Raw genomic sequence first — 72089 nt, 5'->3', positions numbered from 1 at the left:
TATTTAGTGAATTGAACTTAACACATGTGAAATGGTACAGAAAGGACTATTTTTTTTTTATTGCATTGTGCCCTACATTTTTAAACATTATTTTTACAAATCTGCTGGTAGCTAAGTGGTGCAGTGGTTAGAGCACGGGACTTGGAGTCAGGAAGACCTGAGTTCAAACTGTGAAAATTAAATATTGATCTTGTATTTTACATTTTTATTTAATTTTGTAATTGATTCTGTTCTATAACCTCATTCTATATTTTATGCATCAACCTAAGTATTTGTCTCTGAGTGAAGATGCTCTTGATTTCAGATGTTCAGTCTCCCTCTCTCAAGATCGATGCAGAAGTTCAGTTTTCCTATCAATTACTTTTAATTAAAGAAAAGCTCTAAGTTAAGCTTAGAGATTCAATACTCTCATCATAAAACACTCTCATTCTAAGGAAATTATTATTTAGGTACCACCTGAAAATCACTTTATCCCAAGGAAACTTTTTGTCCCTCATAATTTCATCTCATGAGGAACTCCAAGATACATGTACATTATCCTTGAGAGCATAAAACCTGACCTGCTCCCCACCCTTTGCTTATCTTTGCCCAATTAACAATACTCTTATCTCATTCCCAGGCACCAGTAAGCCTATTATCCCTAGACCATTATCAATAGCCTCAGTACAAAGTTGGGTCCCATAAATCTACAGAGCAGTCCTTTAGTACAGACAGGGATGGTCTCTGCCCTACGTATATGCAAAACCTTCTTTCCTTAATGTAGCTAATGATGTTATCCTTACCCCCATGGTGCTGCCAACCCTATAACCAACTATATTATTTTCTCACCTATCCTCTTATGTTCTTTTTTCTATGTTTATAAAAAGGAGTTGCATGTCCAATTATTTGACTTTGGCTTTATAATGAAGCAGCCATTGATCTGTTTTATTAACAGGTTCAAGCCCCACTAATAAACTATTAGATTGCTAGGAGAATTGCCTCACTCTACCTTTATTGAATTTCACCCTCTACAGAATACTGCCTCTGACACTTACTAGTATGACCCTGGAGAAGTCACTGGGTTTCTTTATACCTCAGGTTCTTCATTTGTAAAATGAGGATAACAGCATCTATCTTATAGGGTTGTTGTGAGGATCAAATGAGTAAAGTGTTTTGCAAGCCTTAAAGCACTATATAGGAGTGCTAGCAATTACTAATGTTATTATCATGTTATTAAAGGGATGGTTAATAAGCATCTAGAAAAGAAAGCAATGACCACAATCAGAATTGCTTCATTATGTACAAGTTATACATGACTAACCTAGTTACTATTATGATAGATAAGCAGAAAGCTGGGGATAGTTTACCTAGATCTCTAGCAAAGCATCATGGCAAGCTGACATCCTGTGGAAAGGTGAGGAAAGAAGTAAGGGAGCCTGAGAGGAAAAACACTTGAATGCTTTTTCTTCACTGTAAGGGGCTTCATGCCCAAGATGATCAAGGCCACAAACTAGCTAACCACAAGTATTCTGAAAAAAGAACTTAACTCATGGGACGCAACCATTCAAGTTGTAAGAACTGAACTTCAGGAGGAGTTTCATTTAATATCTAACCCTACTTCAGCTCAGATGAATCTGGGAAGACAAATTTGCATTCTGCACACATGGAAACAGAAGCCACCCTACCGTCACCTTCAAAGTGATACAGTTAACTAGATAGTGCCTGTTGAGTTGGTCTTTTCTAAGAGTCCCTGTGGTTTGCTAGCTGATAGCAGTGATCAGCTTGGGCATAATGCCCCTTCAAATGAATAAAGTGTTAGGTGGTTTTCTTCTCAATCCCTTGCCTATGTTCTCACTTTTCTACAGGATGCCAATTTGTTTGGTGAGTGTGATATCACTGTTCTCGCTATTTTTGTCTCTACTGTTCTGGGTTTTTTTCCTAGTTGTATATTAAAGGTTCAATTACAGAAACATTAAGTATCAATGGGTGTTAATTTAGGGGCTTACAAAAACATCTGTCCCATTGAAATTAGTGGTGGTTATCTGGTTCACTTATGAGACTTCATCCTATCAACATTTTTTTTCCTACCAACATTTTTCCAGAAATAAATTACCCTTTTAAGGGTATTCTAAAGCACAAAACAAAATAGACTTATATTCTTAAACACAATTACATTACTTTTTTAAAAAGTACAATTAAAGTTATTTGAGATTCAATTCCAATAAGAAAGATATTCTAGAAAATAACTACATGCAAACCTGACATCTTAACAACATTATTGTCTCTAAATTTTTGGTTCTATATTCAGTGTTGAGGATGAAAACATTAATAACCTTTCAAGCCATGATGTACAACAAATATAAACAAGGAAACATTAATTTAGTAATACCATAAAGCTTGCATCTCTTCAAGGCCTGGAAACTGAGTATTTTTACTTACTATCCATGCAACCTGTCTTGTCAGAAGCGTCATTTGGCCACATTTTTAATGTAATGTGTAAAAAAACACCAGCATCAAATACTAAGTTGACCATGTTTATTTATTCCATTAGAAACCATGCAACTGTAGTAAGAATATATATCCTTGATTTGAATGAAGAGTACACAAGATCCCCCTCCCAAAGGCACTCTTTCATAGGTGGGAAGTCCATAGCTTTACACATTGCACGTTTTCACACTTTTTTTAAGATATGGGATCAGTTGTGTTGACTTTTTTTTTTTGAGCTCTAAAAGATACTAGTTGCTATATGGAATAGCTCTCTAGAAGAGAGAGGGGGAGGGACATGGGATAATTATGATGATATAAGAAACAGAAGACACCAAAAAAAAATTTTTTTAAATGTCCTTACTCAAAGTTTTAGAAATTGTTAAAAATAGTTTTTACATATAACTGGGGAAAAATAAAATACTAAGTAATTTAAAAATAAATAAAAATATACCCTTGAATCTTGAGAGATTCAAATAAAAAAAAACTGAAATAACAATATAAAATGAGAAAATGTTTTAGTATAATTAAAGGTATATAAGACTTTCAATGTCTTAGTTGTTTGTTTTTTTTCAAGGATCTCCCCACAAAGACTGAAACCTGAAACTTTTTGATGGTTATTATCCTGACCCTTGTCCATTTTTGTAGGTAACACTACAGACTATTATAGTTGTAGCTAAAAAGCTGATGGGAAATAATGTTGAAAGTCATTAAATATTTAGAAATACGTGCCCACAGAACTTAACTTGGCTTAATAAACCACAGAAGAATGAATCGCACTTAAAAGAATGAAGCAAACCTTTAGAAATTTCAATAAATGCAATAATTTTGGAGAAATTATTACTTGAATTACTCAGGTAGACATACACTCTTTTTTTTTTTTAACAAGGGAAAAATGGATTTTTAATGAGAGGACTTTTAAACATTTATTTTTTATTTTTTTTATTTTTTAATTAATTTTTTTATTTGACATTCATTTTAACAAAATTTTGGGTTCCAAATTTTCTCCCCTTTTCTCCCCTCCCCCCCCAAACACCAAACATTCTAATTGCCCCTATGACCAATCTGCTCTCTCTTCCATCATCCCTCTCTGCCCTTGTCTCCATCTTCTCTTTTGTCCTGTGGGGCCAGATAACTTTCTATACTCCTTTACCTGTATTTCTTATTTCCTAGTGGCAAGAACATTACTCGACAGTTGGTCCTAAAACTTTGAGTTCCAACTTCTTTACCTCCCTCCCTCCCCACCCCTTCCCTTTGGAAGGCAAGCAATTCAATATAGGCCAAATCTGTGTAGTTTTGCAAATGACTTCCATAATAGTTGTGTTGTATAAGATTAACTATATTTCCCTCCATCCTATCCTGTCCCCCATTACTTCTATTCTCTTTTGATCCTGTCCCTCCCCATGAGTGTCGACCTCAAATTGCTCCCTCCTCCCCATGCCCTCCCTTCCATCCTCCCCTCCACCCTGCTTATCCCCTTATCCCCCACTTTCCTGTATTGTAAGATAGGTTTTCCTACCAAAATGAGTGTGCATTTTATTCTTTCCTTTAGTGGAATGTGATGAGAGTAAACTTCATGTTTTTCTCTCACCTCCCCTCTTTATCCCTCCACTAATAGTCTTTTGCTTGCCTCTTTTATGAGAGATAATTTGCCCCATTCTATTTCTCTCTTTCTCCTCCCAATATATTTCTCTCTCACTGCTTGATTTCATTTTTTTAAGATATGATCCCATACTCTTCAATTCACTCTGTGCACTCTGTCTCTATGTATGTGTGCATGTGTGCATGTGTGTGTGTGTAATCCCACCCAGTACCCAGATACTGAAAAGTTTCAAGAGTTACAAATATTGTCTTTCCATGTAGGAATGTAAACAGTTCAACTTTAGTAAAGTCCCTTATGACTTCTCTTTGCTGTTCACCTTTTCATGCTTCTCTTCATTCTTGTGTTTGAAAGTCAAATTTTCTTTTCAGCTCTGGTCTTTCCATCAAGAATGTTTGAAAGTCCTCTATTTCATTGAAAGACCAATTTTTCCCCTGAAGTATTATACTCAGTTTTGCTGGGTAGGTGATTCTTGGTTTTAGTCCTAGTTCCTTTGACTTCTGGAATATCCTATTCCATGCCCTTCGATCCCTTAATGTGGAAGCTGCTAGATCTTGTGTTATCCTGATTGTATTTCCACAATACTTGAATTGTTTCTTTCTAGCTGCTTGCAATATTTTCTCCTTGACCTGGGAACTCTGGAATTTGGCCACAATGTTCCTAGGAGTTTCTCTTTTTGGATCTCTTTCAGGCGGTGTTCTGTGGATTCCTTGAATATTTATTTTGCCCTCTGGTTCTAGAATCTCAGGGCAGTTTTCCTTGATAATTTCATGAAAGATGATGTCTAGGCTCTTTTTTTGATCATGGCTTTCAGGTAGGCCCATAATTTTTAAATTATCTCTCCTGGATCTATTTTCCAGGTCACTTGTTTTTCCAATGAGATATTTCACATTATCTTCCATTTTTCCATTCTTCTCTCTTTGTTCTGTGATATCATGCTTTCTCATAAAGTCATTAGCCTCCATCTGTTCCATTCTAATTTTGAAAGAACTATTTTCTTCAGTGAGCTTTTGAATCTCCTTTTCCATTTGGCTAATTCTACTTTTGAAAGCATTCTTCTCCTCATTGGCTTTTTGAACCTCTTTTGCCAATTGAGTTAGCCTATTTTTCAAGGTGTTATTTTCTTCAGCATTTTTTTGGGTCTTCTTTAGCAGGGTGTTGACCTGCTGTTCATGCTTTGACTGCATGTCTCTCATTTCTCTTCCCAGCTTTTCCTCCACCTCTCTAACTTGATTTTCAAAATTCTTTTTGAGTTCTTCCATGGCCTGAGCCCATTGAGTGGGCTGGGATACAGAAGCCTTGATTTCTGTGTCTTTGCCTGATGGTAAGCATTGCTCTTCCTCATCAGAAAGGAAGGGAGGAAATGCCTGTTCACCAAGAAAGTAACCTTCTATAGTCATTTCTTTTCCCTTTTCTGGGCATTTTCCCAGCCAGTGACTTGACCTCTGAATATTCTCCTCACACCCACCTCGCCTCCTGATCCTCCCAGCCAGCGCTTGGGGTCTGAGATTCAAATGCTGCTTCCCAGCCTCAGGGCTTTTGGTGGGGGCAGGGCTGCTATTCAGTATGAGATTAAGTTCAGGTGCTCAGGTTGGGGCAGGGCCGCCTCTCAGGCTCAGTTCCCTCAGGGGGTTTATGCAGAGACCTTCAACAATGGATCCAGGCTTCTGCCTGCTTGGGGAGCCCTGGTCTGCCGCTGTCTTAGCTGCTGCCTCCCGAGGGGGCCTGAGTTATGGGGGCACCCTGCCAAAGAGACCCTCTCACCGACCCCCATCACCTGTGGGTGGAGGGACCTGTGCGGCCACTGGAGATCCCATCCCTGAAGCCTGCTCGGATCTGCTCCTCTGGGTGCAGCAGGGCTGTGCTTGGCTCCCAGTCCTGGCGCCCAGTCCGCAGCGCAAAGGACCTTTTGCGAGAAGTTTGCAGGTCCCTCTGGAAGAGAAATCTCCTTTGCTCCACTGTTCTGTGGCCTCTACTGCTCCAGAATTTGCCGTGAGTTCCTTTTTACAGATGTTCTATGGGTTGTGGGTTCGGAGCTATGTGTATGTGCGTCTTTCTACTCTGCCATCTTGGCTCCGCCCCTCTAGACATACATTCTTGAAACTAAGAATATCATATCAGGAATTACATTTCGTTAAGACTACTATATTTGGGCAAAAAAACCACCTTGGTCACTGCCTTCAAATTCATGTTATGATTTTCTTTCTGTCCCAGATGAATATCCTCTTCTGTAACCCTTAGCTTTTATCATTTTTGACATTTTATTAATTCTACTTAATCAATGGTGTTTTGTGGCATCCTTTTAAATTTTTTATTATGAAAACTGACTCATTTTTTCACAAAACTAGAGCATGTGGCACTTCTTTAAAATGTACTTAGATTTCATTAGATCCGTGATCCCCTCTGAGGGGTGCTCTCTCTCCAAAGATAATGATCTTTATTCAGGCACACTGTTTTATCCTGAATGATTCTTGTCTTTACAACCTTGATAACAAGATCTATCCAAAGTGCTGAATATCTTCCTCTAGGAAAACTTTATGGTGTCCATCTATTATTTCTCTCTATCACTACACATAGCCATCTATCTCCATTTCTGACCATTAATTTTCTAAATAATAGTCATATGCCACTTTGAAAAAAGTTTTATTATGTCTTTTGTTTTTTATATCACAATCACTGAACTTGCCCTTTCCTATGAATTCCCTCTTGTAACCATGAAAAACAAAATCTAACTGAAAATTGATTATATTTGAAAGCAACGCAACATTCTGTATATGTTGTTCTCTACCGAGAGCAAGGAATTATGCTTCTTTATCTTTTCTGCAGGATCAAGATTAGTAACTGCAATAATGCTGAGTTTAGCTACATTTTTTAGTTTTTGCTCACATTATTATAGTTGATATCTATGGTCTTTCAGTTCAAATTTTGCACTTGGCATTAGTTCATACAGGTCTTCTCGAGTTTCTCTGAATTCTTCAAATCTGTCATTATTCATAGTGCAACAATAATCCATTACATTCGTGTGCCACAATTTGTTTAGCCCTAATTGGAATTTGCTTCCCCCCCAGTTATTTTGCTCTCTCATAAAGTGAGGAAATTTATATCTTTCTACAAGATGCCTTTCTTTCTGTCATGATCTTCTTGGGGAAAGTATGAACAAGCTAGTGAATTTTCTTGCAAAATTTAAAATTGTTTAATAAAAATGTTGCACCCATCTGTAGACAGGTTCCAACAGTGTATTAGTGTGCCTGTCTTCTCAAATCTCATGTAACATTTTTTCCATCTTTCATCATTTTAGTCAATTTGTTAAGTGGGAGGTGAGACATTAGAGCTGCTTTAATTTGCATTTTTCCTACTAAGTAATTTGGAGCAGTCTTCATATGGATGTTGATAGTTTACAAAACTGGTCACGTTTTGACATGTTATGTACGGAGGAATAGCTTTTCACCTTATATGTTTGTACTAAACCATTATTTTTCTTGGATATAAAATTATTATCAGATTTTTTATGAAAAAAGTTTTCCCAAATTGGTAGTTTACCACTTATCCTTGCTGCATTGATCTTGTAGAGAATAAAAGCTTTAAAACTTTAGTGACTGAAATTATTTATATTTTAATGATCTCTTCTATCCTTTGTTTGATCAGACTTTTTCACCCCAATCATAGTTGTAAAAGTATCACGTTCCGTTCCCTTGAAAAGGTTTCAGTGTTAACCACTTCCAATTTTTCATTTGAGATCCGATAATGCTAAGCTGACCTGTATTCTTGGTGTTTTTTAATTTCTCCTAAGAGTCTTGAACTTTTGTTTCTCCAAATGAATCTTATTATTTATTATTTTGCCTAGTTCTAGAAAGCAACTCCTTTGCATTTTGATTGGTATAGCATTACAAATTAATTTCAGTAAAAAAATCTTTTTTTATTATATTAGTGCAAGTTCAACTATGAGTAATGAATATTTCTACAGTAAATTGCCTTCCTTAATTGCTGTAAAGATAGCATTAGAGTTGTATTTCTGTAGAGTTCTGTGTGTCTTGGTAGGTTAACAATGCCCAGCTGTTTTGTGTTTTTTAGTTATTCTGAATGAATTTCTTATGTGGAAGTCATTCTAAGAAATACACTATGGCTTATTCAAACATATGAAAAAAAATTTTAAATGCATATTTTCTCATTGTAGATTTCTTAATAAGGTACAAATGTATTATAGGCACACACAAAGAAAGCAAAGTTTTAAAAGATAAGAGTAACTTTACATTTTAGAACTTCCTAAAAATGAAGTAAAAGTGGAAAAGGATTCATCAATGGATTTTACAATTCTATTTGTTCCTAGGTTGAACTTGCTTTAAAACACCCTCTTCTCGGAGGCTCTGTCCTCACTGGATTTCTACGTTCTCTGTCCCCCTTCTACTTGACTCACCACTCTCCATTTTTCTGAACTGGATTATCATTCATTTCCTGGCACCTAATTGTGACCTCTTCTGTTCTCCCTATACTTTGTCAGGTGATCTCTTCAGCTCTCACGGCTCCAGTTACCACCTTTATGCAGATGACTCCGAGATCCATAAATCTAGGCTGAGTCTGTCTGCTGAGCTCCAGATCCCCACCAGCAACTGTCGGCCATTTCCAAATGGAGAGACATCTTAAACTCAGTATGTCCAAAACAGAATTCATGATCCTCCTAAACCCATCCCTCTTTCTAACTTCCCTATTTCTACTGAGGACATAGCCATCCTTCAGTCATCAACATTTGCAGCCTTAGAATTAGGACTTCTCATTCTCCCTCATCACCATCCCCTCTTCCCAAATGCAATATTAAGTAGGCAAGTATTACAACCTCCATGACTCTCCTCTTTGTCCCATTCTCTCTATTTCCATGGCTACCATGTTAGCTGAGGCTGTCATGGCCACCCCCACCCTCACCCCACTTGGACTTCTGTAATAGCCTTATCTAGTTGATATCCCTATCCTATTTCTCCTTTTCCCAAATCATCCCCCACAAAACTGTCAAAGCCATACTCTTAATACAGAAGTATGATCATTTGACTCCCCTGCTTGGTAAGTACAGTGGCTCCCTAGTACGTCTAAGATCAAATGCAAATTCCTCTTGGGGCATTTAATGCCCTACAAAATATGGCTCTAGCTTACCTACACAGGCTTATTACATATTATTGCTCTTCATACATCCTAAAGTCCAGTCAAACGGAATTTTCTGTTGTTTCTCACACAGGTTATGCTACTTGCCAAAATCATGCTTTTGTGCAAACTGCCCCCATGTCTGGAATACATTCTATCTTCACCATGACAGATTAGAATCTCTAGTTTCTTTCAAAGCTCAGATCAAATGCTACTTCATGTATACGGCTTTTCCTCCAATATTGTATATTTACTTTGTATACAGGGAAGTTAGGTGGCCCAGTAGACAGGGCAACAGGCCTGGAATCAGGAAGATTCCTCTTCCTTAGTTCAAATCTGGTCTCACACACTTACTAGCTGTGTGACCCTGGGTAAGTCACTTAACCTTGTTTGCCTCAGTTTCTTCATCTGTAAAATGAACTGGAGAAGGAAATATATCCAGTATCTTTGCCAAGAAAACCCCAAACAGGGTCACAAAGAGTTAGACAGAACTGAAAAACCACTAAACAACAACAAAAAAGCTTTATGTAAGATGTTCTTTTCTCTTCTTTTTCCCTCCTTGAGAACAGGGACTGTTTCATTTTTATCTTTGTACTCCCAGTGTCTGGCACATATTACATACTTAATAAATACTATCTGACTAACTGACCAAATCAGAAAGAACTAATCAACTTTTCCTTACAAAAGTTCCTTCTTGTTTGATATTACCTTAGTACAACTTCACAACTCACAATTACATATTGCTTTAATTTTTAGAAGGTAAACAACTGACATTTTAAAGCAGTGATTTGTTTCAGAATTGTTTTGCAACTCTATGAGAAATTAAATAATGATATGATTGTTTCAGTTAACAAAACGAGCTCTAATAGACACTTGCAAAATAAGTGAGAGGTAAACTATCAGTAGCTTAGAAGATTAATCATTAATCACTAATGTTCAGCAGTTAAAAAGATTAATCATTACCATCTTCATGGATCACAAAAACATCATATAAACAGCTTTCATTTTGTTATCATAAAAAACAGGTTTCAGATATCTACCAGACTAAAGGCAAAAGAGTTCCATTTTATTTGATGAAATGTCTGAAAACGGTGTTCATACTTCTGCTAATGTTAATGCAGACACATTATGCCATGTTCTAAGTTTAATTGAAACATGTTTAAGTTTAGATAAATTTTGTTGTACTATTTTTATTTTTTTATTTTAACTATAACTATCCACAACTACAAATTATCAAATAAAGATGTGAAATAAAAAATAAAATAAAAGCTTTCAAAAAATCTTAATCTATTACAATATACATTTAACAAAATAGAACTAGAGTAACAAATGAAATCAGCAAAAGAATGTATTTGCTCCAGGTGTCCTTCTGAATCTGTCTCTATTTCCACTACTTTTGGCTTTGTTTCTTAAATTCACAAGCACACACATGTGTAGTATGCATATGTACAGTGTGTATACATATTTTCATTTACATATATATACATATATACATAAGAGTAAGCATATATAAAATCATGTTTGATGTGTATTTTGATTCTGCTAGTTGCATTTTCCATAATTTCCTAAATCTTTCCTTATTTCCTTGTATTTCTATTTATTCATTTTTATTTTTTATAGCTTCATTGTACTATGCTAGCTAGATTAATATGCTGTAAATTATTCAATCAATCTCTGTCGATGAATATATAGGTTTTTAGTATTCTGCTATTACAAATAAAACAAATATTACTATTGTAGTACAGATAGGTCCTTAAAGTGCTAGCCAAAGAAGTACTAGTTCAAAAAACAAGATCATTTACATGACTCACTTGCTGCATAGTGCCATGTTGCTCCCCAGAATGTTTGTATAACATCTATGTTCCAAATAACAATGTAATGGAGTTCCTGTCTTCCTGTTGTCCAACCCACATTGAATTTTATAATTTTTCACCATAATATGAAATCTGTACTGGGTACAAAATTATATTTCAAAGTGGGATCAAAATGGATTTGCATTTCTGATTATAAGAGAAATCGAGGGATTTTTTGCATCTGTTGTTCAGTCATTTTTTACTGGTATCCAACTCGTCCTAACCCCATTTGGTTCTTTTTTGTTAGAGATACTGGAGAGGTTTGCTATTTCCTCCCCAGCTCATTTTACAAATGAGGAACTGAAGTAAACAGGGTTAAGTGACTTGACCATGATCACACATCTATGAAGTGTCTGAGGACAGATTTGAACTCATGAAGATGAATTTTCCTGACTTCAGACCTGGTACTCTATCCATTTCGCTACCTAGCTCCTCTTTTTCACGTAGTTAACATATTTTACTTATACCTTGGAGAGCTATCCATTCTCATCCTCCACCTGGAGCTGCTGGGTCAATCTGTATTCTTCGTGCCAGGCACTTCCCTAGAAACCAGGGACACAACCAAAAATGAATCTGCCTCTGCCCTTAAGGAATAGTGTGGGACACATGTATGTACATCCATAACATGTAGAAAAAAGTAACTTAGGTGGGGAGGCATTGGAAGCTGGAGGTAGGAGAGAATTGGGAATGACTTCATGTAGGAAATGGTGCTTGAACTGAGCAGAAGGAAGCTAGGAATTTTTTTTTGGTATATGATAATTTCTTATTTAGTATTTTATTTTTCTCCAGTTATATGTAAAAACAATTTTTAATGAAGCTAGAAATCTTAAAAGGCAAATATAAAGGAAGAGTGAATTCCAGACACAGGGACAAGCTGTGCAAAGGCATGGAGACAGGACACATCATGTTGTTTGTTTCATGTGAGAAAAAACAAGTAAGGCCAGGCTGGCTGGATTGTAGAATATATGAAAGGGAATACTATGAAATAATCCTGAAAAAGAAGGCTTGAGCTAGATTGTTAAGAACTTTAAATTCTTTATAAAAAAGAATTTGTGTTTGATCCTAGGAGCAAAAAAAGAAGTACAAGTACTTATTAAGCAGGGAAGTATAATTTTTTAGACCTGCAACATAGGAATATCCCCTTGACAGCTGTGTGGAGAATGGAGGAGATTGGGAAGGAGGAATGGGGGTGGGGGTGAGGGGTTTGGAGGAGACTTAATTAAGAGAACAAGTAAAGAATGTTAGTGCAATAGTCCAGGCAAAAGAGGATGAGGGCTGGAAATAGAGTGGTAGGTTATGAATGGAGAGAAAGGGATAGACAACTGAGATATTGTAGAAATAGAATAAACTTACCCAACTCATTGGTTTTTGGATGTCAGGTCTTTGCCTGCTTTACTTTATGTTTCCCCTTAATTCTTTTCTTTTCTCAGTTTTAGAGATAATAGTTTGTTATGCAGAACACATTCACCTGCATAATTAAATCCATTAATCATCTCCACTAAATTCTTTCATTTATTTGACAAAAAACATCTTTCTCCAAAGTTAAGAAAAATATTATTCCTTTTTTAGTTTTCAGATCACTAATCTAGTTAGTTTATTTTAGTATATGGTCTATGGGAAAGATTCAAATTTATTTTTTTACTATATGGCAATGTGATTTTCTTCCCAGTTTTTACTGAGTACTGATTCCATTTGCCAGAGTATTTTAGATATAACTTTGTCAAATACTAATGCTTTATATACACGAGGTTCTATCTGAGTTCTCTATTCTGTTCCATTGATCAACTGATGGATTTATTTACTGAGTGTCTGTTATGTGCCAGGTGCTATGCTAAGGCATTTAGGATTCAAAAAGAGGCAAAAGACAGTCTTTCTCCCTCAAGGAGCTTACAGTCTAACAAATAAATACAAAGCAAGGTACATACAGGAAAAATAGGAAATAATTAACTAAGGGAAGGCACTGGAATTAAGAGGAGCTGGGGAAGGCCTTCTGTAAAAGATGGGCTATTCTGTTCAGTTGTTTCAGTCATGTCTGCCTTTCCCTGACACCATTTGGGATTTTCTTGGCAAAGATACTAGAATAGTTTGCCATTTCCTTCTCCAGCGCACTTTATAAATGAGGAAACTGAGGCAAACAAGGCTAAGTGACTTGCCCAGGGTCATACAACTAGTAAATATCTCAGGCCAGATTTGAACTCAGGAAAATGAGTCTTCCTAACTTCAGGCTAGGCACTCTATCCACTATGACTTAAAGGAAGCCAGGGAAGTCAGTAGGCAGAGTTGAGAAAGGAAAGCATTACATGCATGGGGGATAGCAAGAGAAACTAACTACAACCAAGAAACTGAGTGTGATATTCATGGAATGGACAGGAAGATAGACTCACTGGATCAAAGAGTATATGGATATATAAAGTCTGCAAGTATGGGGAATAAGATTTGTAAGAGGACAGGAAAGGTAGGAGGGGGCTACTTATGAAGGGCTTTGAATGTCAAGCAGATCATTTTGTACTGGATCCTTTGAGATGACAGGGATCCACTGAAGTTTATTGAGTAGGGGACAGACATGGTCAGACCTGTACTTTAGACAGTTTGGTGGCTGCATGGAGGATGGATTGGGAAGAGGCCTGGGGCAGGCAGCAGACCCACAAGTAGGCTACTTCAATACTACAGGCATGATGTGATGAGGGCCTGCACTATAATAGTAGCAAAGTCAAAGGAGGGAAGGGGGCACACTCAAGAGATGTTGCAAAGGTAAAATTGACAGGCTGTGGCAACATGTTAGGGGGTGAGAGTAAAGAGTTGAGGATGAAACCTAGGTTGTGAGCCTGAGGAATGGGAGGATTGTTTTGCCTTCTACAGAAACTGAGAAGGTAGGAGAGGTTTAAGGGGAAAGATAATGTGTTCTCTTTTGGACAGGTTTAGCTTGAGATGTCTATTGGACATCCTGTTTGTGATGTCTGCAAAGCAGTTGGATTGGAGGTCAGCAATCGGTACAGGACGGGTAGATTTGAGAGTGGTCAGCATAAAGATGGTAGGTAATTACATCCATAGGAGTTGATGAGATCACCAAATGAAGCAAAAATAAGGAAGAAATGGGCCCAGGATAGAATTCTGAGGGTCATCTATGGTTAGAGAGTATGATCTGGAAGAAGATTCAACAAAGGAGCAGTTAGGTGGGAGGAAAACCAGAAGAGAGTAGGGTTCCAAAAACCTAGAGAGCAGAGTATTATGGAGGAGTGATCAACAGTATCAAAGGCCACAGAGGGGTCAAGGAATATGAGGATTGAGAAAAGCCTATTGAATTTGGCAAAGAAGAGATCATTAGTAACTTTGGAGAAGTTTGGGTGGAAGGATAAGGTTGGAAAGTATATTGTAAAGGTTAAGAAGGCGGAGGAAAGAAAGTGGAGGCATATTACGAAGGATCTTTTTAAGGCTTTTGGCTACAAAGGGCAGAAGAGATAAAGGACAATGGTTATAGTTGATCTACTTATTTTTTCAAGGACTTATTTTTTCCTCTGTCCTCAGCTTTTATTCATTGTTCTTTTACATCTTCTCTTCCATAAAAACTTTCAGACTTTGATTCCCTGAAATAGCTGAGGTTTTCATTGGTATTTGATTAAACATGTAAAATAGTCCGAGTATTTATTCAACTGTCCCACAAACAGGTGACACCCTTCTATTTCTTCAGTTCTTGCTTGAGAGATGTCAAGAGAAGTACGTGTTTAAATATTGCTTGGTGGCTTTTACTAGTTATGAGACCGTGGCATGTCACAACTCTCTGGGACTCTCCTTCCTCTTCTGTAAAATGTGGACAATACTTAGAGTGCCTACTTCACTGTGAAGATCAAATGTGACCGCTTAAAGCACTTGGCAAACCTTCAAGTGCCATGTAAGTTTTACTATCATTCTTGATTTCTGACCTAACTGATCATTTCTTGCTCATTTTAAGTCTCCTGTATGTTCTAGGTTACTACCCAAATATTTGATATGTTTTGTCTTTATTGTAAGAAGGCATTTTTTTTAAAGTAGAGGTAAAATTCTATTCTTTGGTTCAAAAAAAACAATGGTACAAACATTAGATGGGAAAATGTGGTTAGACAACAGTATACGTGGAAAATAAAATAAAACCAAACCAAATCTGGGCATTTGAGTAGACTGTCATCTTAATAAGGGTCAACAGCTAAAAGAAAATACCTTGACTTTATTTATAGTAAACTGATGGGTTCCTGGGTCAGCAACTATTCAAATAAACAACTTTCAGTTCATATTCAATGAATTGGCACCAGACTTAATCAGAATATTCATAAAACAAGAACAGAATTCATTTAACCAAAACAGCAAAATAATAAAAATAAGAATACCATCCCTCCCCATTCTCAAAGGGTTCAATCTCCCACAGAATTCCATGAGAAAGACATTACAGATGCCATGTTTGTTTCCAGCTACAACACCCACTCGTGGCTCTATTGGCTATGGAATATTCCTTACTGTTTCCAAAGCTGACATTTCCTTCAATTTCTTTTTCTTCTCCTATTGTTAAAGCTAACATTTCTAGTACTATAATCAATAATAGTGGTGATAATGGACATCTTTGTTTCACCCCTGATGTTACTGGAAATGCATCCAGCTTATTCCCATTACGTATAATGCTTGCTGATAGTTTTAGGTAGATATTGCTTATTATTTTATGGAAGGCTCCATTTATTCCCATACTCTCCAGTGTTTACAATTGGAATGAGTGTTGTATTTTGTCAAAGGCTTTTTCTGCATCTATTGAGATAATCTTATGGTTTCTGGTAGTTTTGTTATTGATACAATCAATAATGCTGATAGTTTTCCTAATGTTGAACCAGCCCTGCATTTTTGGTATAAATCCTACATCCATAGGAGTTGATGAGATCACCAAATGAAGCAAAAATAAGGAAGAAATGGGCCCAGGATAGAATTCTGAGGGTCATCTATGGTTAGAGAGTATGATCTGGAAGAAGATTCAACAAAGGAGCAGTTAGGTGGGAGGAAAACCAGAAGAGAGTAGGGTTCCAAAAACCTAGAGAGCAGAGTATTATGGAGGAGTGATCAACAGTATCAAAGGCCACAGAGGGGTCAAGGAATATGAGGATTGAGAAAAGCCTATTGAATTTGGCAAAGAAGAGATCATTAGTAACTTTGGAGAAGTTTGGGTGGAAGGATAAGGTTGGAAAGTATATTGTAAAGGTTAAGAAGGCGGAGAAAAGAAAGTGGAGGCATATTACGAAGGATCTTTTTAAGGCTTTTGGCTACAAAGGGCAGAAGAGATAAAGGACAATGGTTATAGTTGATCTACTTATTTTTTCAAGGACTTATTTTTTCCTCTGGCATTTATTTTTCTACAATTTTTCCTAGAACCTTCCTAGAAATGTAACTTTTTGAGTATTTTCTATCTTGTACTTTAACAAAATAGCTTATTTCAATGGATTTTTTGCTAACTGTTGGGTTTCCTAGATATAGAATCAGATCATGTAAATGGACACAATTATTTTAACTTCATTGCCAATGATACATTATTTTTTATTTTGTTGTGCCATTTCTACTATTTCTAAGACCATTTCAAAGTAAAAATGGGCAGTCTTATTTATATCTGTTTTTGGGAATCAGAATAAAGAAGATTTGAGTTTGAATTCTACTTCAGACACTTACTAATCTTGGGCCTGTGCAAGTCTCTTAATCTCTGTCTGCTTCAGTTTCCTCATCTATTAAATAGGGATAATAATAGCACCTACCTCACAGAGTTGCTATGAGAAGTCAAATGATGTAACATGTAAATATAACTTATAGCATCTACTTTACCATGAAGATCAAATGTGAAATCTTAAAGCACTTTATAATCATTAACTACTATTGTTGTTAGAACAGTGTTTCTCCATCACATACAATATTAGCTGAGAGGTTGAAACATATAATCTTACCTTAAGGAAATATATTGATATATTTTAATGATGTATTTTACTATTTTCTCCACACATAGTGATTAAATCCTCTTTATTTTGTCTCTTTCTTACATGATTTATTATATTGATTGTTTTTGTCTATTAGATTAACAGTCTATGTAGAATTTGTTTGTTAAATCATCTAGGCACAGTACCTTTTTCACAGGGTGTAAAAAGATGTGTGGTTTTGTCTTCTGCAACTGATTTGGGTTATCAATTTTTCATTTTCTTAATTTTAGTATTTTGTGTTTTTTAAAATAATCTTATAGAGTCACAATTTTAGTATCATGAGATATGATGCTCCTATCTTGGATAAAGAGGAAGTCTATTTCAAAGAAATCTACACAGTGACTAGTATGAGAGAGAAGAGTTGTATTTACAAGGTTTCATTAAGTCCAGGTTTTAGCAATACTAATAAAAAAAGTCTGTATTCCTTTTCACTAAATAGAACAGAGACAGAGAACAGACCTATGATTTCACCAGTATAAGGAACTCCTGAATGAAGAGACTCCCTCTACCAATGTAGGTCAGCATTTTCTCTGTTACTTAAGAGCTGTGAAGAATTGCCAAGAAAGCAGTAAATGACTTGCCCAGGATAACACTGCCAGTATGTGTCAGAGGCGAGATTAGAACTCGGGTCTTCCTGGTTCCAACGTCAGCTTGCTAATCTCAATAATATAGAACACAAATAAAATTTAAACTTGAAAACATCAAGATAAACATGGACATTAAAGGATATATTTTTATATGGATATATAAATAAAGGATATATTTTAACGGATAATTTTGGATATATTTTTAAATGACACTTTTATCAATTTTAAACATACATACATACACACACACACACACACACACACACACACACACACACATATCTAACCAGGTCTATGATTTCATTAATTTAATGAGCTCCTAGAAATTTCCTCTACTAATGTAGGTCAGCACTTTCTCTGCAACTTAAAGTTTCAGAGAGCTTTGATGGGGTCTGAGAGATTAAGTTATTTGCCATAGGCTACATTGCTACTATGCATCTAATGGAAAGCTAGAATCCAAATCTTTCTGATTTTGTGGTCAACTTTCTATCCATTACACTGTACTAGCTCTTTTATATACATACATACATATATATGTGTGCATGTGTATATATGTATATGTATTGTGTATATATGTATATGTATGTGTGTATATGTCTCTATATACACATATATGTGTATGTGTGTATATATATATATACATTCATACTCACATACACATACTCTGTATGAAAATTCATTTCTCAGCTCTTCAGAAACTTTGGAGTTTAAGTCTTACAGCCCAACAACACTAGTAGAATATTGCTACTAAAAACATAAGCCTTTGTTTCTGGGTGAAGCTTAACAGAGTTTCATAATTTTTTGAAGGCAAGTCAATCCATTCTCCTCTTCCTGTTTAGTTGTGGGGCCCAACTCATCTACTATATGCTCTATCTTTGGTACTGATGGATGGGTACTATAGCTTGTTTATTCAATTCTGTGCCATAATCTAGAAAGAAGCCATTCTTCATCTACTTGGTCTTTCCTGAATGGACAGTCAGATCAAATTCTTTTAGGTGGTTACAAGATCATGTTGAAACCAAATGATTATATGGAAGACCTTATTATCCAAAAAGAATCCCCCTTCAACTTGAGATTCTGTGTTGGATGTTTCCCATAATAGTGGCAAACACTTCTGGGGAGCATATGTCTCCCTGCTTCATACCTCAACTTGTTTATGATCAGAGGGACGCTAAATAAGTTTATCTTTATTTGCTTCATTTTTCAACAATTTTTTTTATGATTTTGCTGTATAAATTGGAAGAAACTTTACTGAAAGAGAACCTTTTATGTGGCATTTTGCTCTTCTGGATAAAACTCTTTTTCATAATTTACAAATGACAAACATAGTGGGATAGTCAGTGCAATTAGCTAGCAAAACTCCCAAGTGGGACCCAAAACAGATTAAAATATAACTCAGAAATGTTTAACAAAATAAAAAAATACAACACAAATAGTATTAATTTCTGGTTTTCTAAGTCAATATGTGTGACCTTCCTCTTTGGGTTGGGGGTCTTAGCCAGCAAGACCCTATCCCTTTCTCAGGACGCAATGAATGAGGCAGGAGGCAGGGTGTAAGGCAACTCCGTTTATTATCAGTAAAGCAGCATTATTTATAACTTAATAGCCTCGTGAATTATGCCCTTCAACCAATCCCTTTGAAGGTCAAATCTACTCCTCCAACCCCTGCTCCGCATTCTCTTCGTGTCCAGCTCGTGATTACCCACTTTCCCCAAACTCCAGGAGAAAAACAAGGGCAGCGGTCCTGCCTCAGACGCCATTAGTTGCAGGCACCTTGGGTGCGGTCCTACAAATGGCATCCGAGAGTTCCTAGCCCCCTTACAAATATGTAGCTAGAACGATCTATTTCTATTTGAGTTTGAGATCATCTGTCTAGATCTTTCATTCAGTTCACCATGCACTGGTGAACATGGGGTTGATTGCAAACTAACACTGGTGAAACTTTGCCTCTTATCTACTATCACCCTTATTGAGGATGCTCCTGATGTGTCTGTAGAGGATCCTAATAAAAGTCGTGTTTCAAAGAGGTCTATGGGCAGGCAACAGTATTGTTTTCTCAGATGTTTTTCTTCATTATAATAATGTTTGAGAACTCTTCCATACCTTTGGTCTCTTTTTTTCCTTCATGTTCTAGGGGAGTCAATCACATTAATATCACTGAAAACAAGAAAACAATTGAAATGATAAATAAACCCTAGAGCTTCTGTAAAAAGACCAACAAAACAGAAAATAATGGGCAATTATAATTTTAAAAAAGAAAAGAAAGACCACATTACTAAAATTAGAAATGAGGAAGAACATCAAGGGCAAAGAGCCCAAGAAAACTGTCAGAGATTATTGCACTCAGGTATGTAAATTGATGGATTAAAGATGCTTCCTGTCAAGCTACATGTAATGGTCTGGGGAAAATGTGTTTTATTCTTTTATTTTTGTGTATGTGATTACATTAATTCAATGTTTTTCACATTATTGTAGAATTTCACTGAAGAGGGCTGTTCTTGGGTTAGATGTAACTAAGTGCCATGTTATCAAAGATACACAAATGGGAGCATTTGGAACACTTTGCTATCAAAATTTCTTTTGTTTGTATTCTGAACAGGACATTTTCTGATACTAACACTCTAGGAAAGTTTGTATCTTCCAGTTTTAAGCTACCATTCATGTTGATAATCAGAAAACTGTAAATGTTATTGTCACAATTGCATTCATTCTAGTGTCTTATATTTTAACATATGTGGGGGATACACTTGGTTTGAAGAAAGCTTTCAAAAATGCATTTTTATATAAATGATCTTGAAAAAGAACAAATTTCGTAAAATCTTATATTCTTTTCAGGCATGAGATTGTGTTTTCTTTTCTAGAAAACTATGTGAAAGTCTGATTAAATATTCCTTTTTCTGTTTTCATCAAGAACATGGACCATTCTGATAAAAATTTTAGAGCTGTGAGGCCAACTTAAAAGCTGGTAGTTGATGATACCTTATGTTTCATCTTTTTTTAGGGTAAAAGCAAAGCAATTTTTTTCCAGTTGTAAATAATCATCCCACCCATGAAATACCTTGAAAACCAATCTCAATCATGTATTATTTTTTCATTCATTTGTCACTCCAGCTGATTTTTCCAGTTTCATTGTCAAGTATCGTTGCCACTTCTCACACAACAGACTGGTTACTGAGGCAAGAGAGTCCAAATTTTATAGTTTCACTATCACCACCTATGAACACAGATCACTTAAAAATATATCTATTCCAAGTCAAATCTGTTTGTCAAATCGGTTTGTCTTCCACTTTTATCTACAAATGTCCAAAACAACTAGATTTTAAACCAACCCCTCTGCAAGTTCAATTTCTTAAATTCCTTTTTCAGATGACAATACTTGTAGTCTTCCACCATTTGTCTCCATAATGTTTAACAAATGAGCTTCTCTTCAGAGTTAGCATTGCCCTTGATAGCCCTGTTTCTCCATCTGGCAAGGAGAGATCAAGTATTTGGTAGCACAAGCAGTTTGGGAGGCTGTTTCAGCCTCCCTGTTTTTGTTAGCATAGATTTCTAAGAAACTGAGTCTGAGACAACATTTCCACTTTTTAAAGTCTACAGTTTGATTAAACAAGTCAGTTTGCAGCTATTACCACTTCATTAAGTCCATTCTCCTCTTAAGTTTTTCTTTGAATTTAGCATTTATTTTCCCCCTTGTCCTAATCTGCCAAATATCTGCTACTTCTATACTCAGTTATTAGCTGTCCACCAAAATAAACTAGATTATATTTTTTAATATATTTTAGTGCTTGCCAACTCTAACACCCAAAGATTTTGAGTAGTTTTTTATTCTGAAATCATATTTTTTAACAAAAATTTCCTATGTTTCCCTATGCACAGTTTTACAATAAAGTCATTGAGTATCTGGGCATTTTTTCTTTCAACAGCGATTTTAGAAGAAATCTCTTAGTGAGTTAACTTCCTCTACTCATGGAAACTGACAACTGTTCTTCCATTTGCAGTCTAAGAGAGCTGTCTTGAGCCAGGATCACACAGTCAGTATTGGCCAGAGGTGAGACTTAAATTTTGACTTTAAGGCGGTCCTTTATCCATTATGCAACAATGACATCCATGTAAATACATGCTAATGTAATTTGCAGTATTGGTCAGTCAAGTTCTTCAAAAAAGTTTGTTTCTTCATTTTTTGAAAAGGATGTAGGTGAACTATGATAGTCTTCATAATAGATTATTTAAGATTATCATGAGCAATGGAAAAAATGAACAAGTGTCCCATGAAACTGTGTTCCTCTTTTACTTTGGGTGAATGATTAAACCAATTCAATCTTCTTTATTCATCTCTTAGAAGAAAGTCTACAAATCATCTTTCCATTTAGCTGCAACTTCTTTATTTCCTCTAATTTAATTTACAGTGAGCAATGTCAACACAGAGGGGGTTCACTTCCTCCAAGAGGGTAATCTTATTCATTACTGGCTAAATGTTTCATATTAAATGTGTCAACTGTTGTTTAATATGTGTAAATGGCATAAAAACAAATGATCCTTTAGGATCCTCTGCTCACTTCTGCCAAACTCTACCACTGTCACTGTAAAAGTAAAAAGGGATTACACAGAAATGGGGGACATTTTCTATTTTTGTCTTTTTTCACGGGCTATTTGCCCCTGCCTTTCCCTGTGTCCCTTCCAATTATCGGCTGGTCAATCTTCTCTATGCTTACTTCATTTTATGTCATTTTAAGGTGTATGAAGTAGTTTTCTCACATTTATAGAATTACATAGTATAATTCTGTAAAAGAGGAATCCAGCTCCGAATAGTTAAAGGAATTGCTACACTGCTATGAAGTTTCCGAAGTGAAACCCAAACTCAGGTCTTTTGACTCCAGGACTGAATTCTTCTAAAATTTACTTTTGATTTCAAGAGACTTCTATTCATTACAAAAAAAAAAAAAGAATGGCTTGTTTCCTAATTCTGAATGTTTTTTGTTTTCAAGTGGTAACATATCCTTGTCTTTATTCAATAAAAACAACTCTGCAAACAACCTATTGCCACCTTAGTCAGCTCTCTTTTGATGGAGGTCAATTTACCCATATAAAAATTAGCCTTTTTTTTTTTTATTAACAAAATCTATTCTCTCTCCCACTCACCATTTAAAAAGAAAAACAAAACCCTTGTAATAAATGTGTAATACAATTTCTGCATTGCCCATGTCCAGAAATATGCCCTATTTTAAACTGAGTAAATTTTAAAAAATAAATGTCTCCCTGTCTCTAAATAAAACTTAATTTTTTTTCTTTTCAAGTGGAAAAAAACTGCTTCATTTTTATCATCATGTGTAACAAATCTAAAGTTTTAGTTGGTATTTTTGTGAACAAAATCAATTAATACCTCGCTGTGGTTTTTCTACTCATTTTAACATCACTCTTCTACTTTTTTAATATTTGTGCTAATCTAATCCAAAGACTATACTCAATGAATCTTTAAGATTACAACAAAACAAAACCTCAACATTTTAAACTATGTAATGCCACTCAAAATAAACTTTTCCTACTGCCAATTGGTTGGTTATTTTCAATAGTCAACAAGATTAATAATTGTCAACTGAAACAAGGGTTCTGAAACATATATAAACACGACAAATTATTCTTCTGAACAAGAAGGTGGTTGCTACAACTGACAAATGAAGAAATGAATTGACAATTATGGCTTGTTCATACTATCCACACCGAATTCGGGTAATTTTCCTTATCTACCAAGGATATAGATAAGGTTTATGACGCTTGTAAACAAATATTGTCAGGGAAGAGGAGGGGAGAAAAGTGGCTAGTGTGAAGGAAGTAAAAAACGTGGACTCCTGATCACCCCTTCTCTTGAGGTCTATCACTACATTAAAAACAGTCTCTTTCCCAGCAATAATCTCCATTTGGACACCTGTGCACTATGCAATCCTCAGTTCCAGAGGCTTTGCTCTAATTCTTTTTTCCTCATCAGAAACACACAAGAGAAGGAGATAATGCACTCAATTCACCTCTATTCAGTAATGAATGTTTTTGACTATCCCCAGCACCAGCCCAAATGCACCCAACAAAGAATTATCCGTACTAAATTAGCTCAGCCTTCCTACACATTTATTGAACACAGGCTATTTTTAAGTGCAAATCTAAGATCAATGGAATAATTATGAATGCCTCTGATTGCTGGAGAAATTTAACTAGAGAAAAAGAATATTAATTTAAATTTGCTTAGACAGCTTTTTAAAGCAACTTCAAATGTGATACATAGATGTATATTTATAAAATCCACTTAAGTTCTAAGAAGACAGACATAAAACTGTGAATTAAAAGTTTGTTAAAGTTAGCACTTCAACAAGCTATGCAGGAAGTAGCAAAGCACAGTAGACAGAAATGGCCCTGAAGTAGTAAACACTTTGATCTAGGTCTCCCTGAAATACAGTGACTATATGACCCTGAGAGTGTATCTGAGCATAGTAACTTCTCACTGTACAAGGAAACTCTCTAAGACACTAAGTTGCCAAAAAAAGTTGTCAGTCTACACTGGTAGAGGGAGTTTCCTCCATAGGAGTGCCCTACATCAACCAATGAAAATTACAAGTTTGTGTGTATGCATGCTTACAAACACAAAACTAAAAACCTGGAGGTTTCTCCTAGACCTACCTTCACCTCTAAGAAAGAAGGGCGAGAGAGAGAGGAAAAAAATAAGAGCTGGCCTCAGAGTCAGAAAGACCTGGATTCAAGTCCCTTGGTTGTGTGACCCTAGGCAAGTCATTCAAGCCCTCAGCGCTCCAGCCCACTAAAACTAGTCTTTGCAGCATAGTTGTCATCTGCATTGGTAGAGGGATTTTCCTCAAAGTAAGTTTCTTGTAACAAAGAAATCACAAATCCAGACCAATAATGATGACGATGACGATGATAACAACACACTAGGGCTAGGTCAAATTTATGACAGGAGAGTTGCATTTTTATGTGCTATTTAATATGAAAACTTTATGGTATACTGAAACCTACTATACAGTCCATATATATAATACATGAATATGAATATGATGGGAAGTAAAGGCTAATTTTACTATTAAGCCAGAGCAGAGCAGGTATAAAAACTTTTTTGTTCTGTATATTATGTTTCTGTTCATTGAAGTTAAGATCACATTAGCTTTCTGGGGTGCCATTTCACACTGCTAATTCAGACTGAGAATACAGTCCACTAAAAAACCTCAGGTTGTTTTCCGATGCACTGCATCCCAGGCAGCTATTTTTAAAATTCAAATGCAGGACTTTATATTTATTCCTATTAAATTTCATCCTAATAGGGTTGGTCTTACCTTTCATTAGTTTGTTGCTTTTACATCCTTAAATACCCTTGGGACGACTAGTTATATTTCTCATCAAGCTTTCTTTAAACTGCTTTTTTTTTTTTTTAAACGAGGCAATACTGCTCATAATGTTCTATTATCTTTCTCTGTAAGATTTTACAAAGAACTATTGCTCTTGGCTACCACTTCTCCACCTTACAAATAAATCAAGTGTTAATTGATTAAAGGCAATTTTCAGGCTTTTAAAAAATATTCTCATTATGTCAACCAATTTACATTGTTAAACTTCTGAACAAAATAGTTACAGATGATGTCAATGTCCTTTTCTCCATCAATTTCACATTTTTTTTTTGCCAAAAAGAACCCCTTGTTTAAATAGGTCAGTTAAAAATTGCTTTATCTGTATGTCCAACAAAATATCTACTTTACATATGTTAAAATGATTCCATGAAAAATATAACAGAGATAACTATCTAACCACCCTCTGATCATATCAAGCAAGGTATAAAAAAGGGAAGTGGTATGCTTACCAAAGGTGTTCATCATTGTCATGGAAATCCAGCACAGCGTCCAAAATGAAGAAGGATTCCCTATAGATGAAGAGGTCTTCCAGATAATCTTGCTTGCAGATTACATTGATTGACTGCATCAAATCCTGGAACACTGCATAGTCTTCTAAATGAGATCCACAATTGTTCAAAAGAATTTGGTCTAAATATCCACATAAAAACCAAATGGATAAAAAAATTCCTAGAGTGAAGATTAATATGCAGCTGGATAGATAACCTATAGAATTTGTCCTTTGGTATACAACTGCACGGACAAAGCAAATGGACTCAATGCCAGAACTAAAAAGAGTGGGCTAGATTGCTTTTAAGAAAATGGCAAATTCTTTTAATGATCTTTTCCCTGAAGCAAAGACTCAATATTCTTTGGGTGATATTGTATGGTTTCAGGCAAATAATATTAAAGCCTATGAAAATCTGAATTTGAGGATCTCCAAAAGGAAATGGAAGGGCAGATGATGAATGTAAGGGGACTGCAACATATTACAAGAAAGCAATATGAAAAAGTGAAGTAAAAAATGACATCAAGGACATGATTGGAAAGTATAGAATGGCCACATGGAGCAAAGGATAGCAGATAAGACAGCCCATAAAAACTCCTTTGGTATTTCATAATGTCAGCAGAACTTGTGGAAGGCACACAATGCACTGGATGGCCTGTTTGGCAAATTTATGGAAGGACAAGGACAAGAACAAGAACTGAACAGGATGAGCAAGCATGACTGCATAGAGCTCTACCCACACTGATGAGATCATAGGACCACTGAAATATCTGAGATTTAGCCCAGTGTTCAAGACTGTAGAGATATTTTTCAGGTTACCTATCATTCCTAAGTTTGTATCTTCTAAGTAAGACTACTATCAGAAGCTTCTTCCAGGATGACATTGAGCCATTCAACACCCCTCTTTGGGTCTGTCCATTAAACCTGCTCTAAATCCACTAACTAGTATCATAGAGCAAAAATCTCGCACTGTGTACACATGGGCATTGATGTCAAATCAATCCCTTGCCTGGACTATTGAGTAAATGCAACCTAAAAAAAAAGGAAATGTAATTAGTCTGGCATGATGAGTTTTTGACGAATCAAAAAACTGGCTGATAGTGATCCGTTTCCCTTTCTATGTATGCACAAAACATGCATTCCTTTATCAATGACTTCTTGAATTTTTCCAGAAATTAGTCAAGACCACAGCTTGAAGGATCCGCCTTCTTTCCCCTTTCAAAAACTTGGGACATTTTCCCATTACCAGTCACAGGATCATTGATTTGGAACTGTGAACTTGGCAAGTCATCTGATCCAAATCTCTCATTTTACAAATAAGACTGAGGCCCAGAAAGGTGGATTTTGCTGAAGGTGACAAAGGCAGGAAGTAATAGAGCTATGATATGAACTCAGATTATCTAACTCCAAACCCATTACTCTTTCTACTGCTCTACACTGCTTCTTCAATTCTCTAGTTTTTCAAAGATGACAGGCAGTAGCTCAGCACTTACATGGACAAATGAGTTCAGTACTATGTGCCCATGACTGGCATGAATTTAGGGTGTGGGTTAGCTTAATAACAACAGCTACTTTCTTACCATCTCCTCAATTACGCTGAGCTTCAATTCCCTGTTAAACATTTTCATTCTATTTCTTCTCAGACTGCCAATAATTTTCTCAGAAAACAGAAAGAAAACAAGGTCTGAGTAGGTCTGCCATCTCTGCCATCTGCTGTATTCACTTCCTTAAGCCACAGTTTCATCTTATCTTCTATCTTCTGGTTCCAAACTTAATAAAATGTCTGCTCTGGCAGGGGGACTGGAGGGAAGGATGCTAGGGGTACCCTTGGCATTCATTACAAGGCTCAGCTCATTTTTCTGACAGGGCCATGTCCCTCTTTCATATATATTTTCAGTTTTCTGCTTTTGGTTTCTATTTTGTATTCAGTCATAGATCTAAATAAAGCTAGACCTCAGAGGTCATTTAATCCAACACTTTTATTTTGCAGATTAGGAAAGTGACCAAGGCAAGCTGCTTATGCAACCTCACACAGGTATAGTAAGGGGAACGGCCAGGATGATTTGATATTCAGCATGATATTTGACATTTTGTGGACCAATCTGCCATGTAGAATTTTAAGACACAGGATATTAACTATTCATTCTTTGGATCTTTTGAAATCCATTCTTTCAAAATCTAGGGTGATATAAGGTGATTATCAGACTATACCCAGCTTTAACTATCACAACCGCTGAGATGGAAGTCACTTTTCCCCAAGGACCCTGGCATTTTTTCTATGACAAGTAGCACCCACCTGCTACTTGCCAAAGGACTGTTGCCCCCTCTACCTTCTAAAAATATGATTGAAGCCATTTAAGAATTAATCAACTGTCTCACTTTTAGTGGAGAACATTCTAACTGTACCTACATCACTAGTCATGTCTGTTTGGTTTTTGATTTGTTTCTAGAACTCATGCATTTTTTCCTTCCAGTCAAGTGGTCGTTAGTATACTCCCACCACAATATCACATCTTTTCCTCCATTTATTAATCTAAATATTTCCTGCTATGATTTACATATTTTCTCACAGGAGTATAGCTTCTTGGTATAAAATACTCAATCACCCTTTCTCCCCCAACCTATTTCTTTTTAATAAGGCATTCCCTTCTGTTACTACATTTCTGTAATGAGTCACATTCATCATTACTCAGTGAACATTAGGAGGTTGGATTTACTGACTTGTAGTAAGAACTCTGGTTTCCCTTTTTTATCCATATTTTATATAACTTTTGCATAGACATTTAAGGACCCTATTCTTGAATCTGTCACTTGTTAATTGTTACCTTTTCACTATGTTATGCCTGCTATCAGTAGTATCTGGCTTAGTGGAGATACGGAGGGGAGAGGAAGAGGAGTAGTTGTCTTCTATTTTCAATTTACTATCCCGTGGATCAGATTCCCAAATCTTAACCTGCCTTTGTTAGATGCACTCTATCAATAATCCATCATTCCTGTATCTAATCCCTGGTATAGAAATACAAATTCCACTTTATGATAGCATCTTCTTGATGCTGCTTACTTCGGAGATCCACCTTTCTTCTATTGAAGTCCTTTCCTTTTGTCATCAGCTCTAGTGGATATATCATTTGAGTACCCAAACTTCCTTAGTTCCTTGCCAAGATATAATAATCCTGAGATCCTTTTGGCTGAAGTGATCAAGGAAAGAAATAGGATTTCAACTGAATTTTGAAGTATGGGAAAGAACTGGAAAGCTGGGGTGGATGGGAGGTAGACACAGGAGAGGTATTATAGGTGAGTGGGACAGCATGTATGGAAGTGGGAAAATATCAGATGTGTTTTTGAAAAGGTAGGGGATGTGGAAAAGATAGTTAATAAAATAGACTGGCTGAGGCAGAGGGGTTTGGAAAATTAGTACCTTGATATAAGGCTCGAAAGACAAGTTCAAACTAAACTAGAAAACCCAAGTGGCTTGGACTTTGGCTTCAAAAACTTTTGGGACCAAAGTCTACACCACTTAGGTTTTCTCTGTGTGTGTGTGTGTGTGTGTGTGTGTGTGTGTGTGCATGTGTGTACACTTAATCTAATTCCTTAGGAAATTTAGACTAGTAGCAGTAAATACAGTGAACTAGACAGGGAACAATGAACTGGACTGCAAGAAAATGGAAGGCAGTAGCCCAGTTTGCAATGTCAAGACAACAGAGTAGGGATGGAAAAAGATTGGAAATATATTCTAAGTAAAGGATCAATGAAGAATGTGATTAACTGGAGAAAGAGAGACAGAAAATACGCCAAAGAGGACTGAGATTTTCATCCTGGGAGGTTAACTGTACCATTAAAAGAAAGATGAGTGGTGGGATGAGACTTGCAGATGGGAAGCAAGGGAAAGATGAGAAAAGCAAGTTTAATTTGAGTTGTTATTAGAACAGAAAACAAAATGAAATGTCCAAGAGGCAACTGTAAATGTCTGTCTAGAAGGTGGGACAGTGATCAGAGCAGAAGATATAGAATTGGGATTCATTTGCAATTAAGCATATGATACAACAATGGAGTGGGTGGATACCTAACACAGAGGATGACAGATTCCAAGATGATGGTGACAAGCTAGAATTAGAGGTCAAATTTTTGAGGGGGGCAGGGAGACTGGATCTCCCTATCCTTCAGAGGCTGGAAATGCAATAGACACTCATGGGTCATATTCCAATACTGAAGAGCACAGGAACATTAACCTGCTCTGTTTTCCCAGCTTGAGCTAATTTACCCCCTCCATAAGCAGCCTGTTGATTCTTAAGGGACTCGTCATATTGGTACCAGGCTTAGTGCAGACACTTGATCAGTTTTAGACCAAATGAAGCTTAGATCTCCCAAACTTAGGCAGTCCACCAATCTTTATACCCTCAGCAACAGGGACTCCTGGCATGTAATAGCATATCCCCAAATCCAACAAGATGAAATAAATACATTTCAGTACTTCAAAGGATCCATGTCTTGCTGATGTGGGTATTCCCTACAAAGATGAAGAAACCTACTTATACCTTCTCATTCAGTGTGATTCTTGTCCACATTTACCACAAAACCCACACACGCTGAAGGACCTCTTCTAGGTACTTTTTTTTTAAACCTCAGACCAAGAGTCCTAAGAGACAAATCCTGGCTACCACCTGCCTTTTATGACAAGTGAGTTAAGAACTTAAAAGCCATTCTTAACTCACTGGACATAACAAAAAAACAAAAACAAAAAGCAGGCTACAGGCCAGTTTGCCAACCCCTTCCTCAGACGATCTATTTAATCTCTTGCTCTTATCATAATCATGTATTTCATGGATAGTTTACTTGGTGTCAGTTCTTATGTAAAAATCATCACCACTGGAAATATGCTACAGCCTCCGTGTCTGGATTGCCTGTTGGGCCAAATGAAATTGATTCTTTGAATAACACTCCAGGATGCAATGGTCACGGATCTCACTGAAACACTAAAATATTCTGTTCCTTGATGAAGTCCTCACAAGATTAGCTGCAAACAGGAATATCTGTAAATGGAGGCCCTCACAATCTCTTTCCTGTGGACTTTGTGCAAGATATCTTCCATGACAGTGGTAAACACTTCTGGCAAATATATGTCCCTGATTATTAATAATCAGAAGGTTGTTGATGAGATCCTTCCCTGTGATTGCCTTTATCAAGGAATCTTGGCTGATCTTAACTCCTTGTTTAAAAGGGAACCTTGAAGTCTACTTTTTTCTCTAACAAGTGAAATGTTTGTTTGTGGTCAACTAACACAACAGAATCCTGTGTACTCTACATCAGCTACCAGCAAATTCCTATGCTAGGATGTAATCAATTTTACTTAATGTAATGTTAACCGACATGTCCAGGAGAACACAATAAAAAGGATATATAGACCACTGGTCTTGGAGTAGAAACCTAGGTTAAACCTGACCTTAGATACTTAGTAGCTGTGTGGTTGCTGGCAAATCCCTCAACTTCTCAGAGCTCCAGTTGCCTCATTCATATAATAGGGACAACGATACTTTGTACTTCTTACTTCAAAGGCTTGTTGTAAATAAAATACTTTAAAAACCTTGGGGTGCTATGTAAATACGTTATTTTTATTATATATACATGTGCATGAGGTTTCTGTGTAGGAAAAGGTCACTGGCTTCTTTCATTTTTCAAAGCTGACTCATTTTCTCACAACATATTTTTATGATCTTCCCTCAAGCCTAATTTCACATTAAACTCAGTCGGCAACGAAGTACCTATGGACTCGGTAGAGAGGATCACTTCATATTCTTTTTAGTATTTCTATACTTCAGATGCACAGGACATCATAATTGAAAGGGACCTCTGAAGCCATATAATCCAACTCAAATCTGAACACGAATCCTTTCTAAATTTGTCCTCCAAGCAATGCTTGGGGAAGTCTTTGTTTCTTCATCCTATATGACAGATGCTGGTGCATATGTTGAATTATCTTCACTGTGGTCTTTTTTTTAAGCTCATCAATAGCACTGAAAGGCAAGATGACTAAATATCCCATGAAATGATGTTGCTTGGAAAGAACAATGAGACCAAAGCCACAGATCTTTTACTTGTCTCTCTAAGTAATCTGAGTCAGTCTACCATTTAGTAGCCACTCTCTTGTTTTCTGATTTAATTTTCATGAAAATGTCAATATTTATATGGTTTAGTTCATCCAATAACACGTCAATTCACTCGTCACTAGACAAAGATCTCATTATTTAGAATACTAAAATGTGTTTGCAATCTAACAAGTATGTAAGCAGTAGAACTACTATCATTGCGGAAGTAAAAGCATCCTGCAGACATTTAAAAATATTTATTTCAAGGGTTACTTCATGTCAAACATCCATTACCTATTGGCCCTACTTTTGATGAGATTCTCTGTACTTAGCTAGGACTATACTTGGACAGACGTCTGTCAAAGAATCACAGTGAAAACCATTTCAACTGGGCAGAACTGACCAGATCTTCTGTCCCAAATCATAGACTTTAAGAAACAAGTGACCTCCATGTCATGGAATATTTTCATAATGAAGATGAAATATGACAGAGATAAATGCAGGAAAAAAAGTCTCACATTTTTGGGTTAAAAAGAAAAAACCCAACCTAGTACTGTAGAGGGAAAGATATCCAGACAAATGTTCATATAAAAGAGATTTTTTTTTGAGGGGGAGTAAAATTAAAGCTATATAAGCAAGTGGAAGGGACTTGAAGATCTCACTTCCAGTTAAGTATGCTATTTAAGGAAAAAGTCTGCAATGATCACTGCACCAGGCATGCAATATTTGTATTTCTGCTAAAGACAAGTGACTGCCTACTCTCTATGTTCAAAGAAGATGCTGGTCTTCCTCCAAGATGAGATGAAGAAGTGTGACTAAGAAAGAAATTTCAGGCTCTTCCTAAAGGGTAAAGAGGTGGATAGCAATCAATAAATATATTAAGTACCCATTATTTGCCATAGACTGTGCTAGATTCTGGAGGACAGAAAAATCAAAATGAAAGCTCCTGTTGTCAAGAAGTTTACATTCTTTGGGAGAAGATCATACATACATATGTACATACATACATACGTATATATACATATGTATGTGCTAAACATATATGTAAACAAAATATGCACAAAAAAAGGGGAGGCAGGCATTAGCAGCTGGGGAAAGGGGGGAATCAAGAAAAGGGCAGAAGGGGACATTTGAGCTGAACTTTGAAGGAAAGCAGGGATTCTAAGAGATAGAGGTGAGGTGAAGGTACTTTCCAGGCATATAAGAGGGCCTGTGCAAAGGCACAGAGATGTCCAATGAGACATCTTCCAACAGGGGACAGAAAAGAGAAGACTAGCAGGTTGCTGATTTCTAGGCTGAAGATTACTGAGGCAGATATTTGGAGACAAAATTCAAGAATGAAGGCAGAAGTTAAACCTGCAGCCTCAAATGTCTATACATAAATGAACAACTTAGAGCAACAAGGATAAGAAACTACAGGTTCTCAAACAGTCTCAAGGAGATAGGAAACTCTGAAGAATGAAATTTTGAAGACACGAAGAAATAATTCCAACATAAGACTAGAAAGGTTGCCAGAAACACCAAAGTGAATGCACTACGGAACTCATCATAATCTTAAGAAGATAAGGACATAAAATGAAAACAAAGGTGAATGAAGTAGCAGAAGATGAATATAAAAAGGTCATAACACTATAAAATTAGTATTGGAAATCCAAGAGAATGAGCTGAAGATCATGAAAGAAGCTAAGGTTAGCACACAGGTTCTTGTTGCTGTAACAAATTATGGGGAGTTAGGGAAGAATGAGGAACATTTTGGGCAAAGATGTCCAGCTCTTCCATGGCTACTACTATTTTCCCCGACAAAGAGAATGATCCTCACGCAAGGAAGCACAGGACAAAAATGGCAAAGGAGTTGATAATCAAAGAAAGAAAGCAATGAGGTGCCCCTAATGACAAATTACATTATTAAGAATCCAAAGAACTGGCAAATATGATTAATGAGCAATTATTAGTCATTTTTGAAAGATCAATGAGACACTGGTAAATGTATCAAGACACTGGAGAAGAGTAGATAAATGTGGCCCTGATTTTCCAAAAAGGGAAGAAAATGGGATCTTGTAAAAATTCTTGGCCAGTGAGATTAAAATTAATTCCTGGTAAACTTCTAGAACATACTATTAAAGAGATGGTCAGTGAATATCTAAAAAAGGAAGCTAACTTAGTGACTCCATATCAAGGACAGCTCATGCCAAACTACCTTAATTCTTTTTTCTTCACAATCCTACAGTATATCTATATTTCAGCCTAACACTGAATAAAATCTTTCAACTATTCTTGGAGAATAGGCAGAGAGATGTGGTTTAGGATGAGAGGTGTTAAACTCCGGTAAAACTCCCTTGCAGACCAAACCAGATTAAAATGTAACTGGGAAATGTTTTAACAAAATAAATAAAAACAGAAATACAACAAAGGTAATATTAATTTGAATCAATAAGTGGCTGTCAGGGATCCTTTTGTATTTTAATTTTATATAACTGGTTTAGGGGAAAGCATAAGATGTGATATGGAACTGGATGAAGACATGAACCCAAATTATTCACTAACAGTTTGATGTCAATTTGGAAGGAGAGCTCTAATCCCGCAGAGATTTATTCATGGATCTGTGCTGTTAAAAATTTTTACCTGGAAAATCACAAAGGTTACTTGGAATTACTCTGAAAGGGATAAAGATGACATGAGTAACAAATGTGCAGATCACAATCCTGAGAGAGATAGGTTTAGATCAAAGTCAGGATCAACAAAGACTGATAGCTAGAGCACTGAGCTAGATTAAATATCATAAAATGTAAGAGATAAAATTAAAAGTCCTACACTTGGGTTCATATAATTAGCTTTACAAATATAAGACAGATGAGGTATAACTAGACAAGTTTGTCTAAAAAGATTGGGCAGTGGACTGAAATGAAAATTCAATGAGTAAATAATGTGATATGGCAGTCAAAAAAACTAATGCAAGCCTGGGTTGCATTTTAAGAGGCAACCTTCCAGAAATAAGGACATTTTAAACTTGTTATACTCTTTCATTGTCAAACCACACTGAAGTATTATATGCCCAAAGGGCTATAAAAATGTGCATACCCTTTGACCCAGCTATACCACTTCTAGGGCTGTATCCCAAAGAGATCGTAAAAATGGGGAAAGGACCCATATATAAAAAAAAATCTATAGCAGCTCTTTTTGTGGTGGCCAAAAATTGGAAATCTAGAGGATGCCCATCAATTGGGGAATATCTGAACAAGTTGTGGTATATGAATATAATGGAATACTATTGTGCTATAAGAAATGACGAACGGGAGGACTTCAGAAACACCTGAAAAGATTTATATGAACTGATGCTGAGTGAAATGAACAGAACCAGGAGAACATTATAGACAGTGAGAACCACGGTATGCTGTATCTTATAAACTTAGCCCTTCACAGCAATGCAAGATCTAAAACATTTCCAAAGGACTCATGATGTAAAATGCCATCCACATCCAGAGAAAGAACTACAGAGTCAGAACACAGAATGAAGCAGACTATTTTCTCTTTTGTTATGTTTTGTTTTCTTCTCGTGGTTTCTCCCGTTCATTTTAATTCTTCTATGAAACATGACTAACATGAAAGTGTGTTTAATAAGAATGTGTAGAAGTCATATAAGACTGCGTGCCGTCTTGGGTAGGGAGGGAGGAAGGAAGGGGAGAAAATATAAAATTTAAGGAAGGGATTGTTGAAAACTGAAAACAAAAAAGTAGTTATCTTTGCAAAATATTTTAGGAAGGATTTTTAATAGGCTGAAAGGGAGACAATCAGGATGGGGGAGGTCTTGAGTTCACACCTTATGAAAACTAGTTGAGGAAGCCTTAAGGTGTTCAGCCAGGAAAAGAAAGTATTCAGGAAAGATGATAGTTGTCTTCAGATTTTCGATTAAACAAGCATTTACTCTGTGTTTCAAGGATGAGGCCAGATGTGGGGGATGCAGAGCCCTTAAAAGGCTTACATTTTACTGGGGAAAACAAGTACACAGATAAATAAGGGGAGTATCCTTTGCAAAGGCAAGGAGGCAGAAGAGAAAATGTTAAATTCAGGGAACCAAAGCTGGCTTCATCAGCTGAAACAGAGAGTAGATGAAGTCAGCATAGAACAACAGTTCTTTGCCTTTTTCTGCATTATGGTTCCCTACAGCAATCAGGCATCCTTCTCAGAAGGATGTTTTTAAATGCATAAAGTTAAATACAGAGGGTTACAAAGAAAACCAATTATACTGACACAAAAAAGTTTAAGGCCCCAGATTAAGAATCCCTAGTTTAGGAGGAAGGGTTGGGATTAAGCTGTTAAGGATTCTAAAAGTTAGTAAGACGAGTCTTTAAAATTAAAGGCAACAAGGGGTGCTGAAGCTTCCTGAGTGAAATATCAAACCTGTGACTTTAGGAATTATCAATCTGAAAACTTAAGGAGAATGGGTTGATTGGAGAGGGAGAGAAAGCAATTAGGAGGCTAGTGCAATAGTCTAGGCCAGAGGTATCTGATAAAAGGCTGAAGTAGGCAATATGAAGAGTTATTGTGTGAAAAAGGAATTAGGCATGGTCTAGTTCCAGAGGACAAAACTAGAAACAATTAGAAGAAATAGTATGGGGAAAATTTAGGCTTGAAGAACACTTCAACAGTTTGAGTTACTCAGAAGTATAGTGCTCTATAATTTGTATTTTGTGGGTTTCCCCTCACTAGAGGCCTTCAAATAAAGGCTGGATGACCACTTTCAGTATTATTGTAAAGGAAATGCTTAATGAGGTATAGGTTAGGCTAGATGGCTGCTGAACTTCCTTTCAACTCCAAAATTCTATGATTCTGCGACTGAATGAGTGGTATAGTACAGCAGCCAAAAAGATGGCATGACTTTGAGCTACACTAAGATGGGCACTGTGTCCAGAATGAAAGGTGACACCTACCCTAGTAGAGTACTTCAAGAACACTTCTGGTGTTCAGTTCTAGGCACTGTATTTTAGGAAAGATACAAACAAACTTGGAATGCAGTCTAAGAAAGGTAAATAGGATGGTCATACATCTGAAAACCAAGCCATTCAAAGAATGATTTAAGGAACTGGGCATATTTAGCTTGGAGAGAAGATAGAGAGGGAACAGCAGTCTAAATTTCTGAAGGGCTATTATGAAGTTGAAAAGAGGCAGATTTTGACGTGATATAAAGAAATATTTGGTAATTGGAACTGTTCAAAAATAGAATATATTAAGTTCCCCATTATTATCAAGCAGTGGTTGGATCTCCTCTATAACAATCCAGTTTCCTCTTGGACTAGATAACCTTTGAATCCCTTTTCTTCTTGTATTATGGAACAGAATAGCTGATCCAACAGGGTGAATAAGATCTCCAAGAAGCAAAGTTTAAAAAGAGACTGATGAACAGAAGACTAACAATTTGGGAAAGGTAACATTAAGTGAACTGCAAGACTACAAGGAAATGTAAGAGTGGCAGGACAACCAGCAGCAGTATGTATCATCACAGAAAGAAAAAGTTTCAAGGATGAAAGAGAGTGGGCCAAATGTTTCAGCAAAGTCAAGGAGGATGAGGACTGACAAAAGGCCGCTGAAATTATGAAATTATAAAATGCGTAGGCCACATTTATGATTTACTTTTTTCCAAGTTCTTGTTGAGAAACAAAATTCAAAATTGTAACACTGTTCCTTATGAGAAATTATGAGCTTCCTTAAGGTTTCTAAGAATACTGATTGTATGTATATATGAATGTATGTATAAAACTATTCTTCAGTCTTATTCTACTCCAACACCTTGAACTAACATATATCCATTAAGGTACAAGTCTCTGCAGAAGTAGAAGCCCGTCAAGTAATACTGATTTAACTGTTTCAGAAACACCTAAGAATTAAGGTGCAGAAATGAAATTTGGGTGAAAGAATCATTCCATCTATATTCAAAGTTCTCCTTTTTGTCCAAGTACAACTGTACCAATCTGTTCAATGACTTTACTGAAACATTTTTTGTGTACAGTTTTACAGCTACAGGAAGACAGGCCAGGTCTACAACTTCCTATGTCCCTTTTCTGTTGTTAATAAGAATATTATTTCTGTAGGCACAAATCTAAGTTTTGACATTAGAAGTATCTCATGTTTAAATGAATCTCTCTGATTTAATGAAGATCAGTTCATAAACACTGTAATTTATCTAGGAGATTTTGAAAATCTCATAAGGTAAGGTTTAGTAGTTATCCTTGACCTAGTCTGAACTATTCATAAGTTTTTTAACGTCTCTAAGTTTTCTAGGAAAGTGACAGTTGAAAACATATAATTAGAAAATTCATGTTATGATATCTTTGAGAAGCAATGTGTCAAACTATTAAATGACTGCTTTGTTAATTTTTTTTAATCAGACAAAAAAAATCACTCTATCACAGATTTCTTCTTTACCCAGTTTGTTTCTGCTCAGTAATATATTCATGATATTGTCTTAAATTTGCAGTTCTTATCCCTCAATATTTCTGATGGGCATTGACATTATTACTAAAACTATACTGTACACATGATACTACTGCATCAATATTGGGAATAAGAATATTTTGCTGTTATTTTTGTTTGCTACTAAACTGAAATGGACCAAATATTTATTGCCACATGGGTAAGCTGTATTCTTTGGAAAATATTTACTAACTATTTAAGGTTATTAGGAAAGCACTGGGGTAGTAAATCACTATTCTGTTACAATGCCCCTTCATACCCTCAAACACTTGTAGTTCCCCAAAGTGGTCCAACACACATAAGATGGGAAGTACAGACTCAGAAATAAATTTGCTTTTATAGAAATCTTCCCCCTTTCCCAAAAGATTCTAGCAATGTCAATATACTTGAATGCCAGGTATAAGAAAATGATGTCCTTACGGTTTAAAAGAAAACAAACCTAAAAGCAAAACACTACAAAATCTGCCTTATCATAGCTGGGCACAACACATAATAAAAATAACTAACATTTATATGGTGCTTTAAGATTTGCAAAGCACTTTATATACACTTTACTTGCTCCTCACAACAGCCCCAAGAAGTAGGTAGTGCAAATATTATCCCCATTTTACAAATACAGTAACTGAGGCTTAGAAGTTGAGACTTGCCCAGGGTCACAAAGCTAAAAATGGTAAACAAGAGAGTGAACCAAGATACATTAATTAATTAAGACATATACAAAACACATCTGATGTGATTCAAGCAAACAAAGAAGCAAGAAAAATACTGTTGGCCAAATGTGTGCCTAAGTCTACTAAGCAACAACGTCATTTAGAACATTTGTACCCTTTGGGCCCACGCATTTGGGAACTGGCCAAATGATAAGGAGCAAATTCTATCTTTGTATTACAAATGTATGCAATGTATTAAGTATAAAAACAATTTATAAAACACATCAGAATTTTATTGCTTGAAGAATACAGCATATGAAAGCATAAGAATGTCCAAAGGAAAAGTCACAAGGATCCAAACATCATACATACCAGATGCAGTAAAATATTAACCTGAACTCTGCATCAGAAAAAAAAAGTGTGAAAAATATCTAAGTTAAGAAAAAGATTCACTTAAAATAGAAAGTGTAAGGATGTTACAGTACAAATTAGAAAAGCCAACACTGCATATTAACATATGATTACTCTCAACTAGCTTTACTACCTTTGGTACTTATTGATACCTTTAAAAAACCGAGTTGCTTATTCAGATCTTGCCCAATATATTTCATGCAATATCCATGAAATAATTTCAACTTAAACACTCCAACAAAACTAACCTTTTCGTTGGGGGAGGAACGATGGTATGTTGAAAAAGAGGGATGTATTTAATAAACACTTGGTAAATTTTCATTTTCTGAAATAGCAAAATCTGATAATTAAGAAATCCAAATTCCTGTAAAACTTAACGTTTCATTTTCTAATTAAAATGGTCATATAATTTTTTTAGAATCTCAGCAGTTGCCAAAACTGCTATATAATTTTTTCAGCTCTGCTTGAAATCCCCAAATTCAAGGATATGGATATCTGACATAAGAATTGTGGCTTTTCCCTTCTGTTCCCAAAATGTGAACAAGTATGCTATTTCTTCAATACATCAGAATTAAACAACTACTAATGTGCTTTACTAGAAACAAAAGAAAAGCATTTCTAGTTTAAAGAAATGTGTTAGTTTAAACACATTAAAAGTAACCATTAGTTTTCCTTGTGGTGCTCATCAGTCATGTGGTATGCTGTCCTAACTGAAACTAAACTTGATTAATTTTTCTGCTATTAAGCTCAATTAGGATTAAGAAGTCAATGATGACATTTCAAAAGGTAGCATAGAAATCTGCCTGTAACCTAGTCAGGAAAAATGTTAGATTTCTGCTGACAATAAGTAAACTGTAACTAGTAAGGCAGACATTAAAAAAAAATTACTCTTTTCCTGCAAGCATGCTCATTAGCTTCCATTCCTCCCCACAAAGGTTTGAATATTCACCAACTCCAGTTAAACCCATGGAACCCAAGCAAATGTTTCATCAAGTTCCACCTACTCATTTTAATAATATGAACATGGTTGGACAAAGCAAGTAACACTATCAGCAACAATTATTGAATTGGAGTGAAATAATAAGAATCATGACAGTCCTCAAAACAGGGCAGTCTTTGAAATGTAATAGTTTAGTTCAAGATGAAGATGCCATAATAAAACCTTGGTTTTTACCCCTATACAAAAAAAACAAAAACAAAAACAAACAATTGAATTTGTACAACTCCTATTAAACATACGTCTTCCTAGCATTGTATGTGTGAGTTTTTTAAACAAGTGTATTTAACTGAGCATATATATTTATTACCTTTTTATTTATATATATATATATATATAATCCTCATTTTTAAAAGGACAAAAAATTCAGACACCGTAGAACTGAACTCTTTGTTTTTTTAACTAACCTGATCCAATGTCTACTGCATCATTCCCACCCGCCCCCCCGAAAAAATAATTAAAAATTCCCCATATATGATTTTTATAGTTTAGTTAAAAGGGCAGAGGAAATGCACATGTAGATTTAGAGCTTCTGTATAAATCTCAATGTATTTTTATAAACTTGTAGTTTACTGTAACACTGTTTATTGATCAAATAAAGGACTCACTGCTATCTAAAATTTCATAAACACCATTAAAAATTCAAAATTGATATGATACTGAACCTTAAATCTTCAAGAGTTCAAAGAGAGAGTTTTTACATTTATAGCACACAACAGCCGAAACTTAACAGCAGACATCCCGAGAATACCAATGGCCAGTCCACCAAGATGCATACAAAATTACAGATAAGCATTCTTTCCACTTTTTCATTGTGCAGGAAAAAAAAATTGTGAGAATAAAAACTCAGCTGGTGAATTTCAGATGTCATCTTCATCATCTTCATCCTGAGAAGATCCTGCCTGATGGGATGCACTGGCTGAAGCAGCAGCAGCCAGCTGTGCTTGTTGCGCCGCTTGCTGCATCTGGAGCCATTCTTGCTGGGCCAGTTCTGCTTGCTGCTGTCTAGCCTAAAGACCACCCCCCAAAAAAACACTTTGGTCAAAGAAAAATATGATCAATTACAAATATAAAAGGCAGAAATTTTTCAACTATTATACAGTATGCAACAGAAAGACATAACTCTCCTATAAGAATATTTAGAAGAAAATGTAGCCTGAGGAAAATATTAAAAAAAAGTATTTTTGTAAACTTAGGTCTCTGGATTCCTGGGAAGTTTCCTACGGATATCAGACAATCCTTGGCCAGTGTCTTGGCTGAGGATGAAAAATAGGATAGATAGATAGATAGATAGATAGATAGATAGACAGACAGACGGACAGACAGAGAGACAGACAGAGAGACAGACATAGATATCTATCTATAACTGTATAGGATCCTAATATTCTTTGACTACATACAGTTCTTTTACATTTACTTACATCCAACATCTTGATGTGTCTATTCTTTCTCTACTACAATCCCATGCTATCCACAGCTTTGAATTGTGATTGAATTTTGTAATAGAAAAGTTATGTCATAATTTAAAAATTCTTGATGTGGCATTCTTAGATCTTAAAAGAGTACTACTGCATGTAAATCCAACAAATAAATACTTAAATATTGCTCCCAAGCATTAGCTTTTGTCTGCCCCTTTCCCCAGGTATCCTCAAGCTTTTACTTCTCACCATGATACTTAAAAGAATAAAATGATGATAAAACAAATGAGGTGGAGAGTATGAAAAAATTAGTCAAACAGATTTAGAGAACCAAAAGAAAATTAAGAAGAATGATAATGACAGAATGAGAAAGAACAAGATACAATCTGATCAAATAAAGGACTTAAGGGGGAAAAAACAAAGCAATTCAGAATATCTGTCTGGATTGACTAATCTGAGTAAAAGCAGTTATGAATTTATACAAACTATAAAAAAAAATTACTCCCAACCAAAGAAACAGTTTAACATTTTCCATTAGCCTGTTAAAAACTCAATCACTTATCCTTTCTTCACTTTCTAGTAAACACCTCTTTCCCTAAAATGGCTAAGAAATGATAATATCTGATTCATTTCTACACAAGGAGAGGTCCCAGTAATGGTACTGGGAGGGTCAGATGGTCAGGTCAAAAACAGAAAAGCTGGGTTTCTCTATAAGAATATCAAGAAAATGCCATACTACACAAAATTCTGTCTCTTACAATGGCAAATGTTTTATTAAAAAACATCATTATTCTGAATTAAATTAATCCAAGAAATTAGTTCTATACTCAATATCCTTCATTTCTCTTAATCTTTTAGAACTCTATCATCCATACATTAATCTAAACCTCTTTTGAACCTATTTTCAGCTTGTACCACATCTTGGGTTAACAAGTCACAATAGGAAAACGTTACTTCCTTTTATGTGACATAAAAAGACTTGAAAACTTAACAGTAGTTCACGTTTATGTATCATCTTAAAGTTTCACAGAGTACTTTATGTACATAATCTCATTTGATCCCCACAAGAATCCTGAGAAATAGGCGCTATTATTATTATCCCCATTTAAAAGATGAGGAAATTGATAGTGAAGTGAAGTGACTTGCCAAAGGTCACAAAGCTAGTTAAGTGTTTGTATGCTAGTATATCATTAATCACAAGGACCAAAAGAGTAGTATAGACACTAAGTGCCACACAAGTCATGAAGCAGGGGTTACTGTGGGTTAGGAAGTCTGAGGAAGGATCTATGAAGCAAGAAGGACTTGTGTTGGGCCTTGAATAATAAGCAGGACTTCAACAGGTGGAAAAAGGGAGAAGGCATTCCAGGGACAAAGGGTGGGCAAAGCTATGGAACTGAAAATATACAAGTTGACTAGTCTTGTTGGAACAAAGTAGGGGAGATATGTCTTGAGAGACAGGCTGGGACCAGATGGAGGAACACCTTTATTGCCAACTAAGGAAATAAGGACTTTATCCTGAACTTAATAGGAAGGTATCAAAGACTATGGGACATGAAAATTACCCACTAAAAGCTCTTTTTAGGAAGAGCAGTCTGTTGGCAATTTGTAGAAGGGACTGAAAGGGTAAAGGAGTAGAAGAGACTTTACACAAGAATACTTAAAATGAGTTATTACAATCTTAGTCTTGGATGATGAGGGTTTAGGCTAGGGTAGTGGCAATGCAAAAAGGCCTTAGGATCATAGATTTGGAGTTGTGAATGGGATCTGAGAGGTCACTATAGGCAGCTCTCTAACACTGTAAAGGAGGAAAGTGAGAAACTGAGTGGCTAAGAGACTTGGTCATAGAACTAGTGAAGGTCTCTATGAAGGATTCAAACCCAAGTCTTCCTGACTCCAAGTTTAGAATTCTATCTACTATGCCACCCTGCCTCTCAAGGAGTGCAAAAGACATTTTAAAGGAAGAACTGACAGGACTTGGTTGATGGATTGGGTACGAGCAGCATATGAGAAGCAAGAGACTAGAAGAAATCAAAGTTGGAAAGAGATTTTAAGCCTGGGTGAGTAGAACACTGCCACTGAAAGAAACAGGGATCATCATAAGGGAAAATAGTTTTTGGGGGTGGAAAGAGTAATTGCTAACCAAAGTTGTAGAAATGCTAGCTGGTGATGCTATAGAACATCTAAAGACAAATGGCCAGAAACCAGTCAAATATACTCTTAGACTATAAACTCCTTGACAGCAAGGAATCTCCTAGCACAGTGCTCTGCACACAGCAGACACTTAGTGAATGCATTATAGTGTATAATAAATACAACTGGATTTAAGGGAAGAAATTAGAATTAGAGATAAAAATTTGAAATTCAGGCATAAAGTAATGGGTGAAAACAAGAGCGTTAAGGACATAATGAAGAACTGAGCCTTCATGTATTACTCGAGTTAGGGATTGGGAGAGACAGGATAGAGAAGAAAGATAGGAAAAGAATAAGTGTCATGAGGACCAAAAACAGTCTGTTTCAAGAAGAAAATGGTCAACGATTTCAGAAAGGTCATAGATGAGGCCTGAGAAAAGGAAACTGAATTGGTGGTTAGGACACATTTAGCAAACACTAAGAGCAAAACTGCTCAGTAAAGGGATAAGGGCGAAAAACACATTATAAGAGATTATAAAGGGAAAAGGCAGCATATACAAATTATACATTCTTAGAATTTTACAGCAGAAAGAATAAAATAAATAGCACAGTAGCTTGAAGGGCCAAGAGAAGTAAAGGTTATTTTAGAATGGGTCTGTGCATGGTAGAAGGCATAGGGACAAAATCCAGAGGAGAGACTGAAGGTGCTACAGAAGAATGTTAATCAACATCCTAGAGAAGACTGGAATGAAATGTACAGCAGGGGTATATAGGAGGTAAGTATAAATACACAGGAAAACAACAAAACAAAGAGAAAACAGTCACTCACAAACCAGAAGCTTAATTTTATTCTTCTGTGAGTGAAAACTTATTTGTTTCTAAGCTTATTCAATTACAAAAAGGGTATTTTACTATAAAAAAGTTTAATGTCTCAATTTCTATAAAACAATTTGGATAGTACAGTTATTCTAGCATATTTCCTTTGGTAAAAGAATCACTGGGAATTCTCAAACTGTCCAAATTGTATTAAGGACGGGCAATGATCAAAACTGTTAATATTTCAGGGATAAGGAAAACTACAGTGCTTAGCAAAATGATATATGAATTTGGTTAAAGATTAACTACTGTGGCTTAACCAATAACACAATTTCAAGTATATAAAATCTCTCATCAAAATGAATAAAAATTTCAAGTATAATCATGTACTTGCACATGTTTGGAAAGAAATTCAAGCAGCCTCAAATTACTACAGCTATTTGCAGACATTTTCCTGAGCAAATATTTTATTAAAGCATCTTTTAGACACTATTTAAAAAAACAAACCAAACCAAAAATCTGATTTCTTTAATTAGGTGTGACAGTAGAAAAGCAACAGAGGACAGCAGGCCTCAAAATTACTACTACCCAACTGTCAATCCCATGCCAAAAATCCTACTTATATACACCTTACTGTGACACAGCAGTGGCCCTGGGATCAAAGGCTAGGTACAATCTCTTGCAGGTTTTATATTAGGCTGGAAAAGCTTTAAGTACGAACCTGATGACTGTCTATCTGTTATGTGAGCCATCAGATGATGAACTTTTTTGGTCACAGTAACTGATAAAACAGACAAATACGTAAAATGACTCTCAGTCTCAGACAGCGCTTTTTTGCTTCTATAGTGAAGTGCCAGAATAAGAGACAAATGATGTTAAGAACAAGAGTTTTAAACAATCTACACATACTAAATTTCAGGTCAGTACCTCAGAAAGGTATAAAATTAAGGAGGGAAGCTTGTATCTGGGGTGGGCAGAAGCAGATGGGAGGCTTATACCCATAAATAATCCACCATCTACTTTAAACTGTTTTTTTTTAATAGTATAATCTGACCACATCTTCAATCTTCTGAACTTCAATGACCTCCTCCCTCCACTATATTTCTGCTTAACACCAATAATAATTACTATGCCTTGGACCCCCTTCCCTTTGACAGAACTGCCCCACTTCCCAGATTCCGAAGTTCAAAATTCTACTCTCTGAACACAAACTTCTAACCTTTTGCCTCACTCACATTAAACCTTCTATTGCCACAAGACTCCTATTTGCCTCATGAAAGAGTCACAGGACTCCTTCCTAGTCTCTACGTGACTCTAGCTTTACCTATCTTTTATACTTACTTTGTCCCATGATGTGCCACTTTAAAATTTCTCCAATTACCACTAATCACATGAGCCCTGACTTTCTGTTATTCACAAATCCTCAATCCGTGGCAATTCCCATTACATACTTCTCTTGCTTTAAAGGATGCTAACAATAACTACAGAAAATCATGTAATTGCGTAGAATTCATCTGTTAAATTTCTGGCGCATAATCTCAGCTAAATCCTTATTCCTAGTCAGCAATCCTTATACTCTAATCTTACTCATTACAATTTCTGTTCTAAACCTTCTCCTCTCTTCTCAAGCTCTTAATCATACTTCTATCACCTCTACACTTAAAGCAGATAATCTAACCTGCTATTTATTTCACTGACAAGTTTGAGGTCATTTGATGAGCTCCTTCAACTTTTCTCCAGATTCTAAGTAGATCACTGATGCTGCCTTCTAAGGAAGAGGTATACTTACTCCTTAATAATAATAGTTAGTATTTATATACTGCTATGCGCCAGGCCCTGTGCTTTACAATTATTAACTCATTTATTTATCTCAATTATTATCTCCTCACAACAATCCTCGGAGGCAGGTACTGTTATTATCCCCATTTTGCACTTGAGGAAACTGAGGCAGACAGAAACTAAGTGATTTGCCCAAGGTACAGTTGGTACATGTCTGAGGTCAGATTTGACCTCGGGTCTTCCTAACTCCAGGACCAACATTCAGTCCACTGTACCACCCAGCTGCCCTCTCACTGACTCGTAACTTCCTAATCATCCAATATCATGGCCTTTTGTCAATCTTCATCCTCCTTGACCTCCCTGAAGTCTCTTCAACTTCACTGACCACCCTACTTCCTTTCTTGCCTTTCTCAAACACTATTCTTGTTCTTAACCTCTTCCCTAACAGCTTCTCCCTGTTTTTTCTGGTTTGGCTCCTCTTCTTTACCCCTTAAATTGTTCCTCTAAGATCCTGCCCAGGCTCTTCCCTTTCTTCTACACTTTCTCCTAAAAAGTCCCATGTGACCTCCCCAATTACTTGAATCCATTCCAAAATCTCCATTCTCCTGCCATCACTACAGTAGTCTTTTTACATGTCTTCCTATTCTCTATCTCCTGTTACTACATATAAGCAGAGCCTATATCTTATCTAAACTTTGTACTACCTCCTCCCACATCCTCAGCACGTGGCAGGTAACTACTGAATCCTTTTACCAATTCCCCTTGTAACCAACAGCATATATTTCAAGACAGCTGGACAGAAAATAGAAAGCATTGCCCACAGATATGTGGCCTCAGACTTAACATTATACTGAAATTAGCAAAGCAATTCAGGCACATATGAAATTACATTAGCCCTTCTCATTCAAAGGAATCTTATTGGGAGGGGACAAGCAGAATAAATGGAGCTGCAACAACTCTCTTTAAAATTCAAAAAGGCCAGTATTTTCAAAGGTGTCATGCACATGGTTTAATCACAATGAGGAAACTGAGTTTCTCCTACATTCATTAATCATATTTTTCATTAATATTTTCTATCAAAGATTTTCATTTTATTGTACCTTAAATCATACACTATTATTTGTTAATTGTCATTTTATATGAAAACTTCAAAGTAAATTTCACATTAAAAGATATCAGTTCTAAGACAGAAAATATATGCTGCAAAAATTTACTATTTTTTATAGATATCAAAATTTGACCAGACTCAAACACTAGACTACTCTCTCATATGACAGAAAGAGGTTCTTTTGGGTGCACAGGGCCAAAACTTCACAGATTTCAAAATCTAGTAAGATTTCTATAATGAACTAGAAAACCTAAATAGGATTCCATGTAAAACCATAAATAGTATAAGACTTACTTTGGCAAATAATTCCTGTTGCTGTCTTAGCAATTCTTCTTCAGGAATGCCTAGATTTTCCAAACGAGAGTTGGCCTTTCTTCTTTTTAGGGCTACTGTTTTGCATTCTTGTAAGACTTCTTTCACTTCACTGATATAGGAGCCAAAGCCCAAACTTTCTAGTGCTGCAGGGAAAAAACAAATCAAATTGAGTCTCTAATCCATTAAGATTAAGGGAAGGTAGGGATAAAGTAAATAGCACTTTTCCTAAGTATGAACCATTAAATTTCAGTTGGTCTTTTTTTGCTTCAAATTAACTTAATCCATTTCATAGCTATACTAAAAATTATCTTGAAGGCTGAAACAATAAACATTTTTCCAATACACCCAACATTAAAAGCAAAATCAGCTGACAGGTAGGAACAGGTTTCAGCACTCAAGCTTGCACTTTTCCTTCTCCTACTGACTATAATTTTTAATAAAACCAAAGTATTTCTTACGAAAAACCACCAGTGTTAGGGATATGTGGTTTTGGAAGCATGTTCAATCCACCTACAGTAATTGATGATTCAATGATTTAGTCACCCTCAAAGAACCAAAAAAAAGAAGCAAATATTTATAACTTATTTGTTAATAGAAGATTTTTATGTCAATTGGCTTGAATAGTTGGTGTATCTTACTAAGTTTCAAATGAAGAGAATAAAAAAAAGATAGCTTTTCTTTTGTCTAGAAGACAGCAGGAAATTATTTTTAGCAAAACCCCTAAACTGCCAAATTTAAGATACGTTAGTAGAAATGAAATGCCACGTGCATACATAGCTACCCATTTGGTTTCCCCAGATATTGGAAACTAAATAGGAAACACTACAGAAATAATTTCAAATGATGTAACAGGATAAATAGGGGTGGAAAAGAGGCAAGATAGGGACAAAGAATTCTAAACTCCTATTCTTTCATACAGAGAAAAACTCTCCAAATGCTTTCTTTAATCTAGAAACACAGTTATAATTATTTTTAGTTAATATTATTTTAACAAGAATAACTACTACTACTACTGCTTATATAGTGCTTACTACGTGCCGGGCACTATTCAAAGTGCTTCATAATTATTATCTCATATGATCCTCACAACAACCTTGGGAGCTATACATTATCATCCTCATTTTACAGATGAGGGAAATTCTAAGTTCCCGATGCAAAGTAAAGTAAGCAGAACCAGAAGAACATTGTACACAGTAAGAGCAATATTGTACAATGATCAACTGTGAATGACTTAGCTATTCTCAGCAATACAATGATCCAAGACAACTCCAAAGGATTCATGAGGAAAAATGTTATTCACCTCCAGAGAAAGAACTGATAGAATCTGAATGCAGATTGAAGTTTACTATTTTTCACTTAGTTTTTTTTGTGGGGGTTGGGTGGTCCCTGTGTTTTCTTTAGCAACACAGCTAATATGGAAATACGTTTAGCATGACTGCACATGTATAACCTATATCAAATTGCTTACAGTCTTGGGGGGAGAGGAATTTGGAACTCAAAAATTTGAAAAACAAATGTTAAAAATTATTTTTCATGTTTTGGGAAAGAAATAAAATATTATTCACAGAAAAAAAGTTTCAAATTCTCTCTCCTTCTCTTCCCTCCCCTCATTGAGAAGGCAAGAAATCTGATATAGCTTAAACATGTTCAGTCATGCAAAATATTTCCATATTATCCATGCTGCAAAAGAACACAGACTCCCAACCCCCCAAAAAAAGGAAAAAGAAAAAGAAAGTAAAAAAGTATGCTTCAATCTGCATTCAGATTCCATCAGTTCTTTCTCTGGAGATGGACAGTATTTTTCATCATAAGTCTGTCTTGGATCACTGTATTGCTGAGAATAGCTAAGTCGTACACAGTTTCTCATCAGACAATATTGCTGTTACTGTGTACAATGTTCTCCTGCTTCTGCTCATTTCGCTTTGCATCAGGTCATGTGTGCTTTCTCAAGTTTTTCTGAACCCATTCTGTTTGTCATTTCTTATAGCACAACAGTACTCCATCAAAAATCATATACCACTACATATTCAACCGTTTACCAATTGAAGTACATCCTCAATTTCCAATTCTTTGCCACCACAAAAAGAGCTGCTATTCAACATTTTTGTACGAATAGATCCTTTTCCTTTGATCTCCTTGGTATACAAAGGTGATAGTGGTATTGCTAGATTAAAGTGTATGTACTGTTTAATAGCCCTTTGGGCATAGAGTAATAGCCCCTTGGGCATAGTTCCAAACTGCTCTCCAGAAAGGGTGAATCAGTTCACAATTCCATCAACAATGCATTAATGTCTCCTCCAACATTTGCCATTTTACTTTTCTGTCATATTCATGTTTCTTTCATGGGTTTCTACAGCCAAAAGAACCTCATAACCAACTAATAATAAACATCTCCAAATATGGTTAAGCTTCTCATTAAACTATGTGTGATGTACTGTCCATCACCAAGTACAGTATAATGGATAGATTGTTGGACTTGGAAGTCAGGAAGGCCTAGGTTCAAATAATATCCAAGAAACTCACAAATTGTTTTACCTTAAGTTTGTCAGTAACCTCTCTGGTCCTCAGTACTCTCATCTGTAAAATGGAGGGAATGGCCAATACTCTTTAAGGTCCTTTCTAGCTCTGAATCTATGATTCTGTAATTCTCAATGTCTTTTTAGTTTAGTAGAACTTGCCACAGCTTGTGCTCTGCTGGCATAGTTTTCAAGAATGTGGAGTAACCACTGTACTACAGAAAGACATCAATGAAGGAGTTTAATGGGGATACCCTGGAAAGATTTCCAAAAACCTGGTTTCAGGAAACAGGAATTTGAGCATATTCCTTAGCATTCTGCTATGTTCCTTTAGACATTCTACCTAATGTCTGAAAAAGCTTTTGAGTGTGACCTTTAGGACAGTTGCCAAATATAGACTTACAGATTCATATTATCATGTAGGTGATGGTGTGTATGAATAATCTTGACATATGACATGCTTTTGTTGCTAATTTCTATTGATAATGTAACCTGTCACAATGTGCAATTGTGTGATTAAACTAAAAAAATTCTACTTGATATCTCTACTAATGTGAGATAGAAAACAACAAAAGAAACACAGAAGTATTGGCCTTCATCTGAACCAAAAAAGTATTAACAGATGCCTGTTAATACTGGAAACTTCCCTTTTGTCACTCTCAGCATTTTGTGAAAAACATTAAAAATAATAAATAAACCATTCAAATTCCTTACATTGGCAATTCAGACCTTCTTTGATTACTCTACCCAATCTTTCCCAGACTCACCATATTTTTTTGTGTTGATATGCTATTTTGACATATGAACATTCTTACCAACAAACACTTACCCTAGTACCTTCCCATAAAAAAAGAAGTAAGCTAAACCATTTAATGCAGTGATTATACGCAGTTCTAGGAGCCACATTTCAAGAAAGATAAATTAAACTGGAAGATTTTCAGAACAGGGCAATCAAGATGGTGAAAGGCATATAAGGTCACAGGGTAATCCTCAGATGGGGATTAGTTGAAGGAATTATGGATGTTTAACTTAGAGATAACTTGGCTAGGATAGTGGACATGGTAATTTGTTTTCAAGCAGAAGAAAGACTATCACATGAAATGGAGATTAGACTTATTCTGCTTGACTTCAGAGTACAGAAGTAGGAGCAAAGAATGGGGTTCAAGAGAGGTACATGTAAATATGATATACACAAAAATTCTAAAAATAATTATAGTGATCCAAACATGGAATGGATTGAATTTGGAGGTAGTGGGCTTTCCTTCACTGTAGAATTTCTAGAAAAGCTAGATTTGACCACTTGTCAAGTGTGTTATAAATGGGATTCTTGTTTCTGTACTAAATTGAACTATGTAGTCTCTGAGGTCCCTCCCAACTCTTAAGACTGACAGTACATGAAAATTTCTATCTGCATATTTTATGATTTGTTAAAAAGAAAGGAAGGATGTATGTTTTAGCTTAAGTCATCTGAAACCACTGTATTTGGACTTTTTATTATTGTCTTCATTTAAGCTATAGAATATATAGTGTGTGTGTGTGTGTGTGTGTGTGTCTGTGTGTGTGTGTGTGTATTCCTGGCCTAATAGGTAACAGTATCACTCAGACCACTATTTCAGGAAAAGTCCTAAGTCATGCTTCATTTCACTCCAGCCTTTCCAATTATCTCCTTGCCCACACAGAGATATCCTTCCTTTCCCCTCCTCCCACCTTTTCTGGAACCATGAACCGTGATCAAATCAAATCAATTCTCTTTGATGGGGTGTGTCAATTTACTCTCCCATTTGACTCAAAATCTCTAACTTTCTGGACTAAAATCACCCATTACCCTTTGCGTGTGATCCCTAGGGGTCATCTTTATTTTTTGTTTTTGCATTCCCACTGCTTAGTGTTCATCTTCTGTCTTTGTATCCCCATTTTTCAGCAATATTTGGCACTGAGTAAGCACTTAATAAATCTTTTATTTTTTGCTCTTCTATATCATTTCATAAATCTTCCCAAATTTTTCTAAATTCTTAATATTTGTCATAGAAGTAGGGAAAAAAAATCTTTGCATCAACTATTCTAAGAAAAGTCTGATAGCCAGGATTCATAAAGAATTGACACAAATATATGCTAAATAATAAGAGCCCAATAGAAAAATGTTTGTCAAAAGGTATTCTTTTCATAGTTCATAGTTTAGATTTCACATTCTGAAAACTATCCATTTTCTTTGACCATTTTTCTATTGGGGAACGGTTCTTAGAGGGATAGATCTGAGTCAACTCCATAGATCCTGTATGTTGGATTTTTGTCAGGTTTGGTACAAGATTTGTATCCCAACTCAAAGTTTTTCTTTTCAATTAAAGTTTTATTTTGGTGATATACAAGTTTTTTTATTAAAAATAGCATTTTTTTTTTACAATCTTCTCTATTCCATGTCTGGCTATCATGTTTACAGTGTAATATAAGGTCTTTGAGGGTAGGGATTGTTTTAGTCTTTTGTCTTTGTATCCCTGGCAGCTAGGTGTTCAATAAATGCTTGCTGAAAAAATGGAGATGCATATTTTAAAAACTCTGAAACTGCAACATCGTACTCATCAAATTGGCAAAGATGATAAAACTAAATGCTAGAAAAGTCTTGTGAAAAGACACACGCTAATTCATTGTTGGTGGGTTTGTGACTTTGCCTAACCATTTGAAAAAACGCTTTGGAATTATGCAACAGAATGAACTTTTTGTACTCTTTCTATTTCATTAGTGAATCGAGAATACCCAATGAGGAAATCATCTGCACCAAAGTACATCAACAACTGATCTTCAATTTAAAGTCTTACCAAGCGTTCCTTAGAAACTCTGAAAGGTTAAGGGACTTGTTCCGGATCACATACCCAGTTATGTGTCAGAGGTGGGACTTTAATCGAGATCTTCCTGAATCCACTACATCTAATGCTTTATTGGGTTGAGCAATGCAACTACTAGGTTTTAACCTCAAGCACATCAATAACAGAAAGGTTCAATGTGTAACAAAAGACCCAAAGCAGCACTGTGTTATAGCAAAATGATGGAAACAAATTATGTGCTTAATGACTAGAGAATGGCATAATGTACTATGGTATACAAATGGATCTATAAGCTCATCATTTTGGAAGTTCAACTTGTGCAACTCTTAACTCTTGCCCATGTCCTCTCATACTCCTTTATGTACTTTACTGTACATTAAAATTAAAATTATTGGTATATGCCTTCAAAGAATTTAGTATCTACTATGTGGGAATATGACCTATAAGGTATACAGATAAGTAGGATAGTAGGTAGAACATTGTGAGTGCAAAGGAAAGATTTAGGTGAAGTTATCACAGAAAAATCTGAAGAGGAAGAGCTCACTTCTAGAAAGGCAAATCATGAAAGGCTTCACAGAGGTAGAAAACTGCAACAAGCCTTGAAGGAACAAGATTTTGACAAGCACAAAAGAAGGTACTGGAGATTTATAATGGTTCCTTGGGCCCATCTCCTGTTCCTGTCTCCACACTTCAGCAGTGGCTGTGCCTATGCCTGGAATTCACTCCCTTCCTCATTTCTGCCTCTTAGAATCCCTATTTCTTCAAATTTAATTCAAGTGCTCCCTTCCACATGAAGCTTTCCTTGATCTACCACTCATCTTTCCCAAGCTACCAATCCATCCTCTCTCCAAAACTGCTTTACACCTATTTCTTATGTATGTGTGCATGTATATGTTTGTGCACACACACATTCATATACACACACATATATATTTGTGTATATATTTGTGCCTATGTTTATCTGCCCTGGTAGATAGCATCTAAGCTCCTCGAAAGTCAAGTCTGGTTCATTTCTCTGTATGCCTGGCATACAGACGGCTCCTAAATAAATGCTTGCTGACTGTTAGGTTCACCAGAAGGTTTCACTCAACTTGCAAGTGGCGTTTCTCTCTCTAGTCCTTTTTAACATCATGTCGGTACTAAAGTAGCATTCAGGCTATCTACTTGCTATTTCTGATTCTGGTCTATCTCCTTTTCTGCTTATACATTTCTTCATTGATGTCTACTTCCATGCAGGTCATTACTGGTAAAATGCTAAACCAACCTATACCCAGTTTTTTCATTGACCTGACATTTGTTACCTGACATCTGATTCTTCTTATATCATGAAGTTCCACTCATAGTCACATGAGGCTTTGTATAACAAGACTTTTCAAAAATGACAAAGAGTTATCAATGAATCACAATTCACAAATATTCCTAATAGAATGAATTTGCATACACTTTATTTTTAAAATATGGTACAGATACTGAGCTAATATTTTAAGACATTTTGTAAGATAAATGTCACTCACTACCTAACATATGTCTTGCAAAAAAAAGGAATACTTTTTACAGTGATTTATTATCTAGTAATAATAATCATTCCAGTTTTACATAAATCTCAGGGGTGTTTTAAAATCTAAGAATAAATAAAAAGTCAAACCTTTAAGAATTGTGAACAAAAATAATCACATTACAACAGATACATAGGAATATAGTAAAAAAATATAATAATAATTACAATGTGGTATGATGGGAAAAATCACTACCTAAATACAATATTTAACCACGTATGAGTCATCTTCATACATATCTACGAATTATGAAATCTGGCACAGTGGATAAAGTGCCAGGCCTAGGTTCATCTTCCTCAGTCCAAATCTGGCCTCAGACACTAAGCTATATGCCCCTGGGCAAGTCACTTAACTCTATTTGCCTCAGTTTCTTCATCTTTAAAATGAGTTGGAGAAGGAAATGGCAAATCACTCCAGTATCTTTGCCAAGAAAATCCCAAATGGGATCACAGTCAGACACGACTGAAAATGAGACTGAGCAACAAACTGACAGCTAAACTTTTTAAAAAACACTACAAAAAAGTAGTTACTGAACATGCTTAAAATGACACTTCAAAATGTACCAGAAACTGGTCAGTAAAAGAAACTCCTATGCTGGTAAATATCATCAATTGAATGACTTGTCAGGAAAACAATACACACGATGACTACCATAATGTAAAGAAAAAAAAGCAGCAAAAACAAAGCCAAATTCGGTGTAACTATAATTACCAAGAAATCTTGGCCACAGGGAAGAGAAAGGTGGGAGACTGTTTCTGGTCTCTTTTAACCTCCACCTCTAAGCACCTCTATGTTCTATTGCACAAATTTCGACTTTCAGTATAATAATAATCATAATAACTCAAACTTTAAACCCGCCTACTAGAGTGCCCCTCATTTTAAGAGCAAGGGATAATTTGATGGACAGACAGCCTGTGTGCTCCACTGGTATTCCCATACTGCCCAGATAAAGTAAGGAATGTCCCCGGAAGATCAGATGGACACCCTATGTATGAAAGAACACAGATCAGTCACAGAGAATGGGCAAGCACGGACAGTTTTTAATCTGCAGCAGAGGGAGTACCCACATGGATGACAAATCCACTGATTATGCCATGAAAACTACAAACAAATCACAAGCCCCTTTGGAAAAAATTATCCTTTTGTGATTAATTTTTTAAGGATTTTAACTTTTTTTTCCTATTAAGACAGGTAAGTAGAACAATAAAGCACTGGATCTGGAGTCAGAAAGATCTGAGTTCAAATCCAACCTCAAATCCATAGTGAACAGTGAACAGTAACAGACCTTCAGTATAACAGAAAAGAGCATTGGGATATAGTACACAATCAGGGTTGCAATCCTGAATCTTCATTCTTAAAAAAACTTAACTTCTGTGCCCTTCAGTTTCCCCATCTGTAAAATAAAGGTATTTGACTAGACTGCATTCTAAATGTTTTCAAGTTCTAAGTCCTACAATTCTAAAAATACAAAACAAACATATGACATCTAAAGCCCTCAAAAACTATTTCAGAGTTGACTCTGAGTTGAATATGACACTTAAGGCAGGCAGCACAAAGGATAAGGAGATGGGCCTAGAGTCAGGAAGCTCTAAATTAAAATCCAGCCTCAGGCACTTACTAGCTGTGTAATCCCAGGGCAAGTTACTAAGCCTCTGTTTGCTTCAGTTTACTCAACTGTAAAGTGAGGATAATAATAGCACCTACTTCACAGGGTTATTGGGAATAACAAAATATTTGTAAATCTTCTCTCCCCTCCATCCACTTTACTTTTAAATTGTGTACAGGACGGAGGAAACCAAATTTAGGGTTTTTTCCCCTAAGGCCATAAAATTTCTAGTGAAGATTCACAAATTCAGTGAATGTTAGAGACAGAATGGGACTTAAGAGATCATCTAGAGCAACCCTGATTTTACAAATGAGAAAACCAGAGACCTGAGAGGCTCTCTTCCAATAAAGCAACAAAGCAATATGCTGAAATCTACACCCGAAAACACATTCAGAGGCAAAGGTAGCAACATAAAGCACAATCTAAGAAACTTAGAACCTTTTGTAATGAATTGTGACTTCACACAAAATACTAAATGTGTTTTCTCTCAACTTGATATAAAACAACTTTTCAAAATAAAGCATACAGCTGATATCATAAACTTTTTCTCACATTAGCTACTTTACAGATCTATTCAGATTAATTGTAATCCTTCCTTCTTTATCTTTTTATTTCTAATGACTGAATAATGATGATTTGCTGAATCCACCCTTACAGTGGATTCCCACTTAAGAGTGCTCCCACTCTTAAGAAAGTGGCAAGCAAAATGTCCAGAGGCAAAAGTCTAATCTAGTTTGTTAAAGAACCCACCACTAAAAGTCTAAATTCTTCGGCAACCTAAAACCACAAGACTTGTGCAGCTTCCTCATCTGTGTAAATGGTGTTAACTGAAACAAATACTTACAACAAAGTAGGCACCATATCCACATCTATATTTTCATCTGCAATTTGCCCATACTTGCCAACCCTAAGTTTCCAAAATGTAGAGACATTCTTTCTCTGCAAAAACACTAAGAACACATCTTTTAACAATTTTTAAAAAAATACCTGCAGTGAAGGACCTCCCAAATAGTCTATATCATTTCCAATTTCTAGGAGTGGGGAAGGGAAATAGAGATGGTGTTTATAATAAAATGTGATTTTACAATAAATAGAATCAATACCAAAAAGGAACAATTAATTATAGCAGTTCCCATAATGTCATGTAAGCAGCACTGAAAGCAAGAAAATTTGCACACAATCCCTTGCAAGTTACTAAACTTCTCTCTAAGTCTCAATTTTCTTTTACATAAAATAGTCTACCTCAAATAGCCATTATGAGACTCAAATGAGATACTGTTCTCAAAGTAGTATAACTTTCAACTACTATCATAATATTATCACATTATTTGTAAAAATGTTATGTGCTGGACACAGTACCCAGCACTATATAAATGTTCATTCCTTTTCTCCTTCCCCTATTATTGTTGTTTATAAATTAGTAAAATAACTTTTACTAAGGTTCTTAATTCTGGATTCACTGGTTAGTGACAGGTATAACCATAAGTATTCAGAACTGAACATATTCTAATGTTGAACTAATATTGTTTGCTACAACAGCACTTTCAAGCTATTGTGTTAACATTAAAAAAAAAACATAAAAAAAAAAAACCTCTAAAATTGATTAAACTCTATTAAGAAGTTCATTTGCAAATCGTTATTAGATTTTGGAAAGATCATCATTTCAAAGGTGTGAAAAAAATGTTAAAGCAGATTCCTTTAAAGTCTCTTGTATTTTTACATGGCAGTCAATGTTGACAAAGGAACCTTTCCATTTTTATATGAATTGTAAAAAGAAATTGTATTCTGTGGGGGATAATGTTGTATAAGAAAAAATGTTTCAGTAGTTGCACAATACAAAATAGCAATATAAACAAAAGAATATCTTTACCTTTCAAGTTTTGGGCTTAAGTATGAAATCAAAAAAGCTTTTAAAAGAATACACTTTCACCATGAATCTATTAAAGCAGTCAACCTGGTTTACTGGAGTTTGGTCATGTCCCCCCCCTTCACTTACTGAGAAGTCATGGTATATTTTAAACCTACTTTCAACATACCAAAAAGGAACTACAATGGATCATTTAATTATTTTGTCAATATCGACTGTAAAATGTCACCAGTGCAGTAACAGGTACATTTATTAGCATGATACCACACCTGTACAATGCTAGAGTGCAAGTATTTTCCACATCACTGTGATAAGACTATTTCCATATATATAGAAATAGCAACTGTGAAACTCAAAAGGTAAAAGGCAAACTAGAAGCCCGCTTAAAGTTTTGATTAACTGAATTTTTAAGAAGCAATGGAGACACAAATTAGCAAGGTTGAAATTTATATTATGAAATAAGGTCATCATTTCAAATTTAAATACTTTTCAAATACTAAGTGGATAAAAGAAAAATGAAAAAAGTGTCATACTGCCTTCCTTAAGGAGGGCAGTCAGTACTCACTCAGCCCCAAGACCATGGTGATGTACTAAGTCTCCAGAATATCTCCATCTCTTGACACTTGACAGCACCCTGCACATTTTCTACTGCTAACTGCTGAAGTTGTTTCAAAGTGCCGTTCATGAATGGCTGTCTGTGTAACTCCGAGAGAGTGATTCAAGGGGGTGAACAGAAAAAAATTTAACGTAAAAACCCTTGTTATAAGCTACTGGCCACATGCAATACTTTCTCTTTCCAGTTCATAACCTGTCTGTGGGTACGCAAAACTGAGGCAACGAGGGCCAAAGTAACATCCTCTTCGGAAAAGTTATGTCTGCCTCCACAACAGAAATAAAAAACTTTTTTATATTTCTTGAAGTACTCATGTAATAAGGAACTCCACACAGTAGAAGAGACGGTACCTTTGGTTTTCTTTCAAACACCCATCTTAGGCTAAACATTTTTGCTCTCCTAACAAAAAATTTCGAAGGGTGTTCACTTGCTCCCCATCCCAACCCTCCAAACTAAAGACTGTCTGTAAAAATGAAGCCAGAAACCTCGTGTTCCTTTTCCAGTCGGGCTACGATCTAGGTGACTGCCCTGGGGCAGGTGCTGAATCCCCTCATTCACCGTACCCCTCCGAGAGCCCCCTCCTCACGACCCACTATCTCCGCGGGAGGTGTCGCGGGGCACAATCATTAACCATGTCTGTGCCGACGCGCTCGGGGGTGCCCCACACCATGGGCTTCCTCTCCGGAGCGGCACAAAGGAAAGCAGCCGGGGCCGGCTCCCTTCCACGGCCCCAGCGCCCCCCGCTTACCTTGTATGACGTGTTCCGGGGAGATGGTCTTCTTTTCGGATTTGTTGCAAATCTCGTTGGCCTCGGAGGAGACGAGGTGGATGAATTCAGTGCAGCAGTTCACCACCAGTTCCCGGGCATCGTTGGCCACTCGGACATTGGGGAGAGTCTCTTTGATCATCTTATTGATAGCAGCTCTGGGGATAGTGAGATCATCATCGTTGCCAGACGAAGAGGCCATCGTCTCGTCTCGTCTCGCCCTCCCTTCTCTCTCTCCCGGGGTTTAAAAAGTCCCTGGTTCTGGACCACTGGCCCGCAGAGACCAGACAATCTTGCTCACACGAGGACCCGGCCGCCTCTGGGGGCGGCGCGGCCGGGGCACAAGCCCACAAGCCCGGGAGAGGGTGCTGAGTGTGTGAGTGGGTAAGGGGTGACTTGGGATCGTGAACACGGGAGAGAGAGGAGCCCGGCGTGCTCCGGGAAGTGGGGCAGCTCAGAGTCGCCTCCTCAGAGGGGCGGGCGCCGTCCCCCGAACCCTGGTGCGATCCGGGGGCCTGGCCTGGCCGCCGTACCGGGCTGACACCCCAGGCAGGGGGCTCGGCTCTAGAGAGCCCGAGCCGCAGCCGCCGCCTCCGCCGCCGCCACCACCTGCTGCCGCCGCCGGCGCCACCAAACCATTCTTCGGGCACCGGCACCGACGCCGCCGACTCACAGCATGTCGGCCGTGGCGGCCGCCGCTATCGCCGGGAAGAGAACACGGAGCGAAGTCGGGCAGACGAGGAGCCGCAGTGGCGGCCGCCGTGGCCGCTTAGCCCGGATGCAGATCGCGGAAGCCGGAGCGGAGAGAGAGACGGCTTCTCCTGAGGCCGGGGCAAAAGGGTTTGCCAGAAGCTGCTCCCAAGAGCCTTTGCGCGGCCGGAAGCGCCGGCCTCCTCTAAACTCCTACTTCACTTCCGGCGAGGAAGAGCCGCTGCCGCCCTTCCCCCCCACGGGCGTTCGAAAGGGTCCGGAGCGGCAGGCTCCGGCGTCCTCGCGGGCCTCAACGGCCACTTCTCGGCGCAGTTTCCCCAGACCGGTCCCAAACGGCCCCGCGGCCTAGGGGGGACCCCGAGGAGGGCAGGCCGAGCCTGGCCTCCTCGGAGGAAGCCCCTTGGCTGGGGGCGCGGAGGGGGCCGAGCAGAATCGATCTCGAAGCCGAAGGGCAGCGCGCTCCTCGCGGCCCCTCCGCCGAGCCGGATCTCGTGCCCGGCCCCCGCCCCGTCTCTGCCCGGGCCGGGGGAAGGCGGGCTGCTCTGGAAGGAAGCGGAGGAGTTAAAGTGTTAGGAGAGGGGCCAGGCTTTAGGGCTACAAGGGCCGCTGGGGCGTCGTGGGCCGAGAGCCTTTTTATGTGTCAGTTCGAGGGTGAGGGGCGAAAAAATAGCCCTCCCTTTTGGTTCGCCTTTAGCCCTAGGCTCCATCTTCACCCCAAAACTGCATACTTGTGCGACTGGGTATCGGAGAGGAGAGAATGCTGGACCTCCCCAAGGGCCCCTTGGACCTGTGTGTGCCAAACCTCAGTTTATTGAGAGGCCTGGGCTAACGAACGGACTTGTGAGGTCTCCTGCCCCAAATCTGTGATTCAAAGAGCCCCCTTTGGGCCTTGATTTCCATCAGAATGGGGATGGGAGGCTTTTGGATGCCGTGGATAATGGGGGCCTGCTGGAGACGCTGCTGCTTTCACTCTTCCCAGCTGTGTGATCTTGGCAGGGCACTAAGCCTCTGGGTTGTACAAGTATCAGTCGGCATTGATGGAGGGAGTTTCCATGCCAGAAGCCTCCCGTGCTGCTAAAATCCCAAGTCTAGACCCATCTCCAAAATATGGATAATGGGAATTGGGCTACCCACCCCAAGGGGGTTGTTCGCAAAGCACTCTAGAAATGTGAGTTACTGTTTTTCATGGTCTCTGGATAAAGCTATTTTTCTCCATTTTGTGGCATCTGGTTGTTTGTGTTTTTTAATTTAAATTTTGTCAGCAGGTGCTGACGGTGACTAAGGTGGAGTTAACACCCTATGGAGAAATGGTGTGAGAATCGGGGTTGATGGTATAGTCAAGGCCACTCCTCGATATTTGGCTTGCCCGGAGTGCATTTCCAAGGGCACTCTCCCTCTTTGCTTGAATATATCATAGGCGTATCTTAAGCAAATAATACACTGGGGAGACAAAAATGCTGGAAGGGCTAGGTAGAAAGAAGAGTAGGAGCCACCAGGAAGGAATACAGGGGTGAGAGACACTTGTAATATTTATTTAAATGCACATAGTTTTTAATGCTATAAAATTCCACCCTTCGTGGCAGGTAAATATTTATATTGTGATAAATCTTAATGTTACAGTGACAATTCCTGTGGAACGTACGTGCAATTTTCAAACCTTGCTTAGTTCTCACAAATGCCTTATCCTACTTCTTATTCCAGGAAGAGCATGTCATCAAATTCTCCAAAGTTAGTGCTTTTAAAATTTAAAAACTATTCCATACAGTGATTTGTGAGGAAAAGGTCCCCTCATTCAGCAATGATAAAGTATTATTTTAATATCAAAAAGGGTGAATTTCTCTGCTATAGGTTTTTTTTAAAAGCAAGTTGGAGAGAGCCATTCATTAAACCTGATGGGTCTTTCAGTTCATCAGATTGCAAACTGAAATAGTTATCAGATTTTTGTATTGTCTTCTGAAACCACAGGAGTTTTGTTATGGTGAAGCAGTTTGAATATTCTAGCCTTATCCCTAAGGTTGGAGAAAGGTAGTCAGCTGGTTTATGAAGGCTTTGTTGTCATTTACTTATTTTTTACTCTTTATGATTCCTTTTTTAGAGTTTTCTTAGGAAGAACACTGGAGTGGTTTGTCATTCTCCAGCTCATTTTCAGATGAGAAAGCTGAAGAAATAGGGTTAAGTGACTTGCTGAGGGTCACACAGCTAGTAAGTGTCTGAGGCCTCATCTGAACTCAGGTCTTCCTAACTGTAGCTGGGGCACTCCCTCCACTTGGCCACCTAGCTACCAAGGCCTGCTTGGGCGAACTAACTTTTCTTGTAATGAATTAAGCAGAGGGGGAGTGCATTGCATTAGGAAGATAGAACAACAGCCCGGGGTACCCTTCAACCACAATTTCCACACTATACCAAGTACCTTGTGACTTTTACTGCTCAAGAGTACTTTGAAGTTAATCATCCCCAGAACATACTGGGATTAAGTGATGCATAAATTGGCTTGTTTGTCTGTGATGCCAATGACTGTCAGAAGGAAAAAATAAAACGTTTATAAAAGACAAACATTGAGTGTATTTGCCCATTGAGGTGAGCACGCAGGGCTTTTTCCCCCAGTGTCTAGCTGCAGCTCAAATTGGTAGAAACTAATAGCCAGTCAGTCCACTCGTACTAAACAGCCTGACGAATTTGAACCAGTCAGTTCATGGAGCCATCCATTCAGTGACTTAGGGGTGGTCAAATCTGTCTTCAAGAAAAAATGAGGATAACAAATCAATGGAAGAACCTTCCGGGAGAAAAAGATCGTGTAGTCCGAGCTGTGATTATATAATAACCAAAGATTACAGACTTTAGTCTGTAATCAGACTACCAAGTAGTTACTTTATAGAATTAGATAAAATAATAAAATTACTTGGAGGAAAGAAAAGGTCAAGAATCTCAAAGGAAATAATGAAAAAAGGTAGGAATGAGGGGAAGTTAAAGTTACCAGATTGTGAACAGTGTTATAAAGCAGTAATTGTCAAAACTTTTAGCAATGGTTAAGAAACTGATTGGTGGGAAATGAAGAAGTACTCAAGACTGAAATAAACATAATAGTCTAATGTTTAATAAGCCCAAGAGCACAAACAAAAAAGAACACAACCTCTGCCTCAGTTTCCTCAGCTGTAAAATGGGAATAATAATAGCACCTACCTCCTAGGGTTATTGTGAGGACCAAATGAAATATTTTTAAATTAGCACAGTCTCAGACACATAGTAAGTGACAAGAGTTGCTGAGAAAGCTAGAAAGTAATTTAGCAGAAATAAGGTTCAGACCAACTTCCTACTCTGCATACCATAATCTACTACAATTGAGTGCATGATCTAAATATAAAAGATCACATCATTTTCAGAAAATTGAGGATAATATACAGATGTTTCAAGTTTAGGGAAGAAAATTTTAAGGAATAGATATAATTTTAAGAGAATAGGTAATTTTGAATACATAAAAATTAAAAAGTTTTTGTGTAAGCAATTGTCATTAGAATAAGCTGTGAACTGGAAAAAATCTTCGTATCAAATAGATAACAAAATGATGAAAAATTGGGTCAGACAGAAGACACAGAAACCAGAGAAATTCATACAGAAAGTACCATAACAAGGAGACCCACAGAAACTAAAAACTGCCTTAGCAAAAAGTTGATAGTTAGATGGTAGCCAAGGTCCTCACCAGTTTAGAATATAAAATAATTTGCAAGTGTCTGGTAATTGTTTGATTTGTAAGATATGTCAACTAATATGAACAGGCAAATAAAAAAGAAGCTATCAGCCATTTAAAATAATGCTCCAAATCACCAATTATAAGGGAAATGTAAATTTAAACAACTCTGAGGTTTTACCTCATACTGATAGGCAAGAATGACAAATGGTAAATGTGGAAGGGGCTCTGGGAAGACAGGCACATTAATGTGCTTTGGTGGAGTTATTGATCCAACCATTTTCTGGGAAATAGTTTGGAATTATATTTAGAAAATGAACTAAACTATACTTATTTCTTGACTGAGCAATATCACTACTGAGCATATTCTCTAGAGAGGTGAAAGATATTGTGAAAGATCCCATGTATACACAAATATAGCAAAACTTTTTGTGACAGCAAAGAACTGGGAACAAAGTTGAGATATGGTTGAACAAATTGTGGTATATGAATGTAAATGGATTTTGAACCATCAGAGAGGAAAATCAATTCAATGAAACCTGTAAAGGCTTGTCTGAACTGATGCAGAGCAAAACCAGTTCAGATTCAGAGAGATTAAAAACTTGTCCATGCCCATTTCTTGATTTAGTCCAATGCTTTTTCTACCCTACCATACTGCCTTCAAAGAAAACTCTGACTCAATAATTATCAAATACTTTTTTTTCCTTTTGATTTGCTTTGAAGGGCATATTACCAGCAATAATGCTCAGGAAGATACTTCCAAGATGGAAAAACTTCTAAAATAAGCCCAGTGACATACTGTTTTGTATATACTAGATGTCTGTCATCTGGGAGGCAGTGACCTAATTTTGGAAAGACTAGCTGGAAGGTCATCCACATTCTGATGAATTGTTTAGGCCGTGGTATGGAACAGTAACCATAGGTGTATAGGGATTGGGCTCCACTTAAGGGAATACCCCACGTTAACTGAATTAGATTCTTTGAACTATAATTAATAGAAACATTAGAAATTTATGCAAAAGCATAAAGAATGCTGATAAAAGCAGGTCTCCTGGGTAAATACTTTGCTCTTTCTAATGTACCATGCCACCTGAGTATGCACAGCTTCAGACAGAACATTTCACACCAGTATATTTGTTTTGCAAAATACCTTTACATTCTCTCTTTTGACCACAGATGTGCTTTCTGAATGTAGCTACGGAAGAAAAGGCTTAAAAAGGCTGTTGATTTTTCTTTACAGCAGGAAAGAAAAAGCTCCCCAACCCTTTTTTTCTCAGTGGTGGGAGAGTAGTTTCAATTCTCTTTTCTATATGAATTTCAGTTTTAAAGATCTCTATTTTAAAACTGCAGAATCTTATAACTCTCACTTTCTCTAAGTATTTGTAATATGTACCTCTTTAAGCTAAAGACATTTGTGGCTATATGATGAAAATATTTGTGTTAGTGGAGTACATGGAGTGTCTGGGAAAGTTTTAAATCTGTGGCATGACCTTGTCTCAACTGATAATACTCATATTAGTTGTCAAAAAAGCATTTTAAAGGAAAAAAAAAAGTACCTTAGCCTGTCACTGGAGACTTTGTAGTTGGAGAAATGGAAAGAGTGGTGTTTAGTAATATAATCATGCCACAAATTTTGAGGGATTCTTGTCTTCTTCATAGAGTAAGCAGTTAGAATGATTGTGTTTGGCAATGGCTTGTTGCCAAGTATCTATGGGTAAAGAAAGGAAACAAGCATTTATTAAGTTCTATCTATGTGTCATGTACTGTGCTAAGCACTTTACAAATGTGTCATTTGATCTTCACAACAAACCTGAAAGATGAGTGCTATCATTTTCCCCATTTTAGAGTTCAGGAAACTAAGGCAAAACTTAAGTGAATAAAAGGATGGTTTTCCCAGCCATTCTCATCATCCTTCTCTTCATCCTCACCCAGATGATTAGTGACTGAATTCAAAGTAGCTCACTTTGCTCAGCCCTAGATGCCAAACTGGGTTTGAGCTTCACATGACAGCCAGTGATCCACCTAAGTCATCTCATAAAATATCACAAGCGTTCTTTCCGTTCCTTCCTCCCTTCCTACCTCTCGCTCTGCACATAATAAATAAATAGTACTATTGTTTCTGGAAAAGACATATTGGATACACCAATCTGCCATCTCAGTGACTTCTCCTAACCAAAACTCCTTTTTCTGGTCATCATTCCCTTATGTGTTGTTTTCCCCCATTAGAATTTGTACCCCCAATGTTTAGTAGAGTATCTTGCACATACTAAGTATTTAAATGCTTTTTCATTCATTTTTTCATTCTTATAGACTCTTCTACTAACATGTTCACCTACCTGAATGTCCATACATGTCCATATAACTGAAGTGGGCCTTGGAGATCATCTAGTCTAACCCCTTCATTTTGAAAATGAGGAAACAGGTGCATATAGGTTAAATGGCTTGCCCATGGTCATACAGCTTTTGTGTCAGAGGTGGAATTTGAATCTGGGAATTGGAATTCCTGCATCCAAGTCCAGTATTACTCCACTATACTATACTGTGTTTGAGATACAACTCAAAATTCAACTTTCTATTCCCAAGAGGGAATAGAAAGGCCATTCCCAAGCCTCCCAGCTGCACATTCTTTCCTCTCTAAGATTACCACCCATCTACTCTGTATGTGCCTATTTATGCACATGGTGCCTCACTAAGAATGTAAACTCCCTGAGGAAAGGTACTTTTTTTTTCCTTTATATTCCTAGTAAACAGTGATTAACCATTGATTAAATGTGTTAGGGGAATGTGAAGTTCTGAATCATCCAAATAAAGTTGGCAATTGAAAACATGACTTCAAATGAATTTTCCAAGAGAATGAAGACAGAGAGGAGCAAAGGGGTGTGGGAAAGACCTTTGGAATATACCTACAATTACAAGTGCCAGTACAAAAAGAAAGAAAAAGAGAGGAAGAAAGGAAGAAAAGGTAATTCTGGCCCCAAAGGGGGTTGGAGGAAAGAAAGGAGAAAAGAAAGAAAGAGAGAGAGGGAAGGAAGGAGGAAGGAAGAAAGGAAGAAAAGAAGAAAGAAAAAGAAAGGAAGGATGAAAGAGTAACCCCAGTCTCAAAGAAGGTTGGAGAAAAGAAAGAAAGGATAAATTGATAATTTGTTAAGTACTTACTGAGGGCCAAGCAACATGCTAAATGCTGGGAATACAAGTAAAGCAAAAAAAGAAAATCATGCCTGCCCTCATGAAGTTGTAAGATAGAAAGGTAGTCTAGAGAATCAGGATCAGAGCTGAGTTAGAGCTGAGTTAGAGTTAGACTGGCCTGAGTGTTTCCTCAACAGGGGGTTCCTGAGGAACTCGCGAATAGAGGAAGAGATTGTGAGAGTGGAGGTGTCTTCAGCGTGAGAAGGCTGCTGGAGATTAGAGAGCAAGGTGGAAAAGTAATCCACAAAGAACCTGGATAGTTCAGTGTTACAAAAAACAGAAAAAGAGAGAGGGTCAGGAAGCAATGGGTAGTCTGCAGTTTCAAATGTCAAGACCAAGCTGTTTCTTTAAATGGCATTATACTTCAAAGTCCTAGTTATATTGCTTAAGTATACTGTATCGTGAATCTTTCCCAAAAGTCCCATCTATGCCAATTCTTGATCATGCCCTAGAGGGGACCTTGGGTTCTCAAAGGTTATGTCAATGGAACACGAGCTCTGGCAATTTCTACCAAGCTACAAAGGCTTTAACTAGATCTAATGACTGCCTATGTCTGCTGTCTAAGGAGCAGCCTAGCAAAACTCAGAGGCGTTTGTTACTAAAAACACTGGATAAGTGATGAATTTTTTTTGCACAGTTACCCATGAAAAACGCAAAAATGCAAAATGATCCTCAGTATGTATAACCCTCTTCTATTTCTGTAGGGATGGCAGTAGCAAAAGAGAGGAGCTTGGGAGGCAAGAGAATAAAAATACTTTTAGACTACCTACAAACATGAAGAGTTTGTACTCTTAAATATTTTTCCAAATAACAAGAACTGATATACTACTGGGCGAACTGAATATCAGTATTAACGTTCTTATTATAAATAAAGCCAGAAGACAGACATAAAGAAGTTTCAGCTAAAATAAAGTATGGTTTGCAGTCTTTCTAGGAAGGCAGATAAACTGGTAGAACTGGTTTCATTATACACTCAACAGCCACAAAAACATCATTTCATGGGATACCCAGTTTGTAGTGGTTAGAATGAGCATAAGCAGTCCACCAAAAAATTAAGTGCAGTTTTATACACTCAACATCCTTTGCAAAAGATGAAGAGCAAGATCCTCCAAAGTGATTCTGTATTTTAATAGTGAAATTAATGCAAAAGTGGATACAAGAAAAATAAGAAAAAATTTATATTGCAAAATGTGGCTTGAGATTTTAAAAAATAAATTAACCTAAAAATTTGTCAACTACTCTATTTTCTTGAAAAAGAAAATTGGAAGGAGCTAGATCAAATGACATTAAAGTCACTTTCTTTTTTTTATTTAACATGAAATGTCAGATTATAGATGTAATAACAGACGTATCATTTCTGAGTGAACTTTCTATGTGCAGCCAGATCATTAGCTGGTTTAGAATGAAGGTCAAAATAAACAACTCTAATTTAAAGCTTAAGGATGACCAGAAAACATTGAGTTTAATTTTAAGCAATTTCAATCCAATCTGTTTAAACAAATTATTGGGTAAAAAATAGAAATGAACAAAAGTAAAAATGATCACCATTACTTAGACAAGTTGAACTGATGCAACAATGAGGCAGCTAAAAAAAGTCCAAAATTATCTTGAATGGGAACACTTAGTTACCTCTCCAATCAGGGATATGGAATCAGCCCTCTCATGGAGTGCAAATCCATTTGCAAAATGTTACATTTTGCATGTATGACCAATGTTACCTCTTAGAAAACTAAAAAGCAATTGATGAGAAAAATGAGGGACCAACCAAGGTAGAGTAAGGAAGTAGTACAGTTCAACCCCCTTGATAACTATTCCAGCAATATCTTAGAAGAGAATCAAACCAAGTTAAAGATTAGACTTTCCAGCACAAGGTCACAAATCTGAATCACAAGCAAATGACCCAAGGCAGGAACTGTGGAATAGGGATGGTCTGGGATTACAGAGTCAGGCCCCAGAAACAAAATAGGGTCACAGCATTGTGTTTTTGACCCCTGGAAGCAGAACAAGATCTCAGAATCACCCCCAACCCCCCCACCCCCACCCCGGGCACAGGTCTAATCTGAAGAGGGACTCTCAGACTCAATCCCTTCTGCTTCCAGTAATAGGGCTGATACCATTATCACTCTAACGCAGCTAAGGGAATCTTGGACTCAGCCTCAGCACTGTCCCTGTAAGCCAGAAAAGGGAAGATGGGTGAGTTGACATTGTTGATGCTCTGAACCTTCAGAATCTTCCAGCTGTTTGATATGAGATTCACCTAGGGGCAAGTCTGCAGCTGTATTGCCTTGACCCAAACCGGGGGCTAGAGTTGGGAAACGCCAAGAGGGAAGCAATCAGATCATGTCACTGATCCAACCACATAAGGTCCACTGAAAGTTTATAGCTCCCAGACCCAAGTTATCCTTGAGATCCTTGACGAACACAGAATGTTCTAACTGGAGAATGTAGTGTCAGGACACCAGGACAAGACTATACAAGACCATGACAGATCCACCAGAAGTCTCAGAGCCTAGCCTTAATACAAATCCAAATTTGGAAAGTTCAGTTACAAGAATGAGTAAACAAAAAATGATAAAGAGCTATTAGTGTGATACCAGAGATGCGCAGGACATAAACCTAGAAAAGGAGAATACCAAAATACCTGCAAAGCTTCAAAGAGTAGCACAGCTTGTCCTAATGATCAAATACAATTCCTAGAAGATATGAAACAAGAGTTTAAAAGTTTAAAATTATACAAGTGAATTGACAATGTTTGAGGAAAGATTTGGAAAGGAGATAAGAAGTATGGAGGAAGCCTCAGAAAGAGAATTAATAGCTTAGCACAAGAGGCTCTTAGCACAAGAACTAACAAGCTTAGCACAACAGACTGTCTAAAAATTAAATTTCAGCAAAAAGAAGTTAATGGCTCCATGAGAAAAGAAAAATTAAAATGAAGTTAAGAAATTGAAAAATTGAAGAAAATGTCAAGTATTCCACATAAAAAAAAACTGACCAGAAAAGCATATCAAGGCTCAAAAGAAACGATGTCATATTTCAAGAAATGTGAATGGAATGAATTCTCTTAAAATATAAGAGGATAGTAGAGTGGATTAGAAAACAGAATCTAACAATATATTTGTTATAAGAAACACTTGAAATTTATTCTTACAGCATTAAAATAAAAGGTTGGAACAAAATCTATTAAACTTCAGCTGAACTTAGAAAAGCAAGGATAGCAATCATAGATGGATAGATGGATGGATGGATTAAATATTTCTTAAGTGCTTACTATGTGCTAGAGAGAGGTTAAGTGACTTGCCCACAGTCACTCAGCTAGTAAAAAGATAAACAGGGAAATTACATTTTATGGGAAGGTAACACAATTCATTTAAATACTTAACTTGTAGGTCCCTAATAGCATAGCATCTAAACAATTAAAAGACAAATTGAATAGGTTAGGGGAGAAATGGCAACAATAAAATAGGAAGGGGAGACTCAATCTACCTCTTCTAGAGCTCTTTAGAGCTAAACTAATCTAATAAAAAATAAGCAATAAGTTGAGCGTCTAAATAAAATCTTAGACAAGTTAGCTATGATGGATTTTTAGTGATTATTATATGGGAATAGAAATAGGTATACATATTGCTCAGCTGTGCATGAGTCCTTTACAAAAAATGACCATGGAAAAGGACATAAAACCTGAAAACAAATGCAGGAAAACAATAATATTAAATACATTCTTTATGTACTACAATGCAATTAAATTATATTCAACAACAGGCAATTTAATGAAGAATTAAAAATTATTAAGACCAAGTAACAACCCAAAGAAATAGGTGGGTCAAAGAACAAATCATAGAAATAATAATTTTATTGAAAATAATGACAATGAGACAACTTTCCAGAATTTGTAGGATTAAACCCAAGCAGTCATTAGAGAAAATTTTATATCTCTAAGCATTTTCATCCAGAAAAGAAAAGGAAAAAGATCAATTATTTGGGCAGGCAACTAAAAAAACATAAAAAATAAATAGTAAAGCTCTAATTAAAAAAAAAGAAATTATGAAACAAAGAGATTAATAAAATTTAAAGTAAAATATTGAATTAATAAATAAAACTAGGAGCTGGTTCTTTAATCAAACAGATAACCATTAGCTTATTTGATTTTTAAAAGAGGAAAACTAAATTAACAGCCTAAAAAAATAAAAAAAAAATCACAACAATTGGTGAATAAAGGCTATTAGTAGAAACTTTTGCTCATTTCTTTGTCAATAAAATAAATAGCTTAAGTGAAATAGATGAATATTCACAAAAACAGAAAATAACAATTAAGCAGAACAAGAACTAGAGAATTTAAACAAACCTCAGTAAAAGAAATTGAACAAATCATAAATGAATTTCCAAAAAGAAAAAATCCATTACAGATGTATTTGCAAATTCTACAAAACATTCAAAAAACCATTATTTCTACATTACAGAAATCCCTTGCAAAAATAGCAAAAGAAAAGATCCCATTATAAATCTGTGATACAAATATTATTTTCACATGTAATAGGGAGAGTTAAACAAAATTATAGACTCATATAAAAACATAACACTGGTGCAAAAAATATATTTAATATTAGCAAAGAGGCTACAACAAAATATCCTAAAAATTATACACTATGACTGTTGAATTGGTACTACAAATACAAAATTGGTTTACTATTAGAAGCATGTTTGTAACAAGAACATTAAAAATCATGATTACATTAACAAATACAGGAAAAAAAACTGTTCACAAATATACTTATTTCCGTGAAAAAAATTTTTGGAAGTAGGAATAAATAGACCTTTCCTTCACATGATAAGTAGAATATATCTAAAACAAGATCCAGCATTATCTACAATGAAAATAAACCAGTGTTCTTACCAATGAGTTCAGGATGTCCATTGTCAGCACTGTTATTTGATACAATGCTAGACATGTTAGTGATTACAGTAAAATGAGAGAAAGAAATTCAAAGAATGAGCAGAGGCAAAGAAGAAACCAAATATCACTTTTTGCTTACATGATGGTGTACATAGAGACCCCTAGAGCATCAACTAAAAATTAATTTAAATAATAATTTC

The 72089-nt window shown here is 36.6% G+C and overlaps 1 protein-coding gene and 1 long non-coding RNA gene across 2 annotated transcripts; one reads left to right on the top strand and one right to left on the bottom strand.

Moving 5' to 3' along the window:
- Nucleotides 1–17058: 17058 nt before the first annotated feature.
- Nucleotides 17059–39127, top strand: LOC140527244 (uncharacterized). The gene is made up of 2 exons (XR_011974728.1): nt 17059–21656; nt 36916–39127. It is a non-coding gene; the product is annotated as an uncharacterized lncRNA (long non-coding RNA).
- On the bottom strand, nt 38971–59618 carry DR1 (down-regulator of transcription 1). The gene is made up of 3 exons (XM_072644033.1): nt 59399–59618; nt 47653–47816; nt 38971–41117 (listed from the first exon to the last, which is right to left on the bottom strand). Exons 1-3 carry the CDS (start codon nt 59616–59618, stop codon nt 40968–40970), a joined length of 534 nt encoding a protein of 177 aa, XP_072500134.1. The 3' UTR covers nt 38971–40967.
- Nucleotides 59619–72089: the final 12471 nt, after the last annotated feature.

This window comes from Notamacropus eugenii, chromosome 2 (genome assembly GCF_028372415.1).
Source record: "Notamacropus eugenii isolate mMacEug1 chromosome 2, mMacEug1.pri_v2, whole genome shotgun sequence".
NCBI lineage: Eukaryota > Metazoa > Chordata > Mammalia > Diprotodontia > Macropodidae > Notamacropus > Notamacropus eugenii.
This window is presented reverse-complemented; position numbering and strand designations above follow the sequence as displayed.

Excerpts from the sequence above, each read along its gene's own strand:
- DR1 (XM_072644033.1), bottom strand. The coding sequence starts at position 59,618 with ATGGCCTCTTCGTCTGGCAACGATGATGATCTCACTATCCCCAGAGCT. Across the intron at positions 47,817-59,398 it reads CCCGGAACACGTCATACAAG|CACTAGAAAGTTTGGGCTTT; the intron begins GTAAGCGGGGGG and ends TTTTCCCTGCAG. Across the intron at positions 41,118-47,652 it reads AACAGGAATTATTTGCCAAA|GCTAGACAGCAGCAAGCAGA; the intron begins GTAAGTCTTATA and ends GGTGGTCTTTAG.